Source organism: Durio zibethinus, chromosome 19, assembly GCF_047325235.1.
Source record: "Durio zibethinus cultivar Kanyao isolate XHJ-2024 chromosome 19, ASM4732523v1, whole genome shotgun sequence".
NCBI classification, from domain to species: Eukaryota; Viridiplantae; Streptophyta; class Magnoliopsida; order Malvales; family Malvaceae; genus Durio; species Durio zibethinus.
Window position 1 is genome coordinate 8364735 of NC_143180.1, and position 72089 is coordinate 8436823.

A 72089-nucleotide genomic window follows, 5' to 3' on the forward strand; every position below is an offset into this window, starting at 1 on the left:
ACATATAAGCTAACAAGAACAAAAAAAGCCAATAGAATTTTCTATATAGCACACACTGTAAATTATTTTATTGATTTAAGTTAACTCATTTGTGGCCACGTCAAATTTCTGCAAAATGAGAATAATTTAATTGAGTAAGGAGTAATAAATTTAACAGCCAAATTATTGATCTAAAAATTTGTGAAAAAGATTATATAATTTTTTTTTTTACATTTAATATATGATTATATTTAGTCATATTCCATAAACCAGAATTTCAATATTATTCCTTAAATCAAAATAGTAAAGAGTTTATTTTTGCGTACCAAATAAAATATATGATTATATTTAGTTATATTCTATAAACCAAAATTTAAATTGATATATATTTCCTCAATTTAATATTCCTTAAATCAAACATGGATAGAAGATAAAATAGTCATTGAATTGTGCATATTTTCAAATAAAAAGATAAGCATTCATTTGAAATTTAGAGCAAACACTAACATATATACCTGCAACAAGAATTTGTTGAACTTCAACACATAATTACCACTATAGTTAGTAGAACATATAATTACCACTATAGTTGTAGAAATGGCTCATCAATTTAAGCTACAACATTAATAAAAAGTTAAATCTCCTCTATCTATCGTTTAAAATCCATTGAGATTCAATCCAAATAGTAAAAAACAAAAATGTTGGTAAATCTCTTCATCATATGAAAAGTAACTTAAAACTACCAAAGCTTAATTAAAAAAATGATCAGGGGAGCACCTTTTTGGAAGACATTTATCCTTCTTCTTCAAAAAACCAACCAAAAAGAGATTTAAGGGACAAAAAAGAGGGAGGGAGAGATTGAAATTTGAATCGCCATAGGTAGTGCGTGAAAGAGAGGCAAAGGATCAATCCAGGCCATGCTGTCACCACCCTTTTCTCTTTTTCCTTTCTCTATTTTCATTTTTTTCACATTGTGAAGTTTTTAGATCCAGAAACATTGTAGATACCTAATTTTGTTAGGATAAGTTCCAAAAAAAATTTGCTACTCAAAATCAAGGCCGAGTCAAATTTTGAAATACCGAATTAATTTGGTCAGGCAAGCACGTATAAAGAAAACTAAGGAATGTGAAATTTTTAAGAAAATAAGGAAAAATATGCATCATGAAGGAAATTGACTCATTTTGATGATAAAATGCATCGAATATGATGATTTGAGTTTAGAAAATCAATTGGAGAATTTTTGAAGAGGATCGGAGCTAATTTCAAAAGTTCAAGTCATGGAACTTTCGGTCTCTCAATTCTTCCTACTTGCATTTCAAAAATTCTCATGCAAATTCTACGAGGTTTTATGTAGATGCTTATGCATGAAACTACATGGGATTACATGATGAATGAGTGGAAATTTATTGAATGTCAATGCATGACTAGAAGATGAGGAATTGGAGATTACAACTTGCTACATTTCGATGCTGTTTTGGACTGTATTTCAGGAATATTTTCAAGCCAGATTTTGAATCACCTGAGAGTAGAATTTTGAGCAGAATTTTTTCATACGTGCTGCACTTGATAACCTATGTTCAAGAATTTTTTTGATGATTTTAGAAGCACTCATTGGTGCTCAAAAGAATTAAAAACAGAAGCCACGTTCAGAATTTCCTAAAGCTGTGTAGGCAGCATTTCAAGCTAATTTTGAACCACTTGGGATGAGAATTGGAGCTTATTTTTTTCACACATGTGCTACACTGGATAACTTCTGTTCAAGAATTTTTTGGTGGTTTTAGAAGCACAAATTTGTGCTGAAAAGAATTTAAAAACAGAAACCATGTTCAGAACTTCCTGAATCTGTATAGACAGCATTTCTAGCGAATTTTGAACCACTTGGGATAAGAATTTGGGGCTGATTTTTTTCACATATGTGCTACACTAGATGACCTACATTCAAGATTTTTTTTTTGGTGATTTAGTTCAAATGAGTGTTCAAAAGGGTGGATAACCAAAGCCAAAAAACTGAAATCCCTCCTATTGTGCATGGATAACCTCCTTTGCATGTTTAGGCTGTTTTGCATGACACTGTTGGGGAGATAAGCCACACTCGTGGTCCATGGGAAGAGAGCCTATACACACACATCGGATACCACTTGAGTCCAAAAGTTTAAACCATTGGGTCTTCATGTATATATAAGACATTTCAATCTCATTTTTTGATGATTTTTTTGATGATGTGGGATTCTTTATTCACATGTGAACCATCCCAATAATATCTCTTATTCACTTGTAAGTTCTCATCGAGTCCTACCTCAGTTCTCCTGTGCGAGTAAATCCCCAATTGACACCTCCTTTGGGTTAGGCAACCTCACATCTTGGATTGTCTTAATGCATCTTAGGCCTAGCATTCAACTTTGCCTCTCAATGGGTCTAGGTTATCTCAATGTCCGCTTCAAGCTTCTACTCTAGGTTGACTCAATACATCTCTCACTTGAGAGTTTCGTTTCTGCATATTATCATCTACTCCTTGCACCTATGTCGAACCTTACGATGAACTTTACGGCTCTAATACCAATTTTTAGGGAGATAAGCCATACTTGTAGCCACTAGTATACACCAGAAAGCTCATACATACATATTGAATATCACTTGAGCCCAAAAACTTAAGTTATTGGGTTTTTGGATCTTTCACGTATATATAAAACATCTCAATCTCATTTTTTGATAATATAAAATACTTTACTCGCATGTGAACTATCCCACCATTAACGAGGGCTGGACATACAACCATATGGATGTAATTCAGGACTTAATTACATATAAAAATAAGCCAAGTAAGCTAAACAAAAAAGCGCTAGCAACAGGAAAAATTATGGCACAAGGGAGGAAAAAGGCAAACACTAAAAGACAAAGCCGTCAACTTACATGATGTTATGGCTGTGTGCTGTCGCCTACCACGGTTAGAGAGAAATTTGGGCAAAAAATTCAAAGATTGAAGTGTCCTATGAGTTGGCATTAAGGTGGGAAATCATTGGTGCACTTATGGTGAGTCATATAGGGGACAAGAGACCAGAAGACTAGAGGACAAAGAAGAAGAACGACAAGACTCCAATTGCTGTCATCATTTTCTATTTGCTAATATATGCTCCTATTTGAGACTGGATTTGAAGATGAAAATACAGAGTTGAGGAAGAGGAATTCAAGGCACATAGGGCCCCTACATTGGTGTACAAGGAAGGCACTATAAGGAGGTAAAAAGAATGTAAGTTTGCATGGCGTTTGCTTGTTACCAGCTTGATGCAAGTGATGCCCCTTGTTGTTTTTCCCCGCAAAGTCCTTCATCTGAACACCGCGCAGGGCTGGCATCTTATCTCACAAATATTAGATTTTTTGTGGTGAAATTTTCCTATGATACTATTGTATCAAGTAATTGTGATATATTATCATTCAATCACTAATATAATAGTAATTGTGATAGTTTAAACTTTTTCACAATTGAATTGTCACTATAAAGATGTTCTTATGACAAAAAAAAATTTGTCAGTATATAATTATCACTGATAAAGTGAACAAATTGGTGGCAAGTAATATACTAGTAACAACATATAAAGTGATCACTACTATTAGACATTATTGTGATGGAAAAATAATTTGCATATAATATTTTATTTTTTATTTCGAAAATTTTTTCCCTATTAAACATAATAGATTACTATAAACTATATGTAATCACAATTACAAATTTATCAGTGACAATTAAAATCATCACTATTAAAAATATTATAATGACTAGAAATTTATTTGCCACAATTTATATTGACAAATTTAAGATATTAATTTTTTATTGCAATAATAATTTATGTATTATTGAATTTAATTTTTTATTGAAATAACAATTGTAAAAGGTTTTTAAATATAAATATATTCGAACTATTAATACTAAAAATTCATCACTAATGTTAGCATATTAATATATATTTACAAAACATAACATAAATTGAACACAATATTAAAAGAAAATAGTAAAAAAGAAAGACTTATAATAAAAAAATTTAAAATAGATGTTGTGATATGCAAGAATAAGATTTTTATCCGTAGTTTTTTGTTCATAAAAAGAACACTATTCTTAATTTTTGTTATTTGTTTAATTAATTAATTAATATTAATAGTAATAACAGACAAGTTTAACAGATTGTTTTTATATCAACAATTAAGGTAGTGGGTCATTGTTGTTGAACAAATCCATTTCTCTTCTACTTTGATTTTTGTGACCTTCTTGACTTGTTTCAATAGAAGCTAATATTTCAATTCTTTTATGAATAATAAAAAAAATGCAAACGACTACAAAACTTAGGAGAAGAAACAAGGTTTATTTCTTTTCCTTTCTTGCTAAATTTATTGGAGTTGAAAAAATAATACTGAATTTATGGTCATGCGAGTGCTTTTCAACATCAAGATTTATGCTCGTAAAAAAAAAGATTTGTAATCAATAAAAAATAAAAATTTGTAATCAATAAAAATTTTTGTACTTAAACAAAAGTCTCAAACTTAAAATAAAAAAAATTATAAATTGTTGTTCTAATCATCATCATCATCATCCGCAACCTCAACTTCACTTGTTAGATTTATCTCATCATCATCATCAATAAAAATAAATTTATCATGATCAGATTCATCATCTTCTTCTACAACACTAAACATATTAAGATTTAATAGATTTTTTTCAATATTTATACTAGCTAATTCAAGCCTATCAAAGACATCATATTATCACCATCATCCTCTGCATTAGATATATTTAATTGTTATGATCATTGTAGTCAACTTAAAGCCAAGGATCGTCAAATAAATTATACTATGATATCTTAATAGGAGTCTAAAAAAATAATTTAATTAATTGATGGTAGTGTTCATAATAATAATAACAATAATAATAATAATCCATAAATATTTAAATAATAATAAAAATTAAATATCAACATGTCAATATATAAAATTAAAAAAAATTTCAAAGTCAAATGAGATTTATCAAGATTTCTAATATTATCGAATATTATTTTTTAATATGTAATACATTTAATTTTAAATATAAGAATAAAATATAAAATATAAAAATAATATTTAATTAATAAATATATTAATATTTATTGTATTTAATATTGTATTTAATTTTTTATGTAATAAAAATTTAAAAAACTGTTTTAAATTAAACTAATTGACTTAAAAATTGTTTTTAATGTATAAGTCAATTAGTTGTATAATAAATTATTGTAATAAATTGTTGTATTGTATGTAATAAGTTGTATGCAATAAATTATTATATTGTTTTTATTTTTTATGTAATAAATTATTATATTGTAATAAAATAATAAGATGTCATATTACACCATTTAATGATGAAAAAAAAAAGTTGCCTTGTCGTCTAAAAATTCCCTTCAATTATTTCGTCAGATTAATCAAAAGTTACGGTGCAAAAATCATGGGGTGTCAGAACCTAACCCCTAGCCATTTAATTTGCCGCCTAAAAACTTGGGAGAGGAGCAATTTTTAATTAGGTTTAGGTGGCAATATTTTACCATTAACCCAATAAGTAAAAGATAAATATTACAAAATGAAATTGCCCTAGCCCACAAGCCTGTCAAATCTATTCTCAACTTTATCAAATCTGTTCTCAAAATTTTTGGTATACTTATTTATTATTTGTTTTGAGGTAATTTTTTTTTAAATTTTATCTTTAATATGATTAAAATATTTTTATTTTAGTTTTATTGATTTAGATAATTGATTTTTTTAGGGAATAATTGATTTTTTATTCAAAATTTTATAGTATAATTAATTTTTTTAATTTTATGAATTATAATTATGATTATGTATTTTAATTGAAATATTAATTAGCTTTAAGGAACAAAATGGTTAATATTTTACAACCTAAGTCTTTGATAAATTCAAGTAATGCACAACATAATACTTTTCACGTTGCAGATGAGTTTCAAGTTATCCATGTGCCTAATGAGAATTCAAATACCGAGATAATTCTAGAAGGACAAATCGTCACTTTCACAAATAATATGATTTTAAAAAATATATATAACAATGTTTTAAGTAAGTTGAGTGATAAATATGATTATATATTAAGTTTTATATTTTCTAATTGTAAATTCTTTTAATAGGGAATGGAACTTTTAATAAAAAATGAAAAAGACCAACCAAAATTACAAAATTAGCCATAAAGAAAGCAAAAGGTAATAATCTTGATATCCAGTTTCCTTCTCCATACTATAAGGTATGTGGTAAGGATGTCAACTTTTTCAAGGCAAAATGCACATCTTCAAGTCACTAGTAGGAAAACATTTGCTCATAATGATATTAAGACAATGTGGATCTTCTTAAAGGTATGTTACATATACATATATTTAATGGTTTTTTTACGAATATAAAATTTAATATGATAAAGTGTTTGTTGATTTATATTTTTCATTTTATATTGAGAAAGGCATAAATAAAGAGACATGTTCTCTACAAAAAAAAAGGTAAAAATATGGCATTTATATATATATATATATATATACACATGAGTTTCATATAATTTTTTTTATTATGTTTTCAATATTATATTAGTCTAAAATTTTTATTTGAATTGTAAGATAAGTTTACTTTTTTAGATGATGTACATCTTTATGTGATGAAACAAGTGCAAGTTCAACATAAGAATCGTTGCTACCATTTGTACTAAAACTATCTCAAGAGCAATAATTGTCCAATTGATATGATCCAAATTATTGACAATGGCTAATCGCCAATAAATAGCTACAAAAAAATTTAAGGTAATTTGTTTATCAATAAATTTAACTATATTTTGTTATTTATGTCATAAAATTATTTTTTTACCATAGTGTAGGGTCAAAGTGAACGAAATACAGTTAATAGGGGCATCAACAGATTGCATCCATTGTCGGAACAAAGTCAATTGTTCAAAAGGCATATGAGGTGATAAAATACAATAAAAAGTCATATTTATGCTTATTTTATATAATTTTTTAATTAATTATATTTATACTTGGTTATTTACTCTTTTGTTCTTCAGAATGATAAAGATTCAAAAGAATGGCCAAATGCTGTGACACTTTGAAAGGCAACGCGAATGAGACCTAATGGAATTTAATCTCTTCCAAATGGAGAAGAAATAACGGTATAGAAATTATTTAAAATTGGTTAGTGATTTAATACTAAATTTATTAATTTGAAAAACTTTAATTATTATTCATATCATGTAGAACAAACTTCAAGAAGAAGGTGAGAAAAATTAGGAAAAGATTTCATCTGCACTAATACCACTAGTGGAGCATTTTGCTCTTTTTTTGGGAAAAAAGTCAATTACTCACGTAGTGTAGGTGTTGGAGGGATCGCATCTACCTTTTAAGAAAAAATCACATTATTGTAGAAGTTGAAGTTGTAAAGAAACATGTAAAGACAAAGGTTGAAAGGCTTATTGAAATCACAAAAAAACTAGAGGAGGCCAACATCCAACTTAAAAAAAATATGGAAGCTTAACATGAAGAACTTATGGCTCAAAGTAAAGCTATTGAGAAACAAACTATGGAAATGAAACAAGTGAAAGATATATTTTTACGTTTGGTAGGTGAAGGATTAATTTCTAGTCTATTATCCAATGCATCTATATCAAGTTTTCCAAGTAATGATGTATGTACAATAATTAAATAATTAATGTCACTTATTAATATTATAATAACAATTATACAAGATAATTTTTTTTACTATTCATTGACTTTTTTTTTTTTTTATTTGTTTTGTAGGAAAATAATGAAGAATAAACTTTATTGGGATCAACTATGGACTTTTAGCTTGGATTTCCACATGGACATTATCATAATTGTGGACTAAAAATGTTTTTAGTATTTATTTAGTTTTTGGGTAGAAAAATACTAGTATGGTTTTATTGATAATTGTATTTTGGATATTACTTTTTGAGATTGGATTTAGAAAATTAAAAACATGATATATATATATATGTATATATTTTGGTATTTTATTTATCATTATTATTATCATTTTCTTTTATTTTTAAAATAGATGAGGTGACCACATTTTTATGTCACTATAATCATATTTTATTTTGAAATGATTTTTTTTTTTATAAATTAAAAAATTTTGTTGTGACAATAACTAATTTATTAGTAACAATAATTATTGCAAGAAATAATTTTAATATTTATAACATAATTCATTCAACACTATTTCAATGAACACTAGTGAAGAAAATGTTGTCATTAATAAAAATAACATGAGTGACTATAGTTTTGTAACTATTGATATACTTTTAGAGTCAATATTATCATCACAAGAAAACATGATATTGTGACAACTTTTTTTGACACTATTTTAATTTTTTTTAGCATTGAAAAAATTATCATAATAAAATGAGCTATTGTGACAACTTATTTTAGTCACATAGTTTAATATTTTTAGTATCAAAATTTATGCCACAAAAAGCATTATTGTGGCGACTTAATAAATATCATCACTAATACAAAAAGCATTATTGTGGTGACAAAGTTATTTGTGACAACTCTAAAATTAATCACTATAAATTTTAGTGACTAAATTTTATATTTTTAGTGACAATTTTTTCTCAACTAAAAATAATATTTCTTTTAGTGCGTAGGTCATGCCACTTTGAACAAATCAACCCAAAAAAATACTTCGTAAGCTAGTTTGCCTATGGCCTTTTGATCCTCAATTGCATGAATGTTCCCTTACATCCTATGTAGCATCCATTCATGCAAACAACCTCCCATTTATTTTCCAGGAGCCAAGTAACCTATAACCATTTTAAGCTTTGATTCTTTAAAGTGCAGTTCCAATTTTGGTTTTCATAAGGCATTTTAGTTCGATTTACTTTGTTTCTTAGCTTTCTTTGCATTGTTCTGAACATGCAATTGGGGTAAGGATGAAAGCCAAGTAAGGGTTTGAGCTTGAGAAATCAACTAGTGGCTCTTAAAGGCTTGACTCTCCCATGAACTCCTTTTGATTTCTGATTTTGTATGCTAGAATTCAACCCAGTTTTTGAACCTTTTCTGTTTGGTTTTTGAACATGCTTGCCTTTACCTTTTTTGCTTTTTTTTTTATATATCTATTTTAAGGTTATGCTTCCAGATTCGATGTTGCATACATGCTCCTCAAATTGTGTTTGTATTTAGGCAATTGGGTTTATGTTGGTCTCCATTTTTGTGATGCACGTTTGAAGTCAATTTCCATTGCTTTTTGGTCAGTTTTTAAATATGATTGCTTATACCTTTTTTGCATTTTTTTAAGTCTATTTTAAGGTCATGATTTCAGATTTGGTGTTTCATGCATGCTCCTTAAATTTGTGTTGGCATTTAAACAACTAGGTGTATGAAAACCCCATTACTGTGACTTGGATTTGCATGTAGATTTCCTTGCATTCTGTTCAGTTTTAGGGGAAGAGTTCCTATAGCTTTTTGGTGTTTTTTTGTGTCTATTTTAATGTCATGCATTTAGCTCTTAAAGGTCTTCTAAGGTTTTAAGCAATTTCATAGCATTAAAGGTCAAAGGTCTATGTTTGCATGGCATCGTGGTGTTTTGGTTTGCGTTAGATTTTTTAGGTCATTGTTTGGATTTTGGAGGTCACTACCCATACGTCTTTTGTTCCATTTTCTGTCTAGTTTTAGCCTTTTAAGTCAAACTCCACGTAGCAATGCATTAGAGTTCCATTTCTTTAACTTAGTGTTTAGAGGTTAAAGTCTTTAAATTCTGTTTTAGGACACTTAGGTTCTGTTATGGGTGTTATTTCGAGCTCCTTTGCATCCCAGTTTAGTACCGTTTGGTTCATGTTTAAGGCTGGTTGCATGCCATTAAGCTTGGGTTGTTAGTTTTGCTTGCTAATTTTAGTATGCCAAGTGTTCAATAAAATGTTTCAACAAACTTTTGCAGTTTCTTGTTTTGGTTTCCATATTCTATTTTAAATAAAGTTAAGGTTCTTTTTTTTCATCCTCCCCATGCTGCATTTCCAGTCAAATTCATGTTTAAATCAGGTTTTCTTAGTGCCATGCATGTTAGGTTAGTTTCGACCTTTGTTTTAGTGAAACATGCTACATATTGTGCTTGTGTTCTTGTCTTTTAGTTAGATCTCTTGGCTGTTTTTGTGCTTGCAGTAAAAATCTAATTTCCAGCCCTTGTTTACTGCCTTAGCAAGCTTATTTCGTGATTGCATGCCCTATAACCCCTTGCTCATTTTAGACTTAATTTTCCATGACACCATGCAAATTAGTACATATATATTTTTTCTTACATTGCAAATATGTCCATGCATTATTTTTTTCATGTTAGTTTAGGTCAAAGTAAATTCATTTTCATGCATTACCATTATGTCCATGCTTTTTTTTTTATGGCATTTAAATGTTTATTACAGCTTAGGCATTTTCGTCCATTTCCATTGTTAGCTTAGCATCATAATCCATTGCATGCATGATAATTATAATTTGTATAAGGCTTGGTCCATAATCATAGGTGTGTTTATGTGTGGAAAATAAGGATTATGATAATTAAACTTGTTTCAAAAGCCCACTAGACTATTGTGGATTTACGAAAAAGTTTAAATTATCATTGATCCTAATTTTCCTACCTTAAATTCCCTTTAAACCCTAAACCTTGGATGAACCCCAAATCTTAAAGCCTAACCCTAAACCCAAACACCAAAAAACCCTAACCCTAACCTTAGACTAAAACCCTTAAAAAACCATAAACTTTGACCTTAAACCCAAACCACAAATTTCCTTAACTACCTAAATTTCCCTGAAACCCTAAATCGACTCCAAACTCTAAATCTCTCTTGGAACCCTAAACCAACCACTTTTAACCCTAAAACTTTTGCAAAATTTAAAAGAGTCACATGTTAAATCTTAAATGAAATGATCTATTCCTAAGTGCTGCCTAAATGATTAATGGGGTATGCAAGAAATTTTATTTCATCTAATATTTTCATGATATTTCCAAAAAAAATTATTTTTTTAAAAAAAATATACACACTTTTTCTATAAAAATACAATAAATTCTTAAGTGAAAATAGTCGTTTCTAAATTTCACCTCGAGATTTGAAAATCCGGGTGATCTCTTTACGTTTAAGAATTTCGTTTCAAAACAAATTCATCTATATATGTTTATCTATTTTTTTTAATAATTGCTTGCTTTTATTTCATTGGCTTATTTCTTTTTGTTACTATTGTGTTTATTTGTTAATGATTGTATACATTAGATTTATTGCATCAAATGCTTTTCGAGAAAGTAAAAATATTCCAAAAAAATGGCTTTTATGAAATAAAATTAAAATAATATTCTAAGGGAAATAATTTTTAATACTCTACCTAAATGTTAGAGAATAACCGATAATTATCATTTACAAATTATCTACAAAGAATGCTATTTTTATTTTAAAGGATTATTACGATAAATCTTAGTAAAAAAAGATTACCTTTAAATTCACCTAAATGATGGGAGTTTTAAGGATTCTTTAACCTTAAAATTTTTAATTTATTTTTATGTCAGATTTCTTTCCTTTTTTTTATCTAATAAAAACTAGTTCTAATTAAAAAATGAAAGGAATTATTGTTAAATGTTATGGTGAAATCATTTTTATCAATATCGAAAGAATAATGCATGATTAATTGGTACTATTTTAAAACGGGCACTATGGGGGTGCTAATCTTTACTCACGTATAACCATATTCCCAAACACAATTCCATTTTTGAAGACTAAAATTATCTTTTTAATAAATTTTAAACTAGTTTTAAAGATTTATTAAAAGGTAAATTTTTTAGGTGGTTAATTACATCTAATAATAAAGATTGGTGATGACTCTCTTGTTTATTTACAAAATTTTACATTTCATAGTTGGGTTCACGTTAATTTCTTCTTTCCTCCTTCTCTACCCAAAGAGATTGAAATTTGAATCTCTTTTATTTCTCTTTTCCCTCTTTTTCTCTTTTTTTTTTTAAATTTTTTCTTAAGTTGTCTTTAGAAGCATCCCTCTCTTATTTATAAGCTTCTTTTTTTGTCTCATCCAATTTTAATTTAATTAATTAAGTAAAATAATTGAATTGAACATATGTAAAACAAATGAAATTGGACCTATGTCAACTTAAATTTTAGTTGTTTGAGTTACTTTAAATATATTACTTACAAATATAAATATATATAAACACTTCTACACATACATTATATTTTCTTAGTCAATTAAGAAAATAATATTAAATTGGGATTAAAAAATGATGGAATTAAGGGGAAATGAGAGGAAAATCAATAAATTTTTTTTTTACAATTTGACAAAAGGAAAAATAATAATTTTTTATTAAATTTTATGTCTATAGAGACTATTTCATTATATTTTTTCTCATACTTTTTTTATAATCGTAAAACTATATACCACCTTTTGTATTAATAGATCTTTTTAATCTCATTAATTATTTTTCATCTTTTAAATTGATAAAAGTCAAATATTGTGCAAAATTATAGATCATTCTTCATTAACTATTAGAGGGCATTTAGTTTGCGAAATTTTAGATTTTGAGAAGGAAAACGATTTCGAAGAAAAATGATATTTAAAAGGAACGAGTGTTCTTGATTTTAGGTAAGATTTCTCTATTTAATTTGATAAATCTATGATTTTCATTTGAATTTTTTTACTATACGACTCTTAATAACATATGAATAAGACATGATTTTCATAAAATAATTGAATAATTGATTTATTTTAATATTTTAATAATTTATTTATTTATTTAACTTGTAAATGATTTATTTGTAAATTATTTATATATAAAATAATAAATATAAATTGATAAAAATATATAATATTGAATATAATCAAAATATTAAAATGACAATAATAAAGATTGACTACGTTTAGTTCAATATATAAAAGACTATGGTTGTTCTTATATAACCATAGTATCTATAACATATATAAAAGCTGTCTCCAATTGATTTTTGTAGGGGACAACTCAGTAATATATAAAATAAGAATTGGGTAGGTAGATTTGGTTAAAACAATACTTTTCAATTGTGTTGAAACTTTTAGAAACTTTCAAAACTTCTCCAAGAAATTTTCAGAGATTGGAAAAAAAAGTTGAAACATTTGAAGAGAGAAGGTTTTGGAGACTGATATGAATGGAAAAAAAAGCAAAAAAAAAAAAAAAAGAGGAATGGAATAATAAACAAGAGGAAATGATGGACTCAAGGTTGAAACTTATGATGCTATATTATTAGAGGTTTTAAAAAAGTTTATAGGGAAAGGACTATAACATAAAGATTAAAAGAGAAAAAGAAAAAAAAGTTTCATTCCCAGCTCTTTCTTCTACAATTTTCATGCATGCATCGATTAGTATGATTTTTCATATTTTTTATTTTTTTTTTCATTTTTTTAAAAAATTACCTTTTAAACTTTTATGTTTTAGTTTTTTCTCTTTTTTTCTTATTCTGTTTGGGTTAGCTATGCTTCAATTATGTAGGGCAAGTGATGTGGTATTTTCTAGGAAAGTGGGTTCAAGTTTTGCGCTTATGATTCTATGAAGGCTTTGTTTTATTTGTTCTGTATGTGCCTTTTTTAAGTCTTCTTTTGTGTCTCCTTTTAACTAATTCTCTCTTTTATATGTTATTTCCTAGACCTCAATATCAAATTATCAATGATAAAGTTTAAAATGTTTTTGTTGCTTTTTATTAAAGAGATTTATAAAAAAAAAAAAAACATTTTCTTAACTATTTTTTTGCCTCTTGCATTTCCATAACTTCTACCAGATGGCATGAATATAGCAAATGTTAGAATGGTTTCTTTTTGTTTTTGATTAGCTTACAGTGATGGTTATTTAATTGTTATTCTAATTACTTATAAATTATAATTTAGTTTGGCATTGGGAGAATTTTCAATTCCATGTTGTATATCTTTAATTTCTATGAAATTTTTGCAAAAGTTTTCTAATTCAGATTGCAACATATTCATTTAACATTTTCTCTTAGTTATGTGCCATGCTTTTATATGTAGGTTGTAAAGGTCAGCAAGTGTAAATGCAAAATATGTGGATGAATCATTTCCTCCAACATCGGCAAGTGTGTTTATATATATAGTTTTTAAGTTGTTATGACTTTTGCTATATTATTTACAATTAAGTTGATCTATTTTCCTAGCATTTATATGTGAAAATAGTTATCAATGTAATGGTCCAACTTGATAAGTGCTTTTTGAGTTATGAAGTCAGTTTTCTTTGTAAGTTGGTTTTTTAGTTATCAAATTTAAATACTTTGTAGATTGAAATATGTGAAGTATCTTTTAACTTATTTTCAATTTTTTTTGCTTTAGTTTGCTCATAAGAAGTGCATTAAAAAATGGTGCAACAAGAAAGGTGACATAACTTGCAAACTATGCAAATAAGTTTGAGAATTTTAGCTTTTTTTTTTTTTTTTAAAGTTTAACTATTGCATATACCAAAAGAAAAATAGATACTAGTGATTAATAAAATTCTCAATATCTGCTTTTTTTTTATTAGGTTTGATTGTTAACATTTGTTGTTCTAATTGATAACATTTGTTGTTACAACATAAATCCACCAACAACAAATGATATAAATGTTTTTGAAAGGAGTAAAAAGTGTACCAAGCATTATAATGGTGGTGCTAATAGCCATAGCCTTCACACTTGCCACTCCTTAGTTCAAGCTCAACAAGCTCAACCCTCCTAAGTTCCTTAAAAAGCTCACTGGATTTAATGCATTATGGTATTCCCATCACTTTTTTGTTATTGTCTACACTCTCATCATTGTTCATGATATTTATCTATACCTCACCAAGAAATGGTATTAAAAAATGGTAAGCTTTTTCTTTTCATTTCTATTCCCTCTCTTAATTTAATGTGTATATCAATAGTACAATGTCATTGAAAGTAGTCAATCTCCACACCTTAATTGTAGAGATGGATGTATCTAGTAGTTCCATTTACTCTTTATGCTTGTAAAAAGCTTATATGAGCTTTTAGATCAAATATCAATGTTAGCTTTATAGGTGAGATGGTGATTCAAGAGGGGGGTGAATTGGATTTCTTCAAATTCTTCCTAAACAAATGATTTCAATATAATTGAATGAAAATTAAAATAATAAGCACTTTTGATAAAAATATAATGCAAACAATAGCAATTAATAAACCTAAAATCAAATATAAACAACAATAAATTGTAAAAAGATAGGGATAGAGAAATCAAACACAATGATTTATAAAGGTTCGGTCCTTCTCCACAAGGCACCTACATCCTCTCTCTTGGTTGTTCACACCAAGGCTTCAATCCACTAATTGAAGAAAAATTCTTACAAGATACAAACCTATCATGTACTAAATCTCTATCTTTTTCTTAAGGCTTGATAGCAACATCTACCTTACAAATCAAGAGGATACCTCACCTCTTGCTTACAAGATAACCAAATAATTTTTGCAAACTAAAATACCTTTCAAGGTTGAGTGTTTGCCTAATGAAGTACAAAGAAAATGATGAATGAAAACACAACAATATTTTGGATACAAGAAAAACAAAGGTATTGAATTTAAGCTCTGAAAACTCTTGATTTTAAGAGAAAATAAAAATATTGCTTGTTGGGTCTTGCTCTCTTGATTCATCAATCTTATTGGTGTGTTGGAGTGCCCAATTTATAGAGAAATTGAAGAAGTAGCCATTGAATGCATGAAAAAAATAGCCGTTGGTGTGATCCCGCTCAGAATCAATTAATCCCTTCTTTAAAGGGATCGATCCCTTGCCTGGGTGATCAATCCCTTATATGGGGGGATTGATCCCTTTTCTGAAAATTCAATCCTGGGAGCATTCTATTTGAAAATCAATCGATCCCTTCTAGAGGGGATCGATCCTGTCCATGCTAGATGGTAGTTTTTCATTTTGCATTCTACTTACTAATTTGATCATAACTCGGGTTATACAAATATAAATCATAAGCCATTTAAAGATTTAGAAACTAGATTTAAAGGGCTTTCTATCCATAAAGTTCAGCACCTAATTCACTGTGTACGAATTATAATGAATTTTCAAAGTTACCCCTTGTGCAATTTTTCTGACAACTACAAAGTGTCTAGTAAAAATTCAAAATCTGTTCTTAAAAAATTTGGATTTTGATTTTGTTTTATCCATTAGAAAGTAGACTCAAAGAGCTTTCCTACCATATAAAATTCAAATATTAGAACTTTGTGAATTAATACAGAGAAATGAAAGAAGTTCAATGTTAGAAAACTTTATTCTTGTAAAACAACTTTCTTAAGTTAATCTATTTCTCAAAACCAATATTATCAAAATTGTATTAAGTCTAAAATAAATAAATTCACTTTTAAAAAACAACAATTGGACTTTATTTAAGCTCAAATAAATAATCTTTAAAGATAGATTTGGTTTGAGAAATATGAAACCAAGAAATGTTTGTTTAAACTTTGAAAATCATATTATTTATTTAGTACCAAAATATAAAACTTAAAAACATGTACTAAATAAATATTTTTTAAAATCTTGATCAAGTTTATTTAGCTTTAATGTTTTGTCATTTCAAAATAAGGATCAATTCAAGACTAACAATCAAGGCAGTTAAAATTCTTAAGGTATAAAAGCCTATATAGTATGATTTAAGTATCTTACATTCCACCCAACTGCACTAAAAGTTTTCACTTTTCACATTTATTTGAAAAATATTGATATATTGTTTCTTTTTTCTTCGTAAATATTGAAGGTTATTGTATATCTTGGAAATGTATTGTCACTACACATGTTAAAGCCCCAAGAATTCAAATATAAAAGTGGGCAATACATGTTTGTCAATTGCTTTGTAGTCTCCTCATTTGAGTGGTATGTATATTTTGGTCCTCATTTTGATAGCTTTTACTTCATGATCATGCTTTGTTTTAGTTCTATTATTTGTTTAACCAAACCAACCATTAGGAATTGCAAGCCTTCATTCTCCATCACTTCATCACCAGCAGATGACTAACTTAGCATTCATATTCAAACTTGGACAAGGCAGCTCGAAACTATTTTCTTTAAGTTTGGTTAATGTTGCTTGCTCCTCAAAGTTAAAAGTTGAAATTGAAATCAAGTGCCTTATAGTTTTTTCTTCTATCAGATACTAAACAAGTATGTTAGCCACCACCTATTAGGAAGAACATACTACTTAAGGTAGAAAAGACCAACACTAGGTAAGATTTTCTCATGTTCATAACTAAGTTATTAAAAGAACCAACAATAATGTGTCATGTGTATATTGAATTGCTTTATAGGTTTTTTTTTTTTTTTTTGCTTTTTTATGACGATTGTATTACAATGTAAAGCTTCTCAAAAATTTTGATCAATGACCTATATAGAGCTCTAACACAAGATTACAAGAAACACGATGTTGTGCTACTGGTGGGGCTTGGAATTGGTGCCACCACCATGATCAACATTATTAAAGACATCATTAACAACATGAAAATGGAAGGGGATTCAATTATAGAATCTACCTTAAAGAATGGAAATTACAATAATAAGAACAAGAACAACAAAAGGTTTAAGATAATGAAAGCTTACTTCTACTGGGTAACAATGGAGCAAGGCTCATTCGAATGGTTCAAAGGGATAATGAATGAAGTAGTAGTGATGGATGAGAAAAGGATGATCTAGCTCTATAACTATTGCACCAACATGTATAAAAAAGATGCAAGATCAGCACTTATAACTATGCTTCAATCTTTGTACTATGCCAAAAATAGTGAAGATTGTTAGGATAAAGTTCACATGTGAGTAAAGAATCTCACATCACTAAAAAACCTGAATGAGATGTCTTATATATATATATATTATGGACCTAATAACCTAATAGCTTAAGCTTTTGGGCTCAAGTGGTGTCCAATATGTATGTATAGGCTTTCTGGTGTGCTTCTATAGGCTCCAAGTGTGACAAATCTGCCCATCAATTGGATTAAAGCTAAAGTTACAAGTTCGAGTCCCAATGGTATTGTTGGAAAGAGATTTTTGATAGATTAGAGGTTGGTCGCATCCATCAACTCTATGTGCTCGAACGTTAGTATTAAAAGATTTAACTTGGATGCAACAAGTATATGATAATATGCAAAAGCAAAACATCCAAGTGGGTGATGTATTGAATCAACCTGAAGTGCAAGCTAGAAAGGGCACTAAAACAACCTAGGTGGTAAGGTTAAGTGCTATAGCCTGGTTTAAAAGTGTACTAGAGATGTGAGGTTGCCTGACCCAAATGAGGTATTAATAAAACTTACTCGTATAGGAGAGCTAAAGTAAGACTTGATCAAAACTCATAAGTAAATATGAGAGATTATTGAGATAAAGTTCACATATAACTAAAAAATCTCACACCACTAAAAAATCTGAATGAGAGGTACATGTCAGTCAACCTAAAAGGTTTGTAATCAAAGGCAAGGAGACAAAGGTGTACAAGCAAAAGAATGCACTTTTCGGGCTGAAGCAAGCGACATGAGCATGGTATAGTAAGATTGATAGCTATTTTTGTCACAATGGTTTCACAAGGAGTGAAAATAAACTTACTCTTTATGTGAAAAAGTAAGTAAGAAATGATCTTATAATTGTTTGCATTTATGTTGATGACATTATTTATATGGGCTCATGTGATTCTCTTGATGCTGAATTTTAATCTAACATGATAAAAGAATTTGAAATGTCAAACATGGGTTTATTGAATTATTTTTTAAGGCTTGAGGTGAAGTAAGGCAAGGATGGAATTTTCATTTCACAAAGGAAGTATGTAATAGATCTATTTAAAAGATTTAATTTGCTTAATTGTAATCCAGCTACCATATCCATGAACATGAATAAGAAGTTACAACTTGAAAATGGTTCAAAAAAGGCTGATGCAAAGACTTTTAAAAGTTTAGTAGGATGCTTAATTTATTTAACCTATACAAAACCAGATATTGCATTTTCCATGGGTGTAATCTCCAAGTTTATGCAAAGTCCCACAAAACATCATCTTGGAATGGCAAAAAGAGTCTTACATTATATTGCTAGAACTAGTGATTTTTGGATTTGGTATTGGCAAATTACAATCTTCAGGTTATATGGATTTATAGATAATGATTGGGTAAGTTTGTTGGATAATAGAAAGAGTACTTCGACAAGTGTTTTCACTCTTGGATTAGGTGCCATCACATGAAGTTCAAAGAAACAAGCTATAATAGTTTTATCATCTTCAAAAGCTAAGTATGTAACAGTAACTTTAGCAACTCGTCAAGAAATTTGGATAAAAAAACTTCTCGCAGATCTTTTTTAGGTTCAAGATAGAGCAACTAAACTTTTTTATGACAACAAGTCAACAATTGCTATGACAAAGAATCCAGTGTTTCATGAGAGAACAAAGCACATTGACATTCGTTTTCATTTTATTCGTGACTTAGTTGAAAATGACATAATAAAAATGGAACATTGTGGAATAGACAAACAACTAGCAGATCTTCTCACCAAAGTGCTTTCAAGAGAAAATTTTTTCTACTTCAAATTATGTCTTGGAGTATGTGATTTTGAATCAAGGGAAATGTTGAAGAGTGATCCAAAATTTAGTTCATGTCGAACTTAATGTCTAGGTTCTTAGGATATAGTTGGTAGTTAATTCTTGTATGTGGCTGGGTAATTCCTAATATTCAACCACTATTTCTCCATTTTTTCTCATTATTAGTTAACTATTTAAGTTTTTTACTCATGTTAGTTATCTTCTAAGCCTATTAAAAGGTTGGTTGAATTTAATAGAAATTAAGTGCAATTTATGTGCAACTACCCAAAATTGATTTTTTTTTTAGTGTCGGTGATTTAATTTTAAAAAACTTACATTTTTTCCCAACAAATTTTTTTACATCAGAGCCTTAAGATCTTTACCTATTTTTTATATCCGCTGAATTGTCAACAATGCAGTTAATGGCAGTTCAAATGTAGCCCAACCTCTAATTCCTATGTTCGACAAAAAACGTTATGACTTTTGAAGCATCAAGATGAAAACAATTGTTAAATCTCAAGATTTTTGAGATTTTGTTAAGATCGGATACAACGAGAATGATAACAATGAAAGACGGTTGAAAGACAACAAAAAGAAGGATTTCAAAGCCCTATTTATCATTTAACAGGCAATTCATGAGACATTTTTCTCTAGGATTGTAGTAGTCAACACTTCAAAAGAAACTTGAAAAACCTTGCAAAAGAGTTTCAAGGCTTTTTAAAAGTTATTGCTATGAAACTACAAACTCTCCTATATGAGTTTGAAACTTTAATGATGACAAATTAGGAAATAGAGCAAGATTTGCTTTTTAAAGTAATTTCTATTGTTAGATTGTTGTTTCCAAAGTTTTACGAAGCCTAACTTCAAAGTTTGATCATATAGTTACTACAATAGAAAAGTTTAAGGATCTATCTATTTTTTTCTTTAATAAACTAATGGGTTTTTTGCAAGTTCATGAGGCAAGGCTGAACAAATCATAAGACAAAACTGATGAGAAAGCATTTCAAGTGGATGGAAGTGGATATGGCAAAAGTAAAGGAAAAGACCATTCTGATGGACAAGAAAAGTAGTATATCAGCTAACAAAAAGAGAACAGAAGCATTGTCTAGTGTTATAATTGCAAGAAATTTGTGTACGTAAAGGCGAATTGTTAGAACCAAATGAGTTATATGAAGGAAGAAAGCAAAGAAAATAAATTATTCATGCAGTTCTAAATGAAGTTCTAAATGATGTTTGGTTTGTGGATAGTGGGTGTTCAAACTATATGACCCTTAATAGATCATTGTTTAAGGATCTTGATAAGTCACAAAAGTTAACAAGTTAGACTTGGGGATAACAAGCAAATGCAAGTTGAAAGAAAAGATACCATTACAGTGGAGGCAAGAAATGGAAAAATAAAATTACTTTCTGATGTCTTCTTTATTCCTAATTTGGCGCATAGTTTATTGAGTGTTGGACAACTAATGGCTAATAGATGTGCAATTGTGTTTAAAAATAAAGTATGTGTTATTAAAGATAAATTTGGGCAAACTATGGTAAATGTGCATATGACAAAAAATAAGATGCTTCTACTTAAAATTTCTAATATGAAAAAGCAAGCTCTTATTGTAAGCAGGAAGGATAAATCAAAATTATGATATTTGTGATATAGACATCTCAATATCATAGGCTTACAGTTACTAAGTACTAAGTAAGAAATATATGGTTTTGGGATTGCTTCAAATTAGATCTCTTGATTTATGTGAATGGTGTATTTATGGGAAACAAGCAAAAAAGTCGTTTCCAAATGGACAATCGTGGAGAGCCTCTGAATGCCTTAAATTGATACATGCCGATCTGTGTGGGCCTATGAGAACTACGTCACCTGGTAGGAGTAAGTATTTTTTGCTCTTTACAAATGATTGTAGTGGAATGAGTTGGGTTTATTTTCTAACCAACAAGTCAAAGACTTTTGAAAGTTTCAAAAATTCAAGGCTCTTAAGGAAAAACAAAGTGAAGCTTTCATAAAAACTCTTCGCATTGATCAAGGAAAATTTTTATCTAATGAGTTCAACCTTTTTTGTAAGAAAAATGGCATTCACAGGGAATTGACTACACCTTACACTCCAAAGCAAAATGCTGTAGCTGAAAGAAAGAATCATACTATTATGGAAATTGCTAGAAGCTTGTTGCAAGTGAGAAGACTACTGAATCATTTTTAGGCTGAAGTTGTAGCAACTACTGTTTACTTGCTAAATCTTTCTCCTACAAAAGCAATTTTCAATCAAACACCTTATGAAGCTTGGAGAGGTATAAGGCCGATGGTAAACCACTTGAGGATTTAAGCATATTGTTGGAATAAGGTTCATATGTGAGTAAAGAATCCCTCATCATTAAGAAATCTAAATGAGATGTCCTATATATACATGGAAGATCCAAAAACCTAAAAGCTAGTAGGTTCTTGAATCCTCTATGTATATATAGGACATCTCATTTAGATTTCTTAGTGATTTGAGATTCTTTACTCACATGTGAATCTTATCCCAACAATCTCTCCCGTTCACTTGTGAGTTCTAATCAAGTCCCACTTTGGCTCATTTATACAAGTCCTATCAACACCTCTTTTGGTTTAGGCAATATTACATCTTTAACCTACTTTTAAGTCAGGTCATAGCACTCAACCTTGCCACCTAGGTTGTCTCAATGCCCCTTCAAGCTTACATTCCAAGTTGACTCAATACATCGCCCACTTGGATAATCTACTTTCGCATATTATCATATACTAGTTGCATCCAAGTCGAACCTTTTAATATTGGCATTCGAGCACATAGAGTTGATGGAAGCGGCCAACCTCTAATCTGCCAACATAGACGTCGTCTCTGGAACTCATGTTAAATCCCACTTTGCCAAGCCAAATTGACATCAAGTCTACAAAAAGATTGCTTTACATCATCTTAACGCAAGAATTGGTCATTTTCACTTTCGGTAAAAGTTTTCTAATTCAGATTGAAACATGTTCATTTAACCTTTTCTCTCAGTTCTGTGCCATGTTTTTATCTGTAGGCTGTAGAGGTCAACAAGTGTAAATGCATAATATGTGAATGAATCATTTCCTCCAATATCAACAAGTGTGCTTATATATATATATATATATAGTTTTTTAGTTCTTATGACTTTTTCTATATTCTTTGAGGTTAAGTTGGTCTCTTTCTCCTAGGATTTATATGTGGAAATAGTAATTAATGTAATGGTCCAACTTGATAAATGCCTTTTGAGTTATGAAGTTTGCTTTCTTCAAAGGTTGGCTATTTGGTTATTAGATTTTGGATACTTTATAGATTGAAATATGTGAAGTATCTTCTAACTTATTTTCAATTTTTTTACTTTAGTTTGCTCACAGGAAGTGCATTCACAGATGGTGCAACAAGAAAGATGACATAACTTGCAAAACATGCAAACAAGTTGGAGATTTTTATCTCTTTTTTTTTTTAAGTTTAATTCTTGCATATATCAAAACGAAAAAAGATGCCATTGATTGATAAAATTTTTAATATTTGCTATTTTTTTATCAGGTTTGATTGATAACATTTGTTGTTCTAGCGGATAACATTTGTTATCAATCAAAAAAGATGTCACCTCAATTTTCTATAATCTTCTATTTGATAACATTTGTTGTTTTATATATGTTTTTATTTTTATAATCATTGATTTTAAAGCTCTTAATTAAAAAACAACAAACCTTAATCTTTGCACAATCTATATTTATTTTACTTCTCTTGTATATTAACAATTATATATTATTATTACAGAAATACGTTACTCCAATACAAAATAATAATAATAATAATAATAATAATAATAATAATAATAATACAGCCCCGCAACATGGCGCGGGTAACCCACTAGTTTTATTAAATAGACGAGGTTCAGGGTTTAACAAACGTTGTCTATTACGCATTGCCTTTTATTTGTTTACTTTATCAATGCAGAAAAATGGCAATGATTTGAGAAAAACACTTTGTTTGCTTTATATAACAGGTGGGGGGGACACCAACAGCAACAAAGCAACAATAAGCCTATATAAAGTGTTCTCGGTATCCTCAAAATCATCATCAACATTTTCATCTCCTCACCATTCTCTCCTTCTTCTCATCTTCACAACCAAACCCACAGACTCAAAACTATGGAAGAGGTTTAGAAAGATATTAATCTTGCTTCTTTACGTGATCACTTTTCCAGGGAAGTCCACTCTGAAAACCCAAACAAGGCATCCCAGTTTCAAATTTGTCCACTCTCAATTTTCCATTTCAAATGAGCCAAACCCCTGCCTTTGGAAAGGAGTTACATGCAACAACCCCCTTAATAATTCCATATTCTCTCTTCGGGTTTGGTCTCTCTGACACTAGCTTTCCACCCTTGCTTTGCCAGATTGATTATTTGCAGTCTCTTGACTTTTCCGTCAACCTTTTGACGTCAATCCCAGTTGGCTTTTTTAATAGTTGTAGTGATATTTAGGAGCGGACCGTCCCTTATGCATGAGTGCGCCTTGCCCCCCCCCTCCCCCCTTTTCTCACCGCAAAGGTTTAACCACCCCCTAAGAATATATAAGTTTCAATTGACTCCTTCTAAATTAAAATTATTAATTTTATCTTTTTTTTTTATTTCATAATTTAATGTTTGCATTATAATTTTAGAGAAATTAAAATTATATTACTATTTCTATATTTATTATACCCACTAATCATTATTTACAAATTTTAAAATTAAAAAATTTGTAACAAATCTTTAAAATAAAAAAAAATTTGTAACAAATCTTTAAAATCACAATAATGTGAACTTATTAATTTCTTAGCTTTCTTAACAAAACTTTCAATCAAGTATAAATGCAATTTTTTCCTTTTCCTTGTAACTTCCTACAATTCCTCCTCTCCATATAATTTTTTATTTTTAATTTTATTTTAAATCTTTATTTCATGTTGTTCTTCAATTTTTTGTAGAAAAATTAAAATAATTTCATAAAAGATTTGATCATAACTTTGAATTTTAAGTTTTCATTTTAATTTTTTTGTTTCAATAAAAATGTATTGTTTAACTATTGATTTCTTTATATTTTAATTTTAAATTATTGAAAAATAAAAAAAAATTGTAATTCATTGAAAATTGTGTAATTAGTAATTATATTATTAATTTGAAAGTATTTGTACTCTTTAAAAATGTAATGTTATCACAATAATATTTTATTTTATAAGTTTATTATTTTTTATTATTAGTATACCATGTATGTATGTTTGTATGTATATATATATATGATATAATAAATTTTATTAACAATAAGATAAATATAATATAGTTGGTCTCTTCAAAATCAAGTGTCAACATCTACTACTAGTGATATTAATGGGTTAAAGAGGTTGAACTTTAGTAAGAACATGTTGGTTGCTTCTTTGCCTATTTTTTAAAACTTTGCTGGAGAAGTTGATTAATACTGAACCAGATGAGGTAGAATGTAGGCTATTTTAGGCCCTTTGTTATAAGATGATTGGGAAAGGAGGAAGGAGAGAATAATCTGTTGTGGCCCTTGCGCATTTATTTTGTAAGTAACTGAAATAGATGATGTTTTAAAAAATAAAAGTTATCTATTAAGGTACGTCATTTAATATCGTAATAGCAAACGCTTTATTTTCTTAAATGTCATATTTTATACTTAAATACAAAATTTATTATAAAAAATGTTATTTATTGAACAAAGACTGTTTTATCAATTGAAAATAAATATTTTATTATAAATATTTGTGTCATTTCAAATAATTAAAATATTATTGATATAATATACATATGTTAACAATTTTTATTATTATATCTTTATTAAAAAATTCAATTAAATGTAAATAACTTAATTAAAAAAATAACTAAATTAATTTTTATTTTGTACAAAATGATGTTCTCATGCATGATGCCAAGTGTCAAATATTAGGGCTTCGAGAGCCTCTATGCATGTCAGATGAGGCATTGGATTATGATATAATTTTTATGTTATTGAAAGATATAATGGATCCTAAATATCAATTATTGAGGGTATAAGTGAAATAAATTTTGCATTCATCAATAATATAAGAAAATCTCAAGAAGATGAAGATTTTTTATTTTGAGCTATTTTCTCCTTTGATGACACTGTTGTAATCTTAGAAATCATTAGGGAATCACATTCCAAAACAAATGTGGGAATCACATTAAGAAAAATTAGATTCTTGAGAAGAATCTTAAAATCCACGAACCAAACGCTTTTTTTTATTATTATTGGTTTTCATTTTTCAATGTTACCAAGTTTCAAGCAGTATAAAAAAATAAGATATACTTTTCATTTTCCCAAAGAAAGAAAAAAAAGGTTAAAATATTAAAGAAAAAAAACCTTAACTATTTCATTTTCTTAAAAAAGCCTTATACTTATATTGTACCTAAATAAATTATTATTTTTTATTTGTATTCAAATAAGCCTTTATTTCAAATAAAAGATTAATTTTTATTAAAGGCTTATTTAAGTATAAATTAAAGGTTCAAAGGTTTATTTGGATACAAATTAAAATTTAAGGGTTTATTCGGGATATAATAAAAGTATAAGATTTTATTTAAGTAAAGTGATAAAGTTTAGGGTTTTTTTTTAGTAGTAAATAGCACCTATGTTAATTAAATTTTGGTTCAAATTTTATTTTAGTCTCTAAACTTTAAAATATTCTAATTGAATCTTCAATTACCCAAATGTGTATTAATATAGTCTATCCATCTATGAAACCATGTAAATTGATGATAAATGCCAACAGATATGCATGATGATATCAATTAATATCTCACGTGACAAATGAGGGATCAAAATAAAATTCTCTCAAAATTTAAGGGCCAAAATAAAATTCTTTCAAAATTTAAAAACCAAATAAGAAATTATATCAAAATTTTATATATTTCATATATATTTTATAAAATATTAAATTAAAAATTATATTTTTATGTCTTTATTATAATATAATTTATTAGTTATACTTTTCTTTTTAATAAAAAATAGTTTTTAAAAATTAAAATAAGATAAAAATTCAAATTCTTTTTTTTTAAATTCAATATCATTTTAAAAATAAAAAAATTTATTTTCTTTTCAAAATATTAATTTACTCAAAAATCATAATAAAAATATTATTTTCTATCCATAAAATATATTTTTTAAGATATTAAAGATCTTTTATCTTCCTTTCTCAAATAAATTTTATAAAAATTAAATAAAGGAAAAGATAAAAATAATTTAATGAAAAATTGATTTTTATATATTTCAAATATATTTTTATAAAAATATTAAATTTTAAAATATTTTTAATAGAAAATAGATTTTTTAAAAATTATAATTAAGTTAAAAATTTCAAAATAATTTTGTTAAAATTACATATCATTTTTAAAAATTAAGTAAAAATTTTATATTGGTTTAAGAAATTAAATAAAAACTCTTTATCATTTTAAAATATTATGTAAAAATTTTCAAATTATTTTCAAAAATAGATTTATTAATCTATTCACAAATATAAAAACTTTTATATTCATATAAAAGACAAATATATTTTAAAACATTTTTTCTTTTTTCTTTTTTATAAAACGTATTTTATAAAATATGTTTTAAAAAATAAAAAATATTTAATATTTAAAAAATAAATTATTTGGATAGAAAATAATATGTTTAATTATGAACTATGAGTAAAATAATATTTTAATAAATTTTTTTGTTTTTAAATGCATTAAATTTTAAAAAAAGAATTTAAAAATTTTAAGTTTTAAATATTATAGACACCCCATTTTGTCCAGGGTTCTTTGTCAATTGAAATCAGTCCAAACTCGATTGTAGCGATTTTTATTCATTTTTATTTCAAATTTTTTATTTCATATTTATCATTTTTTATTTTTATTTTATGGTCTATCTATTGTTTATTTTCTTTTTCTCTCACTATTTTTTGATTAATTAAACAAAAAAAAAAAAAATGAAAGATAGAGATTAGGCGTGGTGATGATTGTTATCAAGAAGCATAACTAGATGCTAATATTTAGCTTTGGATGCTAATCAGAATTGAATGGAAACTCTATCAACATGGTTTTATAAATAATTGTGATTCACCGTAATGAAATGGAGGAAACCAGCACAAGTGATCAGGAAAGATCCTAAAGAAAAACAGAAGTACATGACACCACCAGTTTACACTAAGCTAATTTTCCTACCATCTCCACATTGCCATCTTTCCCATCAGTAGCAATTCACACCGAAGCAACCTAGTCTCGAAATTCAATACTGTCTCCTTTACCAATCGAGACCTTATTAAATTTGAACCTATCATCAACAGCCACTGTTGCCAGCAGCACAAACACAAAGTTACTGAAAATCATGTAGTAAATAAAATTGATTCATCAACAAATAGAAAAACCCAACACCGCCAACACAGATTCAAGAAGAATAAATGTAAGTCAGAAAACCAAAGAGATTAAAAATAGAAAAGGAAAGACAAGGAAAAAGGAAACCAAAAACCCCCTAGTAGTGGCAGTGATAGGCAATTATTGGCATGACTTCTGGGAAATCTGAACAGTGAAGACATGGAGTTTGACGAAAGAAATCACATACTAAAAGTTGATGAAGATCCGATGGTGAGAGAGGCTAAAACAGAAGAAAGAAAAAACCATAACTTGGACACTAGATCTATGCCTTTAAGGAGCGATTTTATGAAAAAACAAGCCCATATTCACAATGAAGAGAGTAATAAGCAGTGATGGGAAGAATTTTAGCTTAACTGATCGTTGGACAGTGGTAAAGTACGACGACGCTAGTGACGGATCATGACGGCTCCAATGATAGAATCTAAAAACTTTTACAGTTTTCGACCTGGGTTATTCTGTCCCAAGAAAGAGAAAGAGAAAGTTGAGGGTAGAGAGAGTGTAAAGGTGAAAACTTAAACAAAGGGCTGAAACAAAGGGTTGAAACTCTGGCTTATATAGCCATATAAAACGATGTCGTTTTGGGTATTAGCTAAAAGCAGGATCCGCGTGTTTTTAAGTGGGTAACCCAACCTATAGTGCGACCCGAACCAGCAACCCATGTCCCTGCCTTTGGCTCCATTTAAGTCGAGTCGTAAATTGAGCCGTTAAGCCGCACCTCCAAGCCGATCTTTATGCCTCAAGCAAGTCATTTTAGCCACTAAGCAGAGCCACGCCAAAGGTTTTTTTTTAGTTTTATTATTTATTTTTCCCTATTTATTTATTGACTAAATTAAACTAAGTTATTTATTTAATTAAACATTTTTTAATTCTCAATGACCTCTTTAAAATAAAATTTGAAAAAAATATATTTTTAAAAAAAAGTTGAATGTATCAATTTCCTTTGAACATAAAATTTTAAAAAAATATATTTTTGAGAAAAAGTTAAAAGTATCAATTTTTCTTGAAAATAAAATTACAAAAAAACATATTTTTGAGAAAAAATTGGAAGTACCAATCTTCTTTAAAAATAAAATTATCAAGAAAAATTTTTTTAAGAAAAAGTTGAAAGTATCAATTTTCTTTGTATAAAAGCATGAGTTTTTCTTATAAAAAGATCTATATCAAAAGTCGAATCATTATTCTTTTTTTCCTTTTCTATCTTTGAAAAATTTTAAATGTTAAATAATCTGACAACAAAGCCTCTGCAAAAAAAAATAGTAGTTTTCTTGCATATTTTTTAGGAGAAAAAATTTTTCTTAATTTTCTGCCAAAAGTATTGGAGTTAATTAAGAATAATTTTCAATAATTAAATACTTAGTAAAATTTTTAAGGCTTATCGGATAATATGAAATTGAGCTAGTACCATCTTTCGATGGGCATTGTGAGGGTGCTATAACCTTCCTCACACGTAACCGTACTCTCAGACCTAGTTCTGATTTTACAAACATTGAATCTACCATTTAAAGATACCTAAGCCAAACTTAGAAAAGGGACAGATTCAGTCAAGTGACCAATCACACCTAAATAAAAAAAATTGGTGGTAACTCTTTAAGTCAATGCTAGCTATAGATTTATGGATTTATATGTTATGACAGTTTAGTGACTCCACTGGAAAAAAGTCGAGAGTCAAGCTAGCAAATAAGTTTGTGTTATCCAAAAGCCTAATAAAATTGAATTTTTAAAGATCTTCGTTTATTCATTCACTCTATTCCTTTATGTTGCTAATTATGTCATTCATATGCATATGCATAACATAAGCTAGATATCCGAGCTCCGTCCCTTTAGGAGAGATTAAAGTACTTATGCTTTCGTAAGGTTTTAATGCCTTCGCAGTGGCTAGTAAAATACTTTCACTCAAATTGAATCTTTTTCACTTGCAACCTATAATGGGTGAGGATTGGGCTACCTTACTAGTCTGTAACGGACAATGATGTAAGGAGTAATTTTGGAACCTTTAAACTTTAGCCTGGAACCATATATAGTGAACCTTAGAAGTGCCTAACCCTAAGATAGAGCCTTTCTTATCCAGTGATAGATATACCTTAAAATTAAGACACAATAAGGAACAAGTTATGTTTATCTAATCATTTTAATTATTTGACTTTGTGCATTTGCATTATCATGTCATGCATCATTGTGCATCTGCATCATTTTCATATTAGATTTCATTCATGAAAATGTACATTTCATTCATGCATCAACATATCATACATAAAGCATAGCATAGCATTTCTAATCATAATTATGGTGCTAAAAGTTCAAGGATAGCTCCACCAAACAACCTCACTCACCAATACAATACAAGGGTTCGAGCCAAACAGATGGAACAAAAAATTTCCCATCATTTTGAAAGGATAGAGAAAACCCAAAAAAAGCTTGAAAGAGAATTAAACAAAATTCTAGAGGCCTTAAACAAGTTAAACAAGGGGAAGGTAATAGAAGAGAATGCTAGCCAATAAGACCATCCCTTACACAAAGAGGATGACTCATTATACCTTTTTAGTTTTAGGTCACATCAAGCCCAACCCACACAAGGTCTACCATCATACAGTTCACTTATCTTGTAAGGTACACATATCTTAGAATGCTATCAACTTAAATTTTAGACAGTATCAGAATTATGTAAATATTATCTTTACAGAAAAAATAGTAGAACCAGTTTAAGTCCCTAATTTAGACAATCCAAAGGAGAACGAAAAATTAAAATCAAAAGGGGGTGAGTCATTGAGGGACTCAAAAGCTGACCAGAAGATTAGTATGCTGGAAAAAAGGCTGCGAGCAGTGGAAAGAGTTATTTTTTATGGTTCAATGGATGCAGCTAGGCTTTGTTTAGTCCTGAATGTTGTTATTTCTTTAAAGTTCAAAGTGTCGAAGTTTGAGAAATATAATGATACAAAATGTCCAAAGACCCATATTACCATGTACTGTCGAAAAATGATTGCCCATGCTAATAATGAGAAACTATTAATGCATATGTTCCAGGACAGCTTCACGGGCTCTATTGCTAGGTAGTATGTTAAGTTGGACAAGACCCGTATTCGTTATTGGAGTGATATGGCCCATGCCTTCATTAATCAGTACTGACATATTATAAACTTGGTCCCTGATCACCTTTCTTTATAGAATATGAAAAAAAAATAACTGAATCATTCAAGAAATATGCCCAGACATGAAAAGACATTGCCTTTTAAGTGCAACCTCCGTTAACTGAGAAAAAGATTACGGTATTGTTTGTCAGCACTTTAAAATCTCTCTATTATGAAAAGATGATAGGGAATGCCACAAAAAATTTCACCGACATGGTAATCTCAGGCAAAATCATTAAGAATGCCATTAAAAATGACAAGTTGAAAGGGGGGAAAACAAAAAAGGTGCCAGAAAATAAAGAGACTGAAACTCAAGTCGTGAGCTTTGATAGACAGTTTAAGGGTTATCAATATTATCCACTACAAGGTTACTCTCTGTACTATCTTACTGTAAATAATATCTCACATTAACCTTACCAACCATATCCACAACTAGCTTATCCATAATTTACCTTTCAAGTATCTGCATTAGTTTCAAAGCCTAACAACCAAGTAAGAGATTTAAGAAAATCTTGAGATAATAAAAAAAGGGCACATATTAACCCTATCCCCGTGACTTACACTGAGTTATTCTTAAAACCGGTCAAGAATAACTTAGTATCTACAATTATTCTAGAACCATTAAAGCCACCCTATCCAAAGTAGTACGATGTAATGTGATGTACGATTATCATAATAGGAATGTGGGTCATTCTATCAAAACTTACCCTGCTTTCAAACATAAAGTGCAAAGTTCGATCCAGAAAGGCTTAGTGAGTTTCAACGAATCAAGGGGGCAAGATGGCAATAAAAATTCTTCACTCGATTGCATAGGGGCATGATTTTAGAGAAGGATGTCAAGGCTGGTTGGAAGCTACTTGTCATTCTAGGATTTCTTTTAAAGTAATGTTAGGATTTTCTTTTATGCAATAGGATTTCATTAGTTATTATTTTAATAAAAGGCAAGGATAATTCATTTCATTACATTTTCTCTTTCATTTAACTATTATGCCATGCTTTGTCACCTTTCATAACTTTTCATTTGCATTCCAATTCTCAATGATGAATGTTTAGATAATGATGCTAATAATAATTCTGAGATTTAATTTTGAGAACTCATTCATATTGATTTGAGGAGATTATTTGAGCAAAAAAATAAATAAGTTACTGATAGATATGAGATGGATATATCTTGAAGATGCATTATTTTATAAATATCCATGAGCTTGTTTTATTTAATAGGTGATCTTCAAAGAAAGCATTCATTTGAAATGAAAAATGACTATCTTTCTTTTACCATTCGAAAAAGCTACCCCTTTAAGCCTATTATGATTCTTGTTAGAGAACCCCAACCAAGGATCATCCTCCACACTAGGGGCAATATTTGAAAAAGAAAAAAGGTAAAAGATCACAAAAGGTCTCAAATATGAAAAGAAAAAAAAATGAATGCCACACATGATTTGGGGTAAAGTAAAGGGAATCTTTTTATAAAGAATGAGATCAATGAAAAAAGGAAAAAGTAGTGACATAATGTGGAATGGGCCAAAATGCTAAGTTACATCAAATAATAAATGATCATTTGATTTTGAACCCTTTAAACACATGTTTTGAGCCTATTTTATCCATTTCTTTCATGATCCCTCATCATGGCCTACATTACAACCTTGAAAAGTCCATTTGGATCAAGTATGAATGCTCGAATTGAATGATCATGTGTTGGGCAAAAGCATGCTTATGATGGAATAATTGAATTATATTATATTGCTCTAGAGATTAATGTGTGAGAGATATCAACAATGGGTCAAATATGAGAGAAAAAAATAAAAAAGGGAAAAAAAATGGATGGAAAAAAAAGAGAAAAAAATGAAAAAAAAAAAAAGAGAAAGAGAAAAAATGAAAGAAAAGAAAAAGAGAAAAAAGAATACTCAAATTGAAAACCCAAAAAGGCAATTTAGGTAGACAAATCTTTGAGCTAAAAATTGGATGAACAATTCAAATATATAGAAAACGAAGGCATCTAAAGATCCTCCAAAGTTGGGGTAAAGTTTGATGAGCTCAAAATGATTTTAACAGTCAATTGAATGAGTTTTTGAAAAAGAATCTTGAATTAATGTTCAAAATTGTCTGAATATTCATTTATCCCAATGATATACCTCCGACTTGTTTCTTTCCCCCATTTGCTTTTATACCAAAACTCACTCTTCATTAATTACTTTTTTCTCAATGCACCTTGTGCTCTTTTATTCTCACATCCCTAGAATGAATTGAGGAAACATACGATTGTATTGTGTTTGTCAAGAATTGAAATGATAATAAATGAATGAATATGTGCTTAAAAGGTTCTTGTATTCCTTTTAAACAAAATCCAAGATGATAGGGGGTAAAAAAAAAGAGAATGATAAAGAGATGGCAAAAACTTGAAAAGATGATTTGAGAGGACCTAAAGTGTAACCAAATAATGAATATGGTGATGGATTGGTTGACATAATTTGTAAGATATGGTCAAATGATGAAAATGATGTGGGGCAATAAACGAAACTTGTTTTGGAATGACTAGTGCTGAGAAGCCTGTGAATGGTGATCAAGTGATGAAAATAATGTGGATCAATGGACAAAATTTTTTTTGAAATAGCTAGGTTGAAAAGCCTATGAGTAGTGACCAAGTGATAGAAAACAAAATTCGTTCTGAAATGGCTAGTGCTAAAAAGCCTGTGAGTTGTGATTAAATGGTATGGATCAATAGATGAAATTTATTTTGAAATTGTTAGTACTGAAAAGCTTATGAATTACGATCAAGTATCAATTAATGGAACTTGTTCTAAATGGTTAGTGCTGAGATGTTGAAAAAGAAAGATGAGAGATTGTGGAGTCTTAAGAACCATATTAGCATAATTAATTAGAATTTCATGACATGGATATCCGTATTACATGCATTACATTTGCATTATTGTTTGGAGAATATTTGAAACTTTGGTTTGGCTATGCATTTGCATTATGCAGTAAATATTTGAATCATGGTTGAGAATATGATATTGTGAGAATCTAGATTGTTACATTTGTATAATTGATCATGACATTCAGTACATACAAAATTTTGACTTTGGTAAAAGTTTGAAGCTCATATGAAAAAGTGATTTTGAGTATTTTGATAAAGTTTTGAGTCTTAAATGAGAATCTTTAAGACATTTTCATATAAGAATCTTTAAGTTTTAAATGAGAATCTTCAAGACGTTTTCAAATGAGAATCTTTGAGTCTTAAATGAAAATTTTAAAGACATTTTCAAATGTAAATCTTTGAATCTTAAATGAGAATCTTTAAGACGTTTTCAAATGAGAATCTTTAAGTCTTAAATGAGAATCTTTAAAACATTTTCAAATCTTAAAGATGCGAAACCCTAAAGTTTGAACTAGAATGAAAAGTTTTGAACTTTTGGATGTGAATATCCAAAATTCAAACGAAAAGCTTTGAACTCAACTTTTGGATGCGAATCTCTAAATTTTTGAGTAAGAACCTTTGAACTTAAATGTGAAATCTCAAATTTGTTAAAGGTGAACCTTTGAACTCGAATGAGAAGATTTGAACTTTTGGATGTGAATCTCTAAAATTCAAATAAAAATCTTTAAATATTGGATGCAAGTCTTACAATTTACAAATGTGAATATTGAAATCTTGCAAATCTAAAATCTTACATATCTGTAATTTTGTGAATCAAATTCTTATGAAACTGAAATTTTGATAATCACATTTCTGTAAATCCTTGCGAAGCTAAAAGGTTCTTGCAAATCTAAAAATTTGAATTTTAAACTCAAATTATGAATATTTGAGTTTCCATTACAAATTTCATCATATCTGATCTACGACTCCTTTGAACATGATTGTTAAAGAGCATTTTATTTTTCAAAGTTGTGGTGCCTCTGTTTAGATGAACAATTTATTTTTTAAAGTTATGGTGCCTCTGTTTAGAAAAGCATTTATTTTTCCTAAAATCGTTGAGCCTCTATTTAGATGAGCTTTGTTTAATTTTAAAAAAACAACAAAAAAAGAAAAAATGTGTCTAGCTGATTATCTAGATATAAGAAGTGTCTACGTTTTTGCATAATTCCAGTTACACAGAAACTGCGTAAATAGGGGCAGCTGTAGATACCCTATTTTGTCCGAGGTTCTTTGTCAATTGAGACCAGTCCAAGCTCGACTATAGAGATTTTTATTCATTTTTATTTTAAATTTTTTATTTCATATTTATCATTTTTTTTTATTTTATGGTCTATCTATTTTTATTTTTTTTTCTCTCTCCATTTTTTGATTAATTAAAAAAAAAGAAAAAAATTGAAAGATAGAGATTAGGCATGGTGATGATTGTTATCAATAAGCACAACTAGATGCTAATATTTAGCTTTGGATGCTAATCAGAATTGAACAAAAACTCTATCAGCATGATTTTATAAATAATTGTAATTTACAACAGTGAAAAGGGGGAAACCAGCATAAGAGATCAGGAAAGATCCTAAAGAAAAATAGAAGTACATGACACCACCAGTTTACACTAAGCCAATTTTGCTACCATCTCCAAATTGCCATCCTTTCCATTAATGGCAATTCACACCGAAGCAGCTTAGTCTCAAAATTCAATACTATCTCCATTACCAGTCGAGACCTTATTAAATTTGAACCCATCATCAATAGCCACTGTTGCCAGCAGCACAAAAACAGAGTTATTGGAAATCACGTAGTAAATAGAATCGATTCATCAACCAATAGAAAAACCTAATGCTACCAACACGGATTCAAAAAGAACAAATGTAAGTTAGAAAACTAAAGAGATCAAAATTAGGAAAGGAAAGATGAGGAAAAAGAAAACCAGAAACCCCCTGGCAGCAATGGTGATACGCAATTATGGGTGCGACTTCTGAAAAATTTGAATGGTGAAGATATGGAGTTTGACAAAAGAAATCACATATTGAAAGTTGACGAAGATCCGACAGTAGGAAAGGCTAAAACAGAAGAAAGAAAAAATCATAACTTGGACAATAGATTTACGCTTTTAGGGAGCGATTTATGGAAAAACAAGCCCATATTCGCGATGAGGAAAGTAAGAAGCAGTGATGGAGAAAATTTTGGCTTGATTGGTCGTCAGACGATGGTGGAGTATGACGACGCTGGTGACAGAATCTGGAAACCTTTAAAGTTTTTGACCTAGGTTCTTTTGTCCCTAGAGAGAGGGGGAGAGAAAGTTAAGGGTAGAGAGAGAGTGTAAAGGTGAAAACTAAAACAAAGGGCTAAAACTCTAGCTTATATAGCCATATAAAACGACATCATTTTGGGTATTAGCTAAAAGTAGGATCCGCGTGTTTTGAAGTGGGTAACCCAACCCGTAATGCGACCCGAACCAGTAACTCACATCCCTGCCTTTAGCTCTAGCTGAGCTGAGTCATAAATTGAGCCGTCAAGCTGCACCCCCGAATCGATCTTTATGCCTCAAGCCGAGCTGTTTTAGCCGTTAAGCCGAACCGCGCCAAAGGTTTTTTTTAGTTTTATTATTTTTTTTCTTTATTTATTTATTGACTAAATTAAAATAAATTATTTATTTAATTAAACATTTTTTAATTCTCAATGACCTCTTTAAAATAAAATTTGAAAAAAAAATATTTTTAACAAAAAGTTGAAAGTATCAATTTGCCTTGAAAATAAAATAAAAAAAAATATTTTTGAGGAAAAGTTGGAAGTATCAATTTTTCTTAAAAATAAAATTATCAAGAAAAATATTTTTAAGGAAAAGTTGAAAGCATCAATTTTCCTTGAATATAAAAACCTTCAAATGCTTTAAGGAAAAGTTGAAAGTATGAATTTTTCTTATATGAAAGCATGAGTTTTTCTTATAAAAAGATCTATATCAAAAGTCGAATTATTTTTTTTTTCCTTTTCTATCTTTGAAAATTTTTAAATGCTAAATAATCCGACAACAGAACCTATGTAAAAGAAACAATAATTTTTTTACATACTCTTGAGGTGAAAAAATTTTTCTTAATTTTCTGTCAAAAATGTTGGAGTTAATTAAGAATAATTTTCAATAATTAAATACTTGATAAAATTTTTAAGGCTTATCGGATAACACAAAATTGAGCTAGTACCATCTTTCGATGAGCGTTGTGAGGGTTCTATAACTTTTCTCACACGTAACCGTACTCTCGATCCTAGTTCTGATTTCACAAATATTGAATTTACCTTTTAATGATATCTAAGCCAAACTTAAGAAAGGAACAGATTCAATCATGTGGCTAATCACACCTAAATAAAAAAGATTAACGGTGACTCTTTAAGTCAATATCTAGCTATAGATTTACGGATCTATATGTTAAAAAAATGTTTATGTTTTATTTAAAATAAAAATCTATCTAATAAGTTATATTATAAAAAAATATATACAAGTATAATTTTAAATTTAATATTTTTATAAGATATATATTTGGTCCCTAAACTTTGAGAGAATTTTATTTTGATCCTTCATCGACCATATGAGATGTTAACAATGTCATCACGTGATGCCAATTAGCAGTTGCCATCAATTTAGATGGTTTCATAGATGGAATAATTACATTAGCATACATTTAGATAATTGAAGACTCAATTAAAACTTTTTAAAATTTAAGAACCAAAATAAAATTTGGCATAAAGTTTAAGAATCATAAGTGCTATTTACTCTTTTCTTTTCTTTTTTTTTTGTTATTTTAGCCAAAAAAATTTTGATTTATAACTTCTTCGTTTCACATTATGTTTGGATTTGATATCACTTTGAAGATAATTATAGTAATTAATCATCAAGGTAACTTTTACTATTAGAATTATTTTATCATTTGTAATTTGAAATCACTTTATTTTTTCGTAAAAAATGTCTAAGCTTAAGAAGATAGGAGAATTGCAAGTGCGAAGACCAATCTTGTAGGAATCGTCCTAAAATATGTAGGTAAACTATTTAGGTGAAGCATCAGATTCAAAGATCACTGTGTTTGTTATTACTCAAGATCAATTATTTTTTATTTAAAAGTACTATAATAACCGTATATATTATTATACACAAAGTCAATGATTTTAATGTTGTTTAAATATAATAATTTATAAAATATTAGTAGTATTTTATTTAATTTATAATGAATTTTAATTAAATTATTCAATTAATAAATATATTTATTGAAAATTAAATTAATTTTTATTATATAAATTATGTAAAAAAACACTTTTAAATTAAAAAAACAAAACTAAATAAATAATAATAATTTAATCATTTTAACAATTTAAGATTATTATCACATAAAATCATCAAATGCTTACAAAAAATAATAATTTAATTATTATATATAAATCATCATAATTTTGGAAATGATTATCTCATGACAAACTCCACCTCAAAATGCTTAAGACTCAAGCGGCCTTTCTAAGCCCATCCCAACTTGGATCAATCCTGGGCTCAGGTTTTAAGTATCTTAACAATTATATTTAAACTACTAAAAACAGCGTAAATGGGGTAGTAGGGCTGGGCTCACTCGAACTGGGCTATAAAAGTAGGAGGTGAACTAGGCTTGGGCCATGAAACATTCCTTCTTCATGTTACTTTTTGTCTTCTTTTAATTTTCAAGATTTTGCCTTGCCTAGTACGTTCAAGAAGCCTTTTAAACTCTTTTCCCAAAACTCCATACTTTGCCGCTATATAGCTCACGTCCCAACTCCCAAAGCCATTTTTCCTCATTCATTCTATGGCTCGCAATATCGAAATTGAGACTAAAGAGAAGCCAAAATTCCCTAAAAGCTTGTTTTTATTGTTCCCAAAGCTTCCTTTCAACAGAAAACGCAGTGTTGAAGCTGTGATTGAAAAGAAACCAAATGAAAAGCAGTTGGGTGATGAGATGAAAAAGAGCAAAAAGGCTGATGTGGTGAAGTTGTCAGAGACTCGGCCAGCAGCTCCTTCCCCACTGAAGCTGGAAGCCCAACAGTCTGAAAGGAATTCCAATCCGACAATTCTGTGGCAGGTGACTACTCTCTCCCATGAAATGGCTTTTATTTTATTTTCTTGAATTAGACAAAGAAAGAATCTTTTAAAGGAGAAAAAGAAAAGTTTGGGTTGAGTCTAGAAGAAGGTATGCCCAAACTCCAATGTGAATACTATAAATGCTTTATTCCAAATCTATGATGTTCCCCCCATGCCAAGGACATGACAATCAAGCTTAATATTGGCTGTTTATAACATTACTTATCAAACACTTTTATCTTTATTTTTTTATTTTTTCAATATTTAATTTCAATTTGTAAAAATTGATATATTTTTTTTCACCCCAAGCATTTAAGTAAGTAATGAAGTAATGATGCATGATTCCCTTATCTTTTTAAATCACTTTTGTTTTTATTTTAATTTGCATTTCTTGATACTTATATGTATAGGTTTTATACCTAATTGTTTTACTAGAAAAATAATAAAAGCCTAATCGTGAACAAGATAATAGAATTAATTTGCCCAAACTTTTTATGATTTTTTTGTCTATCAACACGCATTAAGAATAATTAAAAATATTATTTTAAAAAATTTTCATTAAATGCACTATTTTAATTACATTAAAATTATATATTATTTTTTTTTTTATAAATATCACTTTCGTTCGATGATAACATCTTCCGTGAGTTAACACATTTTCCGTCCAGCTCAGATGGCGTATGTCTATCAAACTTGTATAAAAAAAGAAAAGAAAAAGCTGTAGACAAAACGTATAATTTTTTTCGGATAACGTGTGTATACAAGCAAAATAATTAAGGATTATTTAATTATTATTTTAATTTTTATATTTAATGTATTATTTTAACAAAATTCAAGAAAAATTAATATATTAATTGTATTTTTCTTTTATAAATATCATTTTAGTCAATGTCATTACGCATTAATTGACATTTTCTTTTTTGAACAAAATTTCCTTCAAAATTTATTAAAGTGAAAAACGAATGAAAAAATCTCTTAAAAATAAAAAAGAAAAAGAAAAACACGTGCAATAGGCACGTAACTCTCTGCTTTTTCCACCAATACAATATATATATATATATATATATAACCCTGTTTTGTGGAGTCAGAAACAAGTCTTAGTCCGAGCCCAGGTTAAGCAATGGCGGAATCAGAGAACAAAGAAATTCGAAGCCAAAATGAAAATCCTTTAGAACCCAGAAACATTTTCTCAATGTTACCCAAGATAGAGCTGAAATTCCCTTTCTTTAACCAACACTCTAAAGAAGCAGATGCCTCGGTTAAAAAAGAGGAGGAAAATGAAATTCTAAAACCACCATCTTTATTTATGGGAAACCGCCTGAAATTTCCGCCGCCTTTGGAATTTGAGGCGGAGGAGTGCGTTGGGAGGACTTCTAACCCTATAGTTCTCTGGCAGGTATACTGTTTTTCTTATAATTCTTTTTTTTTTCTCTTTCTCGGTGTTTTAAATAACTGAAAATGTGGTTTTGTCAAATATAATCTTCTTATTTAGATTAATGAGTATGGTTAGCAGTTTTTTTTTTTATGAGTTTATGTTTGATGCATTATCCTTGTATGATTCTTCTATAATTTGTTAGTGAACCACAATTTATCGCTAGATTATAATTATAGTTATATATTGTCATTTTGTCAAATATAAACTTTTCTATCTTATTGGAAGGAGTTTTTTTGAGAGTGTGGTAGCGATTGTTTGCCAATGTAAGTAGGAATTCTATGATACTAGGACTGGGAGTGAGTGTCTTACACGGGTATGCTCAATGTTTTTTTCAAGTTTTTCCATATATTTAGGGTCAGACCTCCATGCCCATGTGGGTTGAATACTAGTTAGACACAAATACTTAAAGAAAAATGAAAAGTCTGAGCATAAAATCTGAAGTCATTGATTTTTTATATTTTGGTTGACAATGATATTATGTTCCATCACCAAAAACAAAAAAGAAAAAAAAGATAATTTTATGGATGCCTTCTGGTGATATATAGTTGATAATAGATACTGAATCTTTTAACAGTGTCGACACTGTAATAAGATGAAATTAAGTGACGTTGAGAACTGAAGTCCCTAGAACCTTAGAAGTATCTAATGCTTCCCCTGTACCTTTGACTGTCTTTTAGTCATATTGTTAGGCGTATTCATCTGGACCTCTGAAGGTATATGGTTCAAAATGTCTTTGTGAGTGATCTGGTGCAGATGTGGGATGACACAGGATATCAGTTAATTATTTCAACAAAATTCATTAAAACTGTGGCTTAGACTGTTGAAACAAGGTATAATTAAAGAAAAAGTTCTTCTAAGTTTGTTATCATAGAATGAGTAAATGATGTCAATTTTCTGAAATGATGGTGAATCCTGTTTCTTCAAGACTGGTTTACAATAAACAAGAAGATGTACATATTTTCCATCCAATTCATTTAGTTTGCTTATGCTGGGTGTTGTGGATGGTAGATCCCTCTGTCTTTAGAAGAAAGAGGGAATCGTAATGTTAGCTTCTGGATCACAGATTATTGAGAAAATGATTGGCTTCTCAATATGAGATTGAATAAAGCATTTTTGTTGGCAATGGTTTTGATTAAGACCAGATTGGTTCTGACAGGCTTACAGAATGTATTAAACTTGTTACTATTAAAAATTTGTACCTGCTGCTTATGAAGTCATTCAGATTAAAAACCTAGTGATTTAGTAAATAAATAACTAAAAGTGATTAAGTTTTTTGGCTTTTGAGTTTTGCCATAGGTGGTCTTGTTTTCCTTAAAAATTATTATAAGGCTAAGAGTGCTTTGAGAATGTTCTTGGTAAGCTGGATTTTTTTCATGTCCTGACATAGTATTACACAGTTGTGTAAGACCAATAGCTGCTGTATTCTGGTTATGGCTGACAAGGTGTTTGTAATTTTTCATCCTTATTTGATAATACAAACCAATTGAATATTGATAATTTTTCATGATTGATAAAATGATTTACTTTGATTTTCCTAAGAAATGTCAGGATATGACATCTAAGAAGCTGTACATGATCCTCAACCCCCAGTGACCAGTCTATTGGGAACTAAGATCCAATCTAAGGGATTCTAACTATTTCTCTTTCTCTTTCTTTTCAACATTCTTGTCTTTCAATTTTCATTGGTAATTTAGGATGAGTGTATGCAAATAATTTTTCTTAGCACCACACTTCCTGTGCCATGGATGTTTCTCTGTGTTCATTTTGTTCATATTGTTAGTTTTGCAACATAAGCCAAAGTCATCATCTTCTATTACCTTTTAGCATAATTGTATAGTCGATCATATTGATGTTGCTTCTTCTTTTTTGTTTTAGCAATCTTGGCCTCATCTTGATGTACAGTTTATACTTTTGAAATTGATTTCTATCTTTCTTATAAAAGCTTTTCAGTTTCTTTTTTTACCCCCATTTCTTTTCTCGAATAAACCATTTGCTCCATGGACCTTCTTTTTATTATCTTAGATCAGATCCTGCTGTGTCTTCTATCATGTTTCAGAATTCTTGCTGTTCATAGGAATGACAACCAAACAGGGAGTAAAATTCAATTGTTTGTCTAAATAAAACATGAAAGTATTGTTTCTTTTCATAGATATATTTTTGTAAGTATTTGTTAACTAGTAATCAGTGGCTCTTCATTGATTCATTTGAAATCCTCCTGCAATCCGATATTTTGAAACTGCAATTTATGTAGTTTTGATCAATGAAGTAGCTACACAGAAGATGTGACCACACTCCCCCTCCGGATCCCAGGTTCCATGGCCTCCCTTCTGTGAATTGTTTTTAATGGTGCTGTTTTATTGAGTATGGTAGATAAACTGGCTGTCGGGGGTGTGTTTTATCTTTCATTCGTAACACCTTTTCATTGGGTTTTACTAATCCAATTAGTGAACTTGCTGTTAGGTTTATGCCATTGGTGGTTTCTTTCTACTAAAATGGATTTGGGCAAGATGGAAGGAAAGGAAGGAGATGGGAGCCAAAATGGAATCATCCGATGACGAGGGCGAGCAGCCTCCTGCTGATGATGATTCTCAATATGTGTGATAATCTTTGGATTATGTTTTATCAGACACTTTTACATTCTGGATTTTAGGAGTTATACTTTGCAGATATCTTATCAGAGTCCAAGTTTTTAAGGTGCTTGATTAAAAGTTCAGCTTCCGTAGCTGAGAACAATTTGGCTCATCCGATTTCACCTCGGTTCGAGTCAGTTTGTATTGGACAATAAAGCACGGTATAACAGCTGAACAATGAATGAGAGCAAGAACTCATGAAGATCAAGCAAAGGAACTTTCACTAGTGAATTGTATGAAGTCTATCAGTATAAATCGGTTATGAGGCGACCGTTGCAAATAAATAGTCTCAAAATTTAAACGAGGTAATCTTACTGAAAAAAAAAGAATGGCCATGCGATAGCTATACTGAAAGGTTCTTACGGACTGAACCAGCATAAATACATAGATAGATAACAATCAACTTTACATTCATTGTACAACATATTCCGAGACGTATCGAAAATGCTAGGTCAGTACCTTGTATGCCACACCTCCAGGCCTGCTTCTGATATGAGAGCCTGAAGCACCAAATCTGTGATAACTGATTATTGATGCAACAACTGATTATATATCTAAACTCAGCTGCAAATCCAAATTTTCATTCAGACTGAAAATAACCATCATAAATAGAAAGCCGGTCAAACGCATCAAAATTTGCCTTCAGTCCAACAAACTGACTACCCAGCTGAGCACAAGCAGCATCCGGCCACCGGCAGCCCCCATTCCGCAAAGGACATAGGGTTTCACATACTCGACCAAGTGGACTGCTCGAAACAACATCTTCTGACACAACTGTAATTGAAACGGATAAATCTGATTTGTCCTCAGGTCCCATCGTACCATCAGAATTTCTTCTAGGAGGTGAATGCATATATTTTTGTGGAGTTTCTGTTGGATTGCTTTCAAAATCAAAACTACAATTAACGCTACTTGTAAAGTTAACCCTGCACCCCAACGACTGTATGGCTCGCTTTATGGCTGCACTTTCCTTGCTGGCTCTCTTGGCCAAGTTCATTGCTGAGCTGCTTACCTGTTTCTCATTTCGTAGCTCTGCATTCAATGTTTCCATCGCCATTGAGTATTCTTTGGCTTTCTTTTCAGCCGCTTCTTTCGCCTGTCAGCATTACAACACCCAATAAATATTTCAAAAAAACCTTCTGCTTAGCGAATACTGTTACATGTTCCCAATTTATCCGTTGCACCATGTATTTCTGATTAACAGAGGAAAGGATTAGTGGCCAAATTTTGTAAGATTTAATACCTTTTGCAGTTCAGAAAACTTTATAGCCATGTGCCTGCTTTCAGCCTCGAGCTCACCAGCTTGGGATTCAGAAGGACAAGCCCAGCGAAGATGGAATTGGGGCCAAAGTGTTGGAGCTAAAGCAGCTGCTGGAGGTAAAACTCGGCCATTATGTTTCAATGGATCATAGAAAAGGTTATAATGGGCATGGGAACTTCCCTCCGAAGAACGGACATCAGCCAAATAGGCCCACAAGCATCCACAAGCTTCATAAACACCACATTGTAGTCTCTCCTTCTCGCTGAAAATTTAAATAAAGAAAATACCATAGAAATTAGAAAGTGGGTTCGGGAAATTTGAAGGGAAGGAAAAAAAGGAAATAATTTCTTTTGATGCAACAAAGTCATCTTCGAAAGCTTTTAACACTTCCTTCATGTACTATTACAGCTACCTCAGTTGTACAATATCACAGTTTAGACTAGTAACTAGTGAAGGAAATTATTTTAGGCTCACCAAAATTTTATGAAACAACATATAGAACTCATACTTTAATGTAGAAAGAACCATAAGCCTTTTTCCTCATTTCTGCAGGCTTATAAATCTTCTGATCTTGTGAAATGCAGAAGATTGCAACAATAAACAAACTGATTCCAGATTCAAGATGCTCATAGGAGTTATGCACAAATATTCACTATTTTCCTATAGAAGCATCAAATATATGAAAAGGCAGCATAATTTTAGATGGACAGAGATTAAGATGACTAGTTTTCTCAACATCAAGCAGAAAGAACCCAATGTAATATTAGAAGCAACGCACTCATATTTTAAGTAAATCCATCTTGATAATATGTTAGCTCTGTCTTAGTATATTTTAGGTAAACTTTAAACCTTTCATAAGGTCTTGATCACAGAGGATTGTAAACAAAGATGAAGGACAATGATCACCTGTGGACTGCCTCTAAAGGCACCAAGTGTTTGTTGCATGCACCATTTTTCCCCCAACCCCTCTCCCCCCCCTCCCCAAAAAAAAAAAGAAAAAACCTCAATTTTGTAATGCTGCATTTCTCATATTTGTCATAAAGCAAAACTTGAGCTGGCACGTGCAGGTTAATGCTACTGATAGGAAATTACCTGTTACACAAGAAATTTCCAAAACGACAAGAAAGCACACAGTCCAAGAAATCCACCAGGAAAGTCTAAATCACCATAAAGTAAGAATGTCATTACTATAGAGAAAACAAAAGAAAAACACCAAAAATACAGCTATGTCAACCTCATGAAACCAAAAAAAAAAAGTTTATATTTGATAACAACAAGAAATGCATGCCATGCATAAAAGAAAGATACATACTGAGGAGAACTCGAAAGCAAAAGGATACATCCTTAACAACTGTGAAACACAATCAACCCACTGCAAAACAATCAGATGTCCAATCAGATCGGTTAAAATAGAAGTCATACAAAGCACAACTTTTCATAACATATAGCAACTCAGATTAATCAGAGAACTAAAATTATACTGATTAATTAAGGATATCAGCAAAATAAAACATTTATTATTTATAATTTTGGTAAAATAAAAGCCCCCAAAGGTTTTAGTGAAAATCTATTTACACCCCATTGTTTTGGAAAACCCCCTTCCCGAAACAAAAATAATGGCATTAAAAATCCATTGAACTTATCATCTACTTTTCAGCATATTCCATTAGCCTTTTAATGGCTATTTCACATTGTTTCTTTTTGAGGGAGGAAAAAGGGGATTTTCAAACTACCGGAGGATAAAGTGTATTTTCCACCCAAACCTCTCATAACAATTTTCCCTTATAATTTTACAAGTGCATTAAATGTGAAAATTAACAAACTACAGTAACGCTAGTTCATTGATAGAATAACCATAAATATATGTCAGCATGTGCACCTGTAAGAATATAGGGGAATAATTGGTCTGCGCATGAGATGAATTAGAAGCTTGAGGTGTTAATGATCCTGAAGATTGACGCATAGGTGATGATGAAAAACTTCCAGTAGAAGATTGTCTGGTTAATTCAAACGAAGTTCCAGATATGCTCGGCATTCCCACACGATCTGAAAATGGGTGACCAAAAGCTAGCCAATCTTTTTCAACAAGTGCCTGCACCAAGACAAAATAGTTCAGAATTTAAGAGACAACTGGATAAGTGGTTATCTCAAGTTCCTGGGGTACTGAAGCTATCAGCATCTCATATGGATGTGACCAAGTGAAATTAAACTGCAAAACCACTTTTTTTGGGCAGGGGGCTGTGGGTACATGACACATTGACACTTATTGATCTCAAAAGTAATGCCAAGCATGTGATGAAGTCTCACACACCAAAAGTGAACCGGGAAAAGGTACAAGGAACACCAACTACAAATTAAGCAGCTTGTGCAGTAATGCTGCATATGAAAGATAGGGTTCAAGAACAGAGATTGCAGAAACAACAAGGGTGGTGGGAGGAGATTATTGGTTGGCAAGAAGAATCTCCTTCAGAAAATTACCTGAAAACCTGTGAATGTTCGGTAATATGGATCAAGCATCAGGTTTGCAAGTGAAACCAGCTGACTTGTTCTATCCCATCCATCACTGCACAGTAAAACAGCCCAGATACAAATAAGAAACACCACAGTCCATGGTAGAGGATAATTAAATTAACAAGCTAGGTGTCATGTGTATATAAAAATAAAAAAGGAAAGAAGAGAAGGTAAACAACAACAAATGTGATGGTATTCATATCATTTACTGGTAGTTGTTGGCATGAGTCAGGAGGCAGGAGAGTTGCAACAATTTTATTTCCTTTATTTATTTTCTTAAGATAAATTGGGTCTTAGTTGCATTTTATACCAAAGTCAAAATTTAGCCCTCAGGTTTCTACTGGGCTTAGGATAGGATTACTAGACGGGTTTTCACATATTTTCTCTTCTTTTCTTCCTTTTTTTTTTTTTTCATTTTTAACAATTTGAGGTTTCAGTTTAGCCTACCGAATACCAGTTAAACATATTCATGTGAATCGCCTCAATCAAACCAAAGTGAAAAGGGTTGATTGACCAAATAAAAGTCATAAAGCCCATTTCACACAGTTCAAATTCGAGGGGTCATCTAAGGATTTCCACTGTTTTTATTGAAGCTAGTAAAGGAAATGAAAGGACAGGATATGTCATCACCTTCTTTGCATAATTAACATTAGTAAGGGAAAGGAAAAGGAAAAGGAGAGATTATGAAAAATCTTGGTTTGGTTTAAGGAGGGAAAGGAAAAGATACATCTTAATACACTTTTCCAAGTATATCCTTTCTAAATAAAATGTTTCACCCATCATGTGATTGATCTTTGAGATAAATTATTTTAAATAAATTTGAAATTGAAAGAACAAAAATAACTTCTATTAAGGATATGATTTTTCTCCCAATAATTTTTTTTCTTTCAAAATTGTTTGTGCACAATTATAATTCCTTTTTGGCATTAATTAGCTAAAAAGAAAATTTAAGAAAATGAATTTTGCTTATTAAGATAGAATCTTCCTAGTACTATTTTTTCTTACAAGTCTATAAGCTCCAATGTGGGCATTATTTCTCCAATGTTTTGTGTTTCTTCATGTTCTTTATCTTCACCACCAATTTGTGAGTTAATAAAATGGCAAGAAAAAATTTCAAGAGCCCAGCATAAATATAAAAAAAATCAAGGCTATCTAACAGTAGAAGCCGAAGTTATTGACCAAAAAAACTAGTTGATAAAGAGCTGCAAGAGGATTTAAAGGGTACATAAATGGCTGTGGTTTGGTGATTATAAAGGTTTTGTTTGAAATTTAAAGAATACAATAAGGTATAGTAGTCATTTCATGTTTTAAAATTTTATTCCTTTCCCCTCTTTTACCCCAGATTTGGAGTAATTGGATAATGGGTATTCGAAGAGAAACTGAGGGAGGCTCAGCACCCCTTCCCTTTCATTCATTTTAATTCCAGTGGTACCCAGAAAGGGGAGGGTTTCTCCCTTTCATCTCCTTTCCTTTCCCTCCTTTTACCCCAATCCAAACACACTGTTAGGCCGCATACCCTTTGCTAAAGCTTGCTACTGCAAAAAATTGTGACTTATGCTAATAGATCATTCATGTCATCTAAAACCATGCCAATACAAGAACATCCTGTGCAGATGAATAAACTCCTCCACATCTCACAAGTTAAATCTAAGACCTTGTTCAGTACACTGACACATGTGCCCCCAATTAGACAATGATATATAAGCAAGAATAATTTGACCTTACGAAAGCAGAAAAAACAACATTGCCAGCATGTTCAACCAAAAAGACCCATTTCACTTGCTCAAATGCTGACTACAAAGTTACAATAACTATGGTCAATGACATAGAAACAAGTCTTAAGAAAGAGAATGGAGAGAATTAGTCTATCCTCAAATCAACTTAAAAAATAAATAAATAAAAACTCTCAAATGCAACAAGTGGTTGAAGTGATCAATAGATAAGGTACAAAATTAAAAGAACTCTGACCTGCAATGCACAAGCACTGACGCTGATTCCAAAGCAACACGTGCAGCAATCCAAGCTGAACCAGCCAAGACACTTTGAACATGTATTAACCAACCACTGTCACCAAGGGTAGATACTGACGCAGACATACTGCTGAGATTTCTCCCACCCCAAGTCCAACCGCCATGTCTCTGTAAGTTAAAATTGCCATAGATTAGATGTTCACCATAATACTATTATGCTTCAACATAGTTGACAAGATGATATAAAATTTCAAGTAAAATTCTTGTCAACATATGTTATTGGTATATAACAACTTCAGAGGCCATTTCAAGCAAAATTCTTGTCAACATATGTTATTGGAATATACCAACTTCAAAGGCCCTCGAAAAGTTGATTGACCAGTAAACTTGGGGAACGACCTAGCATACTAACAAATTCATATTCAAAATAATACAAATTACAGCTCAACATGATAAACCATGGAATAGATCCATTCCTAACAAGGGGAAATCAAGTACACAATATAATACTATACCCTTGTTATTGGTATATATACCAACTTCAGAGACCCTAAAGAAGCTGACTAACCAGTAAACTCAGGGAACAATCTAGCATACTAACGTATTCATATTCAAAATGCTACAAACTACAGTTCAACGCTATAAATCATTGAATAGATCCATTCCTAACAAGGGAAAATGAAGTTCACAATATAATACTATACCCTTGGAATTTAGATAAAAGAATTATCAGCCAGCTTTTGCTCAACAAAAAAAAAAATTCTAGTCTACATAATTTCTTTAGCAAGAAAGTCTATGCACACTAAAGCTTTACAATTTTTTGTCAACTTAATGCACCAAATATCATCATGATTTTCTCTAAATCCACTTCCAGTCTGAAAAGATTTTGTCTATGCACTTTAACAACAGTAATTGATCAAGATCTTTCATAGGACTGCAGGACTAACCAAGAATGATGACATTCCATCTGATGATGCGGCACCGTGAGTATCTAAATAGTCTCTAAGCCGAGCAAAACTTTCTCTCATTGCATGTATGTTGTCTATCCCAAAGAAAACTATCTGGAAAGAAGAATAAAAGAAACTGGGGTCAATAAACTATAATCCTAAATTGCACGAGCCAGAGATGCATAACTCCTAAGATCAAACCTTAGACAGACCTCAGACTGAAAATAATTTGAAGATGACTCCGAGCCCCCTCCCATTGCTCCATTTGCCAATGCATTTTTCCTTGGTCTTGCATCAGCTATATATAACTTCCTGAATTGGCATAAAGAATATATGAAAACAAAGGTAACACTGTAGTTTCTATAATAACATTAGTTTCATCCTACTGGACCAACAGCAAAATAGAAACAAACCAGTAAAAGTTTAAAAAACATGTACATTATTAAGGCATATTCTAAAAAGCAGGTTCCTTAAAAACAATGAGTTTTCTCTGTCAACAAGCTCACATGAGATGATGAAAATGAGCCCACCATTGTAAAATCTGGTGGAATATATAAAATACATAACCACATTTTAATTTGATAATCGATATGCACCTCCTATTCAAGCAGCAGCTTAAGATTAGGAAGTAGATGATGATACTTATAATTAGGAAAAACAACCTATGAAATCATATAGGAATGAACTAAAAGGAGTACCTCCTTGAACTCTTTCCATTAACAAGTTGAGTGCAAAGCGCAGCAACCAACTTTTCATCAGCATTGCTATGGCAGAATCATCAAAAGGAACAATCAGACGCTCCATATTCTAAGCCTTGAAAGAAAAACTAAATATATGTTTGCCATAGACATCATTTTTATCTAGCATCATTTTCTTATGAAACTTTATTATGTCAAATTTATTTTTCACTGAAAGGCTTTGGGTTTAATTGAGAGCTTAGGAATACCTCCTCATATTCATCATAAGACCAACTAAAGGTTGTGATGAACGTGCAAGAACAGCTCCAGTTCCTGCTATTCACCACAAATATCATAAAATAAGTACATATATCACTGGAAAAAAAAAACACACACACACTATTAAATCTGTTGCATACCAGGATGACACCATGAAACTACAGGTATCCTACACCTTGCACGAAAAGTGGAAGCTTGGATCACTTCTTCATCACTAGCATTATTAGCCAAGCATAAAAATTAGTTTCTTAGCTCTAGCAAGAATACAAAATCAGCCTTATCCACGATTGCTGTGATTCAAAAGTGAAAATGAGGAAAGACTGTATCTAATTTCTTTTTCCTTCTTCCTCTCGCTATCTCAAAGGGTCTCAATATCTTACCTAATATTTTTTGGAACAATCAATGCAAATGGATAACTCTGGCACGTTGTATAGTTGGAATTTGTATCACTTATTCTCAACAAATCATTAGACAATGTAAATGACCCATCTTCAATCATCCTCATTGATGCACAATGGAAGCCTTTTCCAAGAAGACGAAAGTACTCATTCAGTAATCGCACCTTTGGGTTTGGGTTACTGAATTTGGATGGTCCACAAGTAAAAGCGTAAAGATCCCAAATTCTTGCTGGTTTTGTACATCTTGATAATGCATCAAATATAACACGTCTCTACATAGATAAAGATTTATAACCACATTAATTTCTTCATATAAATTACTTAGATCTCTAAGCCATGAAGTCAAAGAATAGAATAGTTTTACTATTTTTCTTTTCCAAATTAACTGCAGTCTAAAATAACAAATTTGGAAGTTAAAACTTACAAGCATTACAAGTATTTATTTTTCCAAGAAATTAAAACAAAAGTTTCCTTTGTATAAGAGGATAAAGCACCAAGTTAAGCCTAGAAGAAACTTTCATGGACTCAATAGTCCTACTACTCAATTGTGGCATATTATTTCCATTGAATATAAGATCAAAACTTATTGAAACACAAACCACATTATCCCAGCACAAAAAAGAAAGAAAAGAAGAGAAAAAAGAATAAAAGGGAGAACAAAACTAATACATTGACAGAAACAGGCAAATACACAAAGGGAGATATAAAGCAGCAGCACTGATAGTCGTGGAGAACATGGTATGATTTTTCTCCCACCTGAAGTCTAAAATAATCCTAGAGCTATGCCCTCATCTTAGCAGAAATTGCACCTTTTCCTTTATTTAATTTCTTTGAACAACACTAAATAACAAACTTCTTTCAAGTCTTTATTGATATAACAAGTACGAGCATGATTACAAAAAATCCAAAATTATTCCCTTTATTTGGATTTAGGGAAGGGTAGAGTCTTTGAGTAAAGGGATAATGCACCAAGAATTCAGCCCAATGCTCAGGTGCAAAAACAAATAAATAAAATTTTTAAAAAAACTTATTGAGAATACATAAGGAACCCAAAGAATTGACAGATAAAACTGACCTGCTTTGTTTGAGGGCGAAAACCAAACACAATAATTCTCATATCTTTTCCTGCAAAAAGAAGAGAAGCCTTTAAGTCCACCACTATTTCCTTACCAATTAAATCAGAAAACTAACATGGCAGTGTCTATGACCCCAAGCAAATAGAAACTCGCTAGCATAAATAAATATAACAGCATGATAAGATATTAAATTAGCATGATTGTTAATTTTTAGGGTTCTAAACCATTAACAGATGATAGTAGAATATGACAGCCTCCTTACAATTAGTTTAAATGATTATTTATATTAGGGTACCGCAACTCAATCCCTATCTAATTTTAGCCATTTATTTCAAATTCAATGAAAGCAATGTCAATTCTACATCCACAACCCTAAAACCTATTGTTGCAAGATGGAAACCTGATAAAGTCTATAGGAGGAGGGGCAAGGACAGCAATGCAAATATTATAATATGGCAAGGTTCTAAAGCTGAACTTGCTTACTAGCTGGCATTCACATGCTGCCACGTTAAGTAAAAATCCTACCACTTAAGGGGACCGTTGGTTGATCATCATTAAGATGCTTGCTGCCACTTAATAAAGGCCCTATCCATCATTCTAGGATATTATGAAGATGCTGGCTATCTTCTAATCTTCTCTATAGCAGGTTCCCTATACCTTGACTGCCTAAATATTTGGGAGATTTTTGTGCGTTAGGTAGTGTTATGTGGAGACAAATTAATTTTGAATGTTGAATTTGTGGTGCATTCCTAGGGAATGATTCCCTAATCCTAAGTGTGTTTCAGAAGTTATTGTCTTCCTTGATTTCAGTTTTCATAGTTTACCTTAATTCCCTTTGTTTTCCACTTCCTAATTTTCTAATTGTTTATGTTCACATATCTTCTTCCTATTGTTATTGTTTGAACCTAAACTTTAAGTCCTAAATCAGCGTATATCTAGTCTAAGTGTGTTGTTTATATAGCTCCTACATCAGCTATTGTCTTCTTACGGCTTTTTCTATGCCAATTTCAGCCACTGTTCTGTTCCATTTCGCTCTTTCTACTTCCTTACATCAGTGAGACCAGCACTGTCTTGCCTTTACAATATCAACTGAAACAAAGTAATCAGTACAATGGACAGTTGTTTAGGTCAAATATGATAAATAAAATTTTCTAGTATTTGACATCAACAAAAGTCAAGGAGAATATAATATGAGAGTAATAAAACAATAATTAGAAATTAAATTAATGGCACTAATTTTTTAGAACAGTAAAATAATTTGGTTCAATTGGAAAAGTTTCATTTAAGTATAGAATGCCATTGGTTTTATAGAAATTTTATTCTGTAAAAATTAGTCTTGGACTCCAGTTAGCCCTAAATAGTGATTTGGCTTCTTCTACTGCCAAAGGAAAAATGTCAAGAAAAGCATACTTTCAAATGACTAACTACCACAATATCTTAGACAATGCTAGACCTATAACAGCGGCAATTGGGCAATACAATATTTTGTATTATAGAGTGATTATTTGAATTCATTATTACAACAAATCAGAATCAAAGAAATGAATGTGTAGAAAAGAGCTTTGGAAGGGGAAAGAAGGTTTTGTAGCTTGTACCCTGAAAATGCAAAATAAGAAGGCAGACTGATAAGATTATTTATGGTTGAAAATCTGTACCTAATTCAAAACCCTAACAGGTGTATGGGGACTGGAAAGGTGGACGTCACAATCCCATAAAATCATAGTTTGTCATTTTGATGGCACTTATCCCTTTTCTTGGACTAGTTCCAACAAAAATGTTAAGTTATTTTCTAAGAGTTTCTTTGGAAGGGAACACTAAAGGGATTTCTGCAAGAATGTTAGGGGCTTTACACTACCTATGTGGGAATTTGATATAATAAGAAGCAGGAGAATTTAGGCATGACCCAAGTTCCCAAAACTCCACTCAAACATCAACTTTCTAAACTCAATCAAACTTAGGGACTTGGAAGTAGTATTTTAACTTACCCTAGAAAATCTGTAATAACATTAGTTCAAATTGGCGTACACTGGCAATAAATTCTACCTTTATCCCCCCTGCCCTCTTCTGCAAACAAAGCTAAAGCCAAATTGTTACCTCTCTGTCTCTGTCTCTCTCTCTCTCGCTCTCCCCTACCATTTTTTGGAGTCCCAGGTCCTTCAAACTTCAAATTTTTTAACATAGTCTAAGAGGGAAAAAGAAGGATTTCAGATCTGTGTTTTGAAAATTCTTTTTTCAGCAACCTTCAGATTATGCTTACAATTTGGTGCTTTTGTTTTATCTACAAGCCTACCAACCTGAGATGCAAGCAACAAAAGATTCATATAACTGCTAATTACAGAAATACAACCATTTAGCCCGCAACCAATTCCACTTATCCCAATGAACAAGTATACTCATCCAAAGGTAAAAATAAAAACCCAAACAGTTAAGGTATTAAAAGAGATCCATAGCATACCTATGATCAGGAGAAGACGACGTGATGAAGACTTGTCAGTTTGGCGAGGAGCTGATTGAACCTTCACTACCTACACATATTCCAGCCAATGCAAAGACATCAAAATTATACGCGAGAAAAAATGTAGAATAATAAATGGGCACTAATATTCAACAGTCAAAAAACAAAAAGAATGTCTTCAACTTCTTGTACTAGTGGCTAAGAAGGCTTTAGAAGACATGTAAGATGGGAGTTCAAACCCCACCATCCCCATCCCTTATCCTGGGGACCAAGAAAAACAAAGGAACCCTATATATATTATATAAATATCCATCTAAACCGTAATATACGTGGAAGAATTAGGAACTAAAACACTTTCTATACTATTGCATGCCTTTTTTTTTTCTTTTTTTTTTCTGTACAGACAGATATTGGATATCGAGGCATCTTACAGAAATAGGTAAGGAAGCTATCAACTTAAGATCCTATCAGGTATCATAAGCCCAATTGGTTGATTAAGCTCAAATAACCAAAAGCTGATAACAACATAGTCACTCTTAGATCACATAGGACTTAAACACTGCATAGGCATACATACAGTAACCGGCGATAACTTCCAGCATTTACTCAACCTAATATGTGCGTAAGGCCTCTCGAAATTCTTAAAAAATAAAACAAAATAAAAAACTCAACTGAACTTACTGCTTAATTGTCTCCTCACAAATGAATACAGATTTTCATGAAATAGCCTTTTTTTTTTTCTTTTTCCTAATACTTGGTCCAAAATCCCACTTAGATTCATTCCAACAAAATTTATTTCTGTAGATTGTTAAGTGGTGTTATCCACATGTATTAAGTATTGAGGTTGTTTTGACATATACCTAAGTTAAGCCTCTCCACCTAATGAAAAGTCCATATCTCCAAGCTTAACAACAAATAATACTTACCATTTTGTTGAATCTCTCAATTGTTGCCAGAGGAATGGTACCTAGTGAAACAATATTTCTGGTGCCGTCACTCTTTGGAAAAAGGGAAAATTTGATCAATTACATTGAAATTGTAACAGAAATGAATAAATACATGTACTACTTATGCATATATATAAAAGAGATTCCTAAATAGTGATGTCATTGAAGTTTTGCAAATGCAACAGAAACAATTAAGTCCCACAGCCATGCAATATCCTATCCTTTTTTTATCATCATAATTAAATCATATGAGTGTCATTATAATTCTCATCTCTTCTAATACCAATGACCTTTTTTTTCTTTTGCCAATGCTTTATTGTTTCTTCCACCTCCTCATCTTATCTCATTTGTGCTAAGAAGTCTTTATTTTCTTCTGAACATAAACATCCATCACACAGAATAATTTCATATTAAACCAGAGCATCTTATAGAGCAATTTTAAAGCATATTAGATGGTGAAACTAATGGTATTCATACTGATACTAATGTCAAAGCAGATAGTACAGCAAAGCCATTTAATTTCCAATATTAAGGCTGAGATCAATCTAAAAAAAACCTAAGTAAAGTTCTTAGACATACATCAAATTTGATCCAATTGCCTTGAATGGAGGCTGAACTTCTTCGCTTAGAATATCAAGTAACCGCGTAAGTTGTTAGGTGCTTAGAACTAATTTAATATAACCCCTTTGTGCAAATGTTATTTCAAGTACAAAATATCGGAATACTTGTCTGTGCTGCTACCCTAAACCTCTTCACGCACCAAACATGCTAACATAATACTGGCATATGTTGGGCAAACGATGCGAGATGGGAAAAGTTTACCAAACACAAAATGTATTAAGGCAAATGACTTACAAGAAAGAGGAGACGAAAGTTGGTAACAAATAAGGTTCCTGCCTCATCAGTATTAACAAGAACAACACCGTGGCCCTGAAAAAAGTGAACTCCAAAATGCCATTACTTTTCCATATGCTATTCACAACATTTTTAAAAATAAAAAGAATCTTTATCCTAACAGTATTCGCTTAGAATATCAAGATTCTTGAACTGCTTCCCCGCTTTAATAATGAATTAACAATCTTTCGAATCTCTCTTTTCAATCAAAATAATTCGTGATCTGAGTTAAAAATTGCCTGAAGCTATAATTCAAATTGTGTCCCATAAATGCAAGAATTTTATTAATCTGAAAGGATTTTTTTTTTATGTAAATCTGAAAGGAATTAATAATAAAAGAAAATAAATTCTTAAATACCTCCTCTACAACTCGCTCAGCTTCAAGCAAAAACTCCAAACCGACATGCGAAATCGACCTTGTAACCGGCTACAATTAAAATTCGTTAATTAGTTATTAAAGAAATGATCGATTAATTACAAAAAGATAACCCTTCAATTCAAAATTATATATTTGCAAAAAAAAAAAAAAAAAAAAAAAAAAACCACAATTTTGGTCCATTCAAGGGCGTCCCAGCTACCAGCACCATCCAACCGTTTGCGACCGTCAGAAGGGTCTCTGACGGAGGCCGATCGACGTGGCCTAGGTGCAGCCATGGCCGTCGATTATTGGCTGCAATTATTTCCCTTTTGAAAAGTGAGAAAGAAAATGAGAAAGATGTACGGGTGGTTTTCTTATTATTACGTCGATTATAGCGGTGATTGATCGATTGTGTTTTTCGGCTTCTGGCCGCATGAAGAGAGGAATTAGTTAATTATGATATATGATGATTGATGATTGGATTTGGATCCTACACTAACAACACTAATATGTAGGACGAACTTTACATTCAAATCATATAAAATAAAATAGTGGTTTACCAAATTATACATGGTATCTCCGATTGGAGCGAATTTTTTTGTGCAGGAAATTTAAAAAGATATTCTCTTGCATCAATTTAATATATTCCAAAATTTTATTTTTGAAATATTTTTATAAAAATCAAATCATGATTTAATAAAAAAAAAATCGACATCATAACCCTTGTAGGATTTATTTTTAAAAATAAACCCCCAGACCCTTTTTATCAAAACACTCAAACATTTGATTTAATATTAATATAATCTATATTTTTAACTTATCCTACTTCAATCTTTTTGCTCATATTAAAATATTAATAATCTTTTTGTTCAAATTGAATGTTCATGCTTAATTTGCCACGAAAATTAAATAATAATTTTGATATTTAAAATACAATTATAATATTGATAAAATATAGTTTTTAATATCAAAATGTAAAAAAAATAAAAATTATATAAAACATATAAGTGCTAAAAAGGAAAGTTTATATAATTTTGACACTGCAAAAGCTAAAAAAAAAAAAAAAAAAAAAAAAAACTTTGGATATTTAATTCGAAAAATAGAGTATATAAGTTATTTCATTTTAAATAATTTTGGCACTGTTTAATCTTAAATATTGGTGTAATTATTTTATTCTTATTAGGTGTGCTTTTTAAGAAAGTCAATCAATTTTGCACCAAATTTTTTTTGGACATGCAAAGAGTCAGCTGGCAATTCATTTGCCATAGGACTTGGATTAAAGGATCTCTTATCTTGGAATCAAGCTCGCATAATTCAACATATATATATGTTCATATTCACCAAGGCAGGATCATTATGGATTACTTGGATTCATGCATATCAATTGTAACCCTCATTACGTTAAGGGATTTTTTAAAAAATACTTATCTTTTTTTTTTTTTTTTGCGTTAAATTTATCTTTCTACTTTGATTTTTTCACTAATCTTTTTCTTTTTTTTTTTATATTCCTTTTCATTCTTTCTCATTTTTCTTCCTTTCAGATTTTTTTCTTTTACATGATTTCTCTTTTTGTTTGTCTTTTTTTTTTTTTTTCAAATTCTCATCTCGTTTTTTTAGTAAATTTCATCTAAGGTCACTCAACTTTCATATTAATCTCATTTGGGTCATTAAATTTTGATGGACAAATTATGAATTTAATCCCTGTATTATTATAAATTTGAAATTTAATCTCAATACTATTATTTTTTAAAATTTGATCATGTACTATTTGAATTTGATAATGTTAATCCAACTGATAACACCGTTATATAATCTCCGTTAATCTTGATGATATGGCCATTGATTGTACTGACGTGATATTAACTTACTGATATAATAATTAGAATTGATGAAATCAGTTGTTAAATTATGCAAATAGTCAATATACTCATACGAAATGTGAAATTTAGTGTCTATACTCAAACGAAATTTAAAATGTTAATCCTTTTAATATAAAATTTTTTTTTATTTTTTTAGTTTTTTAGTTTTTAAAATTTTTAAATTTTAAAAATATTTTAGTTCTTCTAATATAATAGTTTTTATTATATATAATTAATTATTAATAACATCATATTAATAATATTATTATTATCATTTGTATTAATCAAGTATAATATTAATAATTTAAACTAATATATCAAATTTAATATTAGTTTAATTAGTTTAACTATATTATATAACAAAATTTATATTGAACCAAACTACTAAATAGAGTTGCACTTGTAATGAATCAGAAATAGATCGTGAATGAAATCATCATTCCATCTAACCAAACAAAATAAAATATTCAAACCTAAATTCTTACGAAAGATGAGTTTCTATCAATTGTCACAACACGCAGGTCCGAGAACCCAACCATTGGATGTGGAAAAAAATGAGTAAAAAACATTTTTAATAAAAACCAAAATTGAAAAGTCACTACCAATCTTTTTTAAGGTATGATTGACCATTTAAAAATTTTATCTTTTAAATAAAACATTTAAAATGAATTAAAGGTTTATTAAAAGAATATTTGCTGCTTGCAAAAATCAAAGTTGGATCTGGAAGTTGGTTACGTATGGAGAAAGATTAGCACCCTCCACAACATCTATTGAAAATGGTACCAATTGATTACATATTATCCTTAGATTTTGGTAAAAATGATCCCACTCTAATATTTAGATTAATTCCTCACTTTATTTATTTATTCCAAATGAATTTATATTTGATGAAATCCCCAATGAACAAAAATGTTGAGTTAGTAAACTTTATGGTGAATTTTACTTAGTTTGCAAGTGTTTTATCCAAAACAAAAATGGTGGAGACATTTCCCTTTTGATTGGCCAAAATAATTTGGCATGAAAAATGGCCTCAAGATTTGGGTCAAGCCTTTGATCATGGCTTGGCCGAACCTCCCTTGTTTTTAAACCCTTAGTGTTTGATTTATTTTTACAATGTTTGCTACATACATGTTTAGTGTGTGATATGTTTATAAATATGCCCAAGTCATGATTTTTCATATTTATCCATACATTATGCATTAAATGTTATTATTTTATCAATGGCATTTTTGTTATTTTGTTACATGCAAACCTTAAACCCCAAGCCACTAAGCAAGCCTCCAAACCTCCATGTAAACCCTAAACCCCAAACCACCATGAAAATTCCAAACCACCATGCAAGCCCCCAAACTTAAACCCTAAACAAAAATCCTCTACCAAAGCCCTAAACCATAAACCTAACCCTAAATCATAAACTCTAAACCTAACATTAAACCTTAAACCTAAGCCTTAAATAAAACTCAAACCCTAAACTTTAAACTTAAACCCTAAATCAAATCTCGAACCCTAAACCATAAATCAAAAACCTAAATCTAAACCATCGTACAAACCTTAAACTCTAACAAACTCTAAACTCTAAACTTTAAACCAAAAACCTAAATCCAAACCCTAACTCTAAACCCTAAAATCTAAACCAAAATCCTAATCTGTTGGTAGTTTAAAATGTGGTGCATCCCACATTGGATATAAAGATTTAATTATTAATGAATAAAATTAATTTTTGTATTAATTTTATTCATATTTTAAATAATTATGTTTGAACAGAAACAATTATCATATGACAAATGGTCATAACTAGTTGAATATAAATAGATTGTTATTCATAAAGGTCATGATTATACAGAAGATCATAACCATCTGAATAGAAATTTATGTTTGTTCATTCATTATAAATAAATTTTTTAGTATAACTATTTTCACTACTTTGATTTGAGAGTTTAAGGCTTTGTTGTATCCTAAAGGCATAATTGCCTTTAAGAAAGTATTTTTTACGCCTCAAAACCAAAATTCTTTTTTATTATTCCTCTGCTCTTATTTATTTTTTCTAACAATTTAAAGGCAATTATGAGAAATTTATATTTCGTATGAATAAGATACAAGGAAAAGAAATTGGCATGATTTGACGATCAATATTAGAAAAAGTTCAAGGTGTCAAAGGATTAATGTTTCTATGGACCAACATGTTAATTTTCTTAAAGATCTTCATTAGAGGTATGTATTTTATTTTTTGCATACTAATGAAATAAATTGTTAATGTGTTTATTTGATTCAGTCAATCTTTTTACTAGCAATTATGCAAAAAAAAATTTTGATTATATTGCATAAGTTTATGCATATACTATAATTGACTTTACAATTGGGTTTAATGAATTGTATTATATTTATTTGAAAAATCGATACTTATAAAACCTGACATGGGAAATAGCTTGAAAACATAAAAGAGAAAGACATGAATTGATCTACAATCAAAAGAATTATCACTTGTTATTAAGTAACAAATTAAATTGGGTTATAATGGAATGGTCGATTATTTAATTGTTATATCTTCATTATATAGAGAACAGGCAAATTGTCCCATACTTTCTATGAAAATAATAAGAAATGGGTAAAGAAATTTACCATGAGAAATTAGATGCAAGTAGAGAATATATGCAGAAAACGAGATTTAGCTACAAGATTTGTTTTATTGTTAAATCATGGCACTAAAATTGAGATAATAAGTTAAGTCAAGCTATTTGTATGATTCTATCTTTGTTGGTAGTTCATAAATCAAATGTTGATATAATTAAAAAATATTAAAGCATTTGTCGATTACTAGCATTTTGAAGGATGCTCATCAATGTCTAATTAGGTGTGTTTATATATTAGAAAAGAACATGCAAATTCAAAGTTCCGAAGGCACCAATACATGCATATGTTTAATTCCATTTTGTGATGGCATGAAAAATATTGGTACAGTTTACCATATATTACAAAAATGAACTAAATGTGATGAAATTTTCTTTCTTATACATATAAGAAAGATATGGACTATGGAGATAGAATACTATCATCTAATTAATACATTATTAATTAAAGACAATAAAGGTATTTTTGTTTCTTGCACCCGAAAAATCTTTTGTAAGCTGTTAAAATAAAAAGTGAACAAGTTTTTGAGGTTTTCAATAGTTTCATGACAATGGTAAGGATATGACTGGTTATATACCATATTAATATATGGGCCTAGATAATAATATTGGTTTGTGAAAGCCGTAAGCCTTAGAGTTAGCCAATCAATGATTTAACCAATGCAAATTCATCACGAATTTTTGCATGAATTATGAGTAGAACTCATATTATAATTATTGTTTATACTATTTTATGAAAATGATTCTTTGGATTCATGTTTCATGACTTGCATTGATATAGTGATCTAGATATAAATATATTGGTCACAAAATGATTGTAAAAGTATTTGAAATTTGAGTTAAATATGCTATGGACTCTTACTGTTTATAGGCATATTGGTCCTATGAGTAAAGTTTGAATTTATTATATATCCGAAAATGTTATGACCAATTAAAAGTGATAAATAATAGAGATATATATGTTACACAATGATGGAGAAATAAAGTTCTCGTAAAATTTTGAAATCAAGTTTGGAGGTTTCAATAATCATGAACTTGGAATCGGCCATTGGGCAAGTATTATATGCATTGAAAACTCATGTTAACATTTGAGATAGTTGGTTTTCACTAAAAGCCATCATTATAAATGAGATAATTTTAATAGTTAAATCTATATAATTTGTAGATATGATGTGGATTATTACAGTTGGCTTAGAATAGCCATAAACCAAAATTGATGCCATAATCTTTATCACGTTATAGTAATTTTTGTTATGTATATGGTCTACTTTATGGATTGTACAAATAATTTATCATCTATAGTTTTATATAGTGAAAATTTCAAAGTATATTTACTTTGAAGCCGTGAGTGATTCAAAGATCCTCTGAATTTGAAAACCTTTTATAATAGCAAAAAAAATGCTATTTGATCCATTTGGGTGATGAAAATGGTTTTGTTCATGGTAATAAAAATTATTAGTAGTGTCCATGATAAAATATATTAATATAAATATTTATGAATTGACGTAAAAGTCTTAAAAAGATACTATAGAAGCATGATTATATTTGAAATCTATTTATTGATGTAAACTCTTACATTGAGTTAAAATATAAAAGTTTTAAAACTTTTATTGAAATATTAAGATATCAGCTAATTATCTTTCATTAAGGGTGGATTTGGAAGCCTCCTACTTAAAAAAAATCACCAAATAGTGAAAAGATAAATGAAATGACAACTTGATTAAGTATATATGATATTTTGATAATTGAATGAGATATTCTTTAATAAAAGAATGCATACTTGCACATAGTAGGGGTGATAAGAATAAAAAGGAAAAAATTACCACCAAAGTGTTGTAAGATTTTAGCATAATTTTGTGAGCAAATTATACAAACTAATAAGTTTAAACACTTATTAAAGTAAAGTCATAAAAAGGTTCTTCAAAATCTTAAAAGGACTAAAATCGTTTGGTTTATTCATTGAGTTTATCCAATTGTGCTAGAAGTATAATTGTATTAAAAATGTATAAAAGTATGAAAATAGAATAGTTAAAATTAATAAATATAGAGTTATAGCCATAACTAAAACTAACTATTTCTTAAAATGATAAAAATGAGGCAATAATGTCTGGAGTATATAAATGATATGCAAAATGAAAAAGTATGGATATATTAGCCTGAAATGATTATATTAAAGATTCAATCTCAAGTGGGGATAATTACCATAAAAAAAATTAAATTCCAGGATATTTGGTTAGTAGTACTATAAGTAGGATGGATTTAAATCCCTACTATTAGACACCAATAATGGGAACCCAGCTTTGAATTAGTAACCTCTAATTACAAAGTTTAATGATTAAAAACAAGTTATTTTTATGTGTCCATTAAACACTAATAAAATTCATTCAAATTTTAGAAGCTAGTGTAATCCATTGCGTGAGGAAGATGAGTTTTTATACTCTTAATGGAGTTTTTAAATGTCTAAAGTAATGGAGACATAATGAAAACTCTACCCATATAAACATAAAAGTGGTGTCGCTTCAATAAGAAGAATTAGAGTCTCTCTTGTAGATGTTTATGAATAGGATAAGCACATGATTATAATAGTGCTAAAAGCGGTTATAAACCTCTAACAAAAGAATAAATAAGTATTATGTGTGTTATATCTTCAATTCTAATACTAAGAATTGAGATTTAATCTGTAGACACCATCAACTTCGTTAGAATTCTAAGATATATACGCTAATTAAAAGTTTAAATCAAGAGATACATTTTTGTATTAATAATATTTATAATTAAGCACCAACATTCCAAACTAGTGAGAGATTGTTGGTAGTTCAAAATGTGGTACATCCCACATTGAATAGAAAGATTTAATTATTGATGAATAAAATTAAATTTTATATTAATTTTATTCATATTTTAAATAATTATGTTTGAACAGAAATAATTATCATATGACAAATGGTTATAACTATTTGAATATAAATAGATTGTTATTCATAAAGGTCATGATTATACAGAAGATCATAACCATCTGAATAAAAGTTTATGTCTGTTCATTCAGTATAAATAAATCTTTCAATATAACCATTTTCACTACTTCTGATTGGAGAGTTTGAAGCTTTGTTGTATCTTAAATGCATAATTGCCTTTAATAAAGTGTTTTTCACGCCTCAAAGCCAAAATTCTTTTCTATTATTTCTTTTCTCTTATTTATTTTTTCTAACATAATCCCAAACCTAAATTCTGAACCTAAACCCTACACGTAACACCTAAACATAAAATCTAATCTTAAAACTAAACTATAAAACCTAAACGCTAAACCTTAAGTCCATACCTAAACACTAACCTAAACCCAAATCAACCCCCAAATCTCAAAAGCAACTCTTGGTCCCTTTCATGCATTTACATCTCACCTTACTTTATTGCTACATGCATTCTGAAATTGTCATGCATTTGCATCTAGTCGTTCATGTTTAATTATCATGCATACATTATGTGTATTTACATCTCAGCTTGTCATTCATGTTCATGCATTCCATGCACATATTTTATAAAAGAGGTTTTTCAAAGAAAAATGTTTTAAAAATAATATAATATTTCAAGTAAAAATGACTTTTGAAATCTGGCCTAATTATGGGAAACTCTTAATGGTTATTGTTTATATGAAGTGTTATCTTGATTTTTGTTGGGCAATTTGAAAACTCTTAAGATAGAGACATTTTTGTAACTTTACCTAAATATAGAAAATAGAAGTAGTGTCTTCATACTTAGAACTTTTTCATCTTGTTCCAAAAATAAATTGTTTTGTTTTCAAAAAGATTTAAAAACAATTTGCTTTAAAAAAAAATAAGAAAAGATTCAACTTTTGGAATAAACAAATAAAAGTAAGGAATTAATCTAAATATTAAAGTGGGACCATTTTTACCAAAATATAAGGATAACATGCAATCAATTGGTACCGTCTTCAACAAGCGCTCTAAGGGTACTAATTCTTCTCCATGTGTAACTAACTCCCCGGACCCAACTCTGATTTTCGCAAACCACAAATATTCTTTTAATAAACTTTTAACTTGTTTTATTAAAAGGATAAAATTTTTGGGTAGCTAACCAGACCTTAAAAAATATTAGTGGCAATTCTTCGATTTTGATTTTTATTGAAAATATTTTTTACTTGTTTTTCTTCCCCACATCTAACGGTCAGGTTCTCGAACCTGCACGTTGCGACAATGGATAAAAAATCATCTCTCAAAGGAATCTGAGTTTAAATCTTTTATTTTATTTGGTTGGATGGAATGATTATTTCATTCATAGTCTATTTTGGATTCATTACAAATGTAACTCTGTTCAATAATTTGGTTCATTATAAATTTTGTTAAATGATATATTTATACTAATTAAAATAATTTTAATTTTCATATATTAATTTAAATTATTAATATTATAAATTATTAATATAAATGATAATAATAATATTATTAATATGATATTATTAATAATTAATTATATATAATAAAAGCTATTATATTAGAAGAACTAAAATATTTTTAAAATTTAAAATTTTTAAAAAACTAGAAAAATAAAAAAAATAAAAACATTTTTTTTATATTAGAGAGATTAAATTTCAAATTTCATATGAGTATAGGACTAAATTTTACATTTCGTATAAGTATAAAGACCATTTGCATAATTTAACAACTGATTTCATTAATCTCAATTATCACATCAATAAATCAATATCATATCATTAAAGTCAATGCCACATCAATATGATCAATGGCCATGTCGTTAAAGTCAACATCGAGTTAACATAGTCAATGCCCACATCATCAAATTTAATGGAGATTATCTAACAGTGTTATCAATTGGATTAATATTATTAAATTCAAATATTACATCGATCAAATTTCAAAAAATAATAATATAGGGATTAAATTGTAAATTTTATAATAGTACAAAAACTTAATTCAAATTTGACCAATTTTGATTTATCTTTAAGAAATCACTAAAGTTTACTAAATATCCCAAAACTAGTCACTCCAACATATTTCATTCAAAAGAGTGATAAAAAAATGACATCATTGCCACATGTGTTGCCATGTAAGCTGCCACATCATTTTTTTTCAAGTCATTTTTCTATTATTGTCTTTCTTATTCCTCTCATTTCTCCCTTTTTTCTCTCTTTCTCCATTGAAAATCCTACGTTGACTTTTTTCACTTTTTATCATCATACAAAAGTTTGGAACTACAGAAACATGAGCTAAGTTAGAACTTTCTACTTTGAGTTGTGCCAACTGTTCATTCTATAAAACTATTTTTTTTGTCTAAATTTTTTTTTAATATGTTATTATTCTATTTAACTTTTTGAACTAACCGATAGAATTGGACAATATTTTTGCCTTATATAGTATTAATGTCCCTTTATTATTTAGTTTTGTGGTAAGTGTGGTTGTTATAGTTAGAAAAAAAAAAAAGAGGAGGAGGGTTTACAATGATGGTTATTAGAAGGCTAAACTTTCTTAATTATAGCTGAAACATCATTTATAAACCACTTGTAAACTAGAACTTGCTATTACACAACTTAACTTTTGAAAGGGCTTTCTTCATTAAATTAGCAAAACCTAAAATTTATTCCAAATTCTTGCCTATTTTTTGCAAGTTATAACTATAATCTCTAGTTTACTTTGTTCTTCTCCCTCTATCTTGCCTTTTCTTTTAATTTCTTTTGGGAATATTAATGGATTAGGCATTTAAGAGTTCCAACTTTCAAACAAAAAGATTTGGCTAATTTGAAAAAATAAAGAGAGAGGTTATCCAATCGCTTGATTCCCAAATTGTTACTCTTAGTTAGGAGATTACCAAGAAAGTTCTCCATATCCAAATCGTTCGTTTTATTCCCACTTTGTATTTGGTTTAATTTTGAGCTACATCAATAATGGATGTATGTAATCATAGGTAAAAGAGCTTTTATTTCTCAAGTTCCAAATTTTTGTAGATAATAAGAAGTGAAAAAAAATTTTATGTAAATTTTTAGTGGAGAAAGCAATAGTAAAAAAGGTGAAGAAAGAAGAACAGAATAAAAGAAAAAAATGAGAGAGATAACAATAGAAAAATGACATGGAAAAAAATTGATGTGGTAGCAACATACGTGGCAACCATGTCATTTTTCCATCACTTTTTTGGATGGAATATGTTAGAGTGACTAATTTTGAGATATTTAGTAAACTTTTGTGACTTTTTAACTAAGGATAAATTAAATTTTAGTAACCTAAATGGGATTAATATAAAAGTTAGGTGACTTTGGCTTAAATTTACTCAATTTTTTTCTCTTATTATTTTTCAACCCAACGAAAACTTTTTTTTTCTCTAGATGGTTATTCACACTTTATTTTTTTAATTTGTTTATTTTGACTTAGGTTTCTAAATTACTTTTCTTTCTTTTTTAAATTTTAATGATGAATGATGTTTCTGCCCCAAACCTTAAATAAAAAAAAGCCAACCAATTAACAAACATTTGAATAAAATAATAAAGAAATAAAATAAATAAAAATGTTATAAAATTATAAAAATTAATATTATTTCACATATTGTGACTATAGTTTTTTGCTAATTTTTATACTATATTTTGAGAGTTGTATTTTTATTAATAATTTGATCAAGTGTATGATTTTCAATTCATTGTAGTTTATAAACTTTTTGTAAAAATATTTAAAAGAAAATAAAAAAATTTAATTTTTTATTATGTCTTTTTATATTTATATTTATCACATTATATTTTTTAATTTTTGTTTTATTATAGTAATTTAATATGTAGCTAAGTTTTATGTAATTAATTTAATGTTTAATGTAATAGGGATATTATAATAATTTTCATAAAATACACATGTCAATTCTCAATAAAATAATAATAAGGATATTTTAATAATTTAATATGTAGTTAATTTTATACTACGTTAAAATTTAATAAAGGTAATATAATACATTTCAAACAAAACGCCACATAACAAATTTCTATAGAGCAATGACAAGAGTATCTTAGTAATTTAATATGTAATTAATTTTATATTATATTAAAATTTAATACTTAATTTAATAAGGATATTATAGTAATTTTAGATAAAAATGTTACATGTTAATTTCCTATGAAGCAATTACAAGGGTATTTTTATAACTATGATACAAAAGACATTATAATAATTTTGGTCAATTATAGTAATAAAAGCATTTTCGTAATTATGATAGGAGAATATTATAATAATTTTGATCAATTATGATAAAAAAAATATTTTCATAATTATGATAAAAAGAGTATTATAATAATTTAGCCAAAAAAGCTTCTATTTACACCCCTAAAATTACTTTCTAAATCTTGTTACTTTTCACACTCTATATTCAAAACTTAAAAAATATTTTTTTCATTACACCCCTAACCACATTTCTTATTTTCCCTAAATACCCCTCCCGCCTATTTCTCCATTTCCTTTTTTCTTTTTTTTGATTCAACCTAAATCTTTAAAACCTAACCCTAACCACAAAAATCATCCTAAAAACTTCAATCTAATGTAGAGTAAGTCAATCAAGCCACCAAGCTTCAATTTAGAGTAAATTGCATGTGATTTTTTTTTCTATTTTGGTAAAATGTTGATTAAGTTTAAATATGATATTAAATTATTTTTAGAGTGAAATAATTAATTCCAATTTTTATTTTCTCGAATTTATATTTTTGAAAGCATAATTTTTTTTTCATGTTTTTGAAAATGCAAATCTAAAAGGTTTCATAAGCTTTTGGAAATACAAATCCGAAAACTTGTAAACCCCAATCCTTAAATCCCAAACTCTTCATCCCATTGATTTTCTTTCTCCCTTAGGTATCAAATTTTACAATACCCTAGATAAAATTGTAGTTTTTATGATCTAAGAATTATGATAAATATGAGTGTATGAAAAGAAAAGAAAAGAAAACCATACAAGAAAAGAAGAAGAAAAGAAAAGAAAAGGAAAAAAAAGAATAAAAATAGATATAGTACTGAAAAATAATTTATCAAAGGTATATTAAATAATTTTATTTAAAAATATTTTTGTAATAAAAATTGCAATGTAGGGAGCAATTGTTTCTCCCTTAAGCCAATTAAGAGAGGAAGAGCATCCATAATATTAATTTTACTCATTTTAACCCACCTTTAACCTTAAGGCTATTCACGTGCATCTTCTCATTAGTTCTTTTTTTTTGTTCTTTCTGTTTCCTTCTAACTATAAAAACTCCAATTTTTTTTTTCATTTTTTTTTCCCACTTTCTCTCTCTAAACTCATCACTCTTTATTTCTCTCTCTACAAAAAATGGTAGCTCCTGCATTCCCTCTTTCCATCGTCAGCTGGTGCTCCTCAATCGCCGATCGCTACTTGCTAATGACGGAATTTCATAAAAATAACCTGCAAACTCCTCTAGATCCTCTAATCACATCTATTGGGTTGGATTTTTCAAAATCAAGCCGAAAATGTGTAGATCCAAACGTTAATATCACGATTTCAAATAAAAAAAAAAAAAAACTCCATTTCTACAATCTAAAACCATAAAAAATTTTACTATGTTACTATTCTCCCCTTACTTTTTGTTTCCACCAATTTAGATTTTCCAACAATTCCAAGATTTGTTAGATTTGGGTTGCCTGGGGTTGGTTTTTTCAGATTTCATTTTCACTTTTTTCTCTCATTTTTTTATTTCATATTTAACATCTTAAGTTTTTTTTTTTTTTTTTTTTTCAAGTATTGATATAAGATAAAAGCAGATGAAGTGAATGGTTTCACCTCCAAGTAATGTCTTATTTTCATCCCTATGGTACAGACAAAATTATGAACACTTTCATACCTTATAAGTCTTAGGTTTCAAAGGGAAGAGAACATGCTGGTCTATGAGTACATAGTTAATAAAAACTTGGACTCTTTTATCTTTGTTTAGCAACAGTTGCTCTCTTGTTTCTTCAACTGCCAAATTTTGTGTTTATGTCTTTAATGCATTTTATCTAATTAATGGATAAAAAAAAGAATCCATTAGATTGGAGTAAATAGTTTAGCATTATTGAAAGGATAGCTCAATGATTACTTTATCTTCATAATTACTTTGAACTCAAAATAATTAACAGAGATTTGAGAGCAACTAACTTATTGCATGACAAGAACATGATCTCCAAGATATCAGATTTTGAGATGACAAGGATTTATAAAACAAATGAAGCTTAATCAAATAATAATAGGATTGTTGGCACATAGTAACTTAGCTATTGTTATAGTCATATTTTATGAAAAAGAATATGGTTGTTAACTGTATTGTGGATGAATGCATCGCTTACATTTCTCCAGAATATGCACGGAATGGTATATTCTCTATAAAATCTGATATTTACTGTTTTGGAGTTATGGTGTTGGAAGTTGTCGATGGCTAAAAGAACACCAGCAATTTTCATTTTGGCTGTTAATGTTGTATCACACGTAAAGAACTCTCACATGTTCGTGGGTCAACTGAGTGTTTGGGACTATAGGTTTTGAAATTAGTTCTAACTTTTAGCGTTTCAACATATTTTCTTGACATGTTTATTAATCTTTTGCATTTAATATTCTTTTCCAAATAAATGCAACTATAAACTTTAGAAATTCTGGCATGTCTACCTTTAATGATAATGGCAAATGTGTTGGTACTGCATTTCAATCTTTTGAACATGAAGATGAGGAAGATATTAGGTATCTCACCAATCATAATGCTCTTCATTCAAGATTATAAAAATAATAAGACATATAAGTATTAGTCCAAACAGAACTCATTTTATTTAAAGTTCAATCCTTTTATCATTATTGACTCTCTTTCTACTTTGTTTATTTTGGAATTAGAAAGTGGTTTGACACTTTGATTTCAAGTATTTCAGGTATTGTGCTTGAATTTTAGGGGGTGATAATGAAATGAAGGAAGCATTGGGATGACAATGTTTTTCATCATCTGGATGAAATAAAGGTTAGGAAGCTGGCTACAGAGCTTTAGTTGGGTGTACCTCTAAAGTTCAACCTTAAACCCTATCAACCTATGGCTTGCTGATATATCTCCCGTTCATGTAAGATTAAAATTTTTGGATTGATCTGATTTTTTTAATAAAATAAATAGGCATTGTGGTTTCTAAAAGAGATAGGTCCCCATCTTTTTTATAAGCTAACAAGGGTCAGATTTTTATCAACTTGGTTTATTTTTTTAAAAGTACTAAGGGGGATGGCTAAATTTATGGTCAGTCCAATCTTTAACAACATCATTTTTCAATTTTGTTTGTCTTGGTGCTTATCTTCACTGTATATATCTGCAATATCTCAACGTACATGTCATGTTTATTGGAGTTTAATACTTCATTTGGTTGAAGACAAAATCATTTGTCAAGGAAAGCTGAGAAAAAGTGAGGATAACAGAAAAATACTATGTACAAATATTAATGTTATGACTTGGGATTAGAGATTGCCATCTGGGAAGCAGAGGCAACCTATTTGCCTTCTTTTCACATTGTCAATGTATCATATAAATGTATGTTATTTAATTATTGTCGTTGTACCTTATGAACAATGCCACTTAGCTCTTATGCTCCTTCTACGTTTGAGGACTTTAACTTTATATTACACTACTTTTATTTTGTCACAAA

The 72089-nt window shown here is 29.5% G+C and overlaps 2 protein-coding genes and 2 pseudogenes across 10 annotated transcripts; 2 read left to right on the forward strand and 2 right to left on the reverse strand.

Moving 5' to 3' along the window:
* LOC111309568 (putative sugar phosphate/phosphate translocator At1g12500 pseudogene) overlaps window positions 1-3330 on the reverse strand; it is an 11170-nt pseudogene extending 7840 nt beyond the window's left edge.
* An 11290-nt stretch (window positions 3331-14620) lies between these two features.
* LOC111309569 (respiratory burst oxidase homolog protein D-like) lies at window positions 14621-22520 on the forward strand (annotated as a pseudogene).
* A 16224-nt stretch (window positions 22521-38744) lies between these two features.
* Window positions 38745-43409, forward strand: LOC111310382 (uncharacterized). Of its 2 annotated transcripts, none has more exons than XM_022909802.2 (2): window positions 38745-39114; window positions 43009-43409. In XM_022909802.2, the coding sequence occupies exons 1-2, from the start codon at window positions 38842-38844 to the stop codon at window positions 43147-43149; spliced, it is 414 nt and encodes a 137-aa protein (XP_022765537.2). In that variant the 5' UTR covers window positions 38745-38841; the 3' UTR covers window positions 43150-43409. The 2 variants fall into 2 exon arrangements, with proteins under 2 accessions (XP_022765537.2, XP_089604667.1); XM_089748541.1 differs by lacking the exon at window positions 38745-39114 and adding an exon at window positions 40145-40509.
* On the reverse strand, window positions 43377-57575 carry LOC111310380 (phosphatidylinositol-3-phosphatase myotubularin-1-like). Of its 8 annotated transcripts, none has more exons than XM_089748539.1 (19): window positions 57512-57575; window positions 56952-57020; window positions 56555-56629; window positions 55679-55750; window positions 54753-54822; window positions 52297-52346; window positions 51204-51493; window positions 50964-51037; window positions 50814-50877; window positions 50566-50631; window positions 50080-50179; window positions 49868-49981; window positions 48919-49088; window positions 46918-47002; window positions 46319-46531; window positions 45752-45811; window positions 45532-45596; window positions 44422-44701; window positions 43377-44274 (listed from the first exon to the last, which is right to left on the reverse strand). In XM_089748539.1, the coding sequence occupies exons 1-19, from the start codon at window positions 57521-57523 to the stop codon at window positions 43759-43761; spliced, it is 2445 nt and encodes an 814-aa protein (XP_089604665.1). In that variant the 5' UTR covers window positions 57524-57575; the 3' UTR covers window positions 43377-43758. The 8 variants fall into 8 exon arrangements, with proteins under 8 accessions (XP_089604665.1, XP_022765532.1, XP_022765529.1 ...); XM_022909797.2 differs by having other exon boundaries at window positions 50814-50880; window positions 57512-57538; XM_022909794.2 differs by lacking the exon at window positions 57512-57575 and adding an exon at window positions 57140-57430.
* Between the last annotated feature and the right edge of the window lie 14514 nt (window positions 57576-72089).

Coding starts and splice junctions, on each gene's coding strand:
- LOC111310380 (XM_022909791.2), bottom strand. CDS start 57,247: ATGGCTGCACCTAGGCCACGTCGATCGGCCTCCGTCAGAGACCCTTCT. Junction 56,630..56,951: donor CTGAGCGAGTTGTAGAGGAG/GTATTTAAGAAT, acceptor CACTTTTTTCAG/GGCCACGGTGTTGTTCTTGT. Junction 50,180..50,565: donor AATGGAAAGAGTTCAAGGAG/GTACTCCTTTTA, acceptor ATGCCAATTCAG/GAAGTTATATATAGCTGATG.
- LOC111310382 (XM_089748541.1), top strand. CDS start 40,234: ATGGCGGAATCAGAGAACAAAGAAATTCGAAGCCAAAATGAAAATCCT. Junction 40,510..43,008: donor ACCCTATAGTTCTCTGGCAG/GTATACTGTTTT, acceptor ACTTGCTGTTAG/GTTTATGCCATTGGTGGTTT.